This window comes from Phaseolus vulgaris, chromosome 11 (genome assembly GCF_000499845.2).
Source record: "Phaseolus vulgaris cultivar G19833 chromosome 11, P. vulgaris v2.0, whole genome shotgun sequence".
Taxonomy (NCBI): Eukaryota; Viridiplantae; Streptophyta; class Magnoliopsida; order Fabales; family Fabaceae; genus Phaseolus; species Phaseolus vulgaris.
In genome coordinates this window covers 14548060-14620148 of record NC_023749.2, presented here as the reverse complement: position 1 = coordinate 14620148, position 72089 = coordinate 14548060, and the positions used below count along the sequence as shown (strand labels likewise).

At 35.2% G+C, this 72089-nt stretch overlaps 1 protein-coding gene, 1 long non-coding RNA gene, 11 other non-coding genes and 3 pseudogenes across 13 annotated transcripts; all 16 read left to right on the top strand.

Moving 5' to 3' along the window:
- The first annotated feature begins 19810 nt into the window (after nucleotides 1-19810).
- LOC137811492 (small nucleolar RNA R71) lies at nucleotides 19811-19916 on the top strand (annotated as a pseudogene).
- A 5039-nt stretch (nucleotides 19917-24955) lies between these two features.
- Nucleotides 24956-25061, top strand: LOC137811485 (small nucleolar RNA R71; annotated as a pseudogene).
- Nucleotides 25062-36391: 11330 nt separating this feature from the next.
- LOC137823702 (uncharacterized) lies at nucleotides 36392-39078 on the top strand. Its single transcript, XM_068628967.1, has 2 exons — nucleotides 36392-36872; nucleotides 38119-39078. The coding sequence occupies exons 1-2, from the start codon at nucleotides 36569-36571 to the stop codon at nucleotides 38814-38816; spliced, it is 1002 nt and encodes a 333-aa protein (XP_068485068.1). The 5' UTR covers nucleotides 36392-36568; the 3' UTR covers nucleotides 38817-39078.
- A 5378-nt stretch (nucleotides 39079-44456) lies between these two features.
- Nucleotides 44457-45762, top strand: LOC137823643 (uncharacterized). The gene is made up of 2 exons (XR_011083157.1): nucleotides 44457-44707; nucleotides 44793-45762. It is a non-coding gene; the product is annotated as an uncharacterized lncRNA (long non-coding RNA).
- On the top strand, nucleotides 44587-44722 carry LOC137811846 (small nucleolar RNA snoR134). The gene has a single exon (XR_011081175.1). It is a non-coding gene; the product is annotated as a small nucleolar RNA snoR134 (small nucleolar RNA).
- Nucleotides 44964-45051, top strand: LOC137811833 (small nucleolar RNA U36a). Its single transcript, XR_011081166.1, has one exon. It is a non-coding gene; the product is annotated as a small nucleolar RNA U36a (small nucleolar RNA).
- Nucleotides 45110-45201, top strand: LOC137811656 (small nucleolar RNA Z223). The gene has a single exon (XR_011081111.1). It is a non-coding gene; the product is annotated as a small nucleolar RNA Z223 (small nucleolar RNA).
- Nucleotides 45271-45384, top strand: LOC137811693 (small nucleolar RNA Z278). The gene has a single exon (XR_011081121.1). It is a non-coding gene; the product is annotated as a small nucleolar RNA Z278 (small nucleolar RNA).
- LOC137811711 (small nucleolar RNA Z278) lies at nucleotides 45460-45575 on the top strand. The gene has a single exon (XR_011081124.1). It is a non-coding gene; the product is annotated as a small nucleolar RNA Z278 (small nucleolar RNA).
- Nucleotides 45654-45758, top strand: LOC137811802 (small nucleolar RNA snoR97). The gene has a single exon (XR_011081158.1). It is a non-coding gene; the product is annotated as a small nucleolar RNA snoR97 (small nucleolar RNA).
- Nucleotides 45763-48377: 2615 nt separating the features above from the next.
- On the top strand, nucleotides 48378-48513 carry LOC137811854 (small nucleolar RNA snoR134). Its single transcript, XR_011081177.1, has one exon. It is a non-coding gene; the product is annotated as a small nucleolar RNA snoR134 (small nucleolar RNA).
- A 695-nt stretch (nucleotides 48514-49208) lies between these two features.
- Nucleotides 49209-49296, top strand: LOC137811823 (small nucleolar RNA U36a). Its single transcript, XR_011081164.1, has one exon. It is a non-coding gene; the product is annotated as a small nucleolar RNA U36a (small nucleolar RNA).
- Nucleotides 49297-49356: 60 nt separating this feature from the next.
- Nucleotides 49357-49447, top strand: LOC137811652 (small nucleolar RNA Z223). The gene has a single exon (XR_011081110.1). It is a non-coding gene; the product is annotated as a small nucleolar RNA Z223 (small nucleolar RNA).
- A 69-nt stretch (nucleotides 49448-49516) lies between these two features.
- Nucleotides 49517-49630, top strand: LOC137811705 (small nucleolar RNA Z278). Its single transcript, XR_011081123.1, has one exon. It is a non-coding gene; the product is annotated as a small nucleolar RNA Z278 (small nucleolar RNA).
- Nucleotides 49631-49715: 85 nt separating this feature from the next.
- LOC137811716 (small nucleolar RNA Z278) lies at nucleotides 49716-49831 on the top strand. The gene has a single exon (XR_011081128.1). It is a non-coding gene; the product is annotated as a small nucleolar RNA Z278 (small nucleolar RNA).
- A 15168-nt stretch (nucleotides 49832-64999) lies between these two features.
- On the top strand, nucleotides 65000-66161 carry LOC137822255 (cytosolic sulfotransferase 15-like; annotated as a pseudogene).
- The last annotated feature ends 5928 nt before the right edge of the window (nucleotides 66162-72089 follow it).

Below are 72089 nucleotides of genomic sequence, written 5' to 3'. Positions count from 1 at the left end.
GACATGGAAGCAATCAAATTGAAACCACAAATACTCACCAAAGAGTTTAGCAGTGTCCCTCAGAGTTTAGCAGGGTCCCTTAGAGAACACCTAAAGTTAAAGAGAATCAACAATACCCAAAGAGAGAGGAACTACCAGAACAAATGGTTGCAAGTGCGAGAGAAAGAAAAGGATATGAGCAAATTATGCCCGTTTTTTATTCATATTTGGTTACTTTTTAATTTTTATTATTTAAAAGTAATACTATTTAATAAAAGGTTGTTTCAAATACTATGTCGTTTTGAAGTTCTGGAAGGTTCTTCTTTGGCAATAGACGCCGAAGCCACATCGCTTAGGTGGAGATTACGATGTGGAAGCCAATCGTTTGGGGATAAAATTGGTGAAATGTTTCAATGGCTCTCGGTGTCGTTTTGAGGTTTGGAAGGTTCTTCGCTGGCAGTAGTCACTGAAGTCACGTCGCTTAGGTGGAGATTATGATGTGGAAGCCAACCGTTTGGGAATAAAATCGGTGAAATGTTTCAATGGCTCTTAAGGTTTGAGATGTAAATGAACGGGATAATTAGTACAGATTCAGAGTTTTATAAAAGAAGTTTCAAAGTTTCATTTCATTCACTGTTTTAGGATTTGAACATTTTTGTTTCTATTGCTTTCTTAATTTTTTTTTTAATTTTTGTATGAAAATGTTTATTCAATGCAGATTTGAGTTTTTATTTACCATTGAATTCTCTCTCAATTCTGGTTTAATTTGAGCTATTTCCTTGACATTGCACTCCAAAAGTACAACCTACCAAAGCAATGAAAGATTTTTGAGTTTTTTTTTTTTACATGAAATTTTTGGATCTTGAATTATTTTTGGCAAGTTATTTTGTTTTCATGTCAAATTTATGTATTTAGTAGTGTTCTTGAAAATCTTAGTGATCAATCAAGCCGCCAAAGATATTGTAAAAAAATTAATAATGGATAATTTGGTGAATAATACTTTTTAAATAAGATGTTAAATTTAGTGAATCCTAAGCCCAGTTTGTAGGCAAAGCTTTTATGATTACTGTTGCTTCGATCTATTAGATATTACATAAGTTGGAAGTTTGATCATTTGTATTTAGTTTATTATTTTATTTTATTTCAACTTCTTTGTCATGGAAGACGCGAATTCAATTGATAAGGTGATAGATTCTACAACTTCCAATATACAACCCTTGCATAAGGCCTTTGAACATGAAAGTTACTCTAAACTTGAAATGAAAAGATCTTGAAGAACATTACCATATGCATTATGTTTTGACATTGTTTGCTGCTCCAATTTTTTTAAGCCTTAATCTTAATCTTGATAACCTTACAAAATATAAAATGAAAATATAAAAAATTAATATAAAATTTTAATAAAATTATTATCACTGGTGCATTTAGATAATTTAGATTTCTTCTTATGTAATTTAATATTTAATAAAATTACATGAATATATAAATAATAAAAATAAAAAATACGGATACATAGACACATGAATGTTTGTGTTCCTACTAGTAATTAATAATATTATCAGTATTGTTGATATTGTTGATATTGTTGATATTATTAATATTGTTAATATTATTAAACTTTAATCATAAACAAATTTTGTTCTACAAAATTGTTGACATTATTAACATTTTCGATATTATTAATTATTAATATTATTAATATTATTAATATAATTTATATTAAGATATATTAATAATTAATAATATTAATATTATTAATATTTTTTATTATTAATATTGTTAATATTATTAAATAGTATTAATATTATTAAATAGTATTAATATTATGAATATTAATGCCAGTTTTTTTATATTTATATTCTTTATTTTTATTATTTATATATAGTTATATTTAATATTATAAATTAAATAAGTAATATAATAATTTTAATGGATGGATTTAGTAAATATATAACATATTATTTGTATATGATGTTATAAACACAATTGTGAATATGTGTATTAATAGTTATATAATTATATATAAAATTATATTGTAATATTTTGAATTTATTATAAATTGTGTATTTGTATTTTTAAATATTATAATAAACTTTGATTTTATTACAAACATTTATATTAATCGTAGTATTTGAAATTTGATCACATTATTAAAAAATTATTTTTCATTTTATATTTAAAGGATGTATTTAGTTTTAATAGAATAATTTATGTTTAGTTATAAATATTATTAAATGTATTAAATAAAAAAAATGTAAAACAATTAAAGTTAATATATATATTTAATTAATTGAAGTACCACACTTTGATCCAGTTGAAGTCCTGCCGTAGGGTGCAGATCCAGTTGGTTTCGCCTACATCGACTTCTCAATATTCTTCATTTTCAACATCCACTCGCTTTATCAAAATCAAAAGCAAAACAAAAATAGAAGAAGAAAAAAATAGGAGCACAAAACAACATCAAGAAAATAAAATATAACTATTAAATGAAAAATAAATAAAAAAAATGTATTTTCTCATCAAGGGCATATGAGTATCCTTAGTTTCTGAAGCATAAAACATGGTCAACATGTTATCATCCTTTGCGTTGTTTTATTCTTCAGTTAGTAGTCTTGGAAATGAAGTAGAGAATTAATATGTAGATTTTAGATACGAAGTGGAAAGAAACTTATATCTTTTATTCTCTGTATGAGGATTGAACCACCCCTTAAGTGGACCGATTTAATTTAATTGCTTATTGTCGATAAAAAAAATTACCTGTTCTTTTTCATCTTTCACGGTTGTTAGGGTTCTCCATTTTCGCTCCCACTTTTATCAATTTCTCTTTTCTTCACATAAAAAAAAGAATCTATATAAGTATTTGGTGAGCATGCAACTGTAATGTGTACATTTAAAAACGCCCAAAACACCCAACACGTTCTAAAAACCATTCAATACCTATTTTGTAAACAAAACGGTTTACAAAATAAAACTATCCATTACCTATAATTCTTTAAGAACTACTCCACATCATAAAAACTGTTCTACACAGTTCAATAATAATGACCAAATATCTAACATAAAATAAATGGAAAAGAAATTGTCATCCATGTTGTTCTTTTCCATCTTTCACTCTTGTTAGAGTTCTCTATATTAAATGTTCCTCCAAAGTTAGAACCTTGCAAAACACTTCTTCTTGTTGCAGTCTTCTTGTCTTTCCGGTCTTTCAGTTGGGCTTTGATCTGAATACGATAGGGGGTGTGCCTGCGAAGGGACTCTGGCGATCAAGTCAGTTCGAGAGTTAAGTATCAGAGGAGTAGGGAGTGAATAGTTACCTCGAGTGTTGTGCCTCTTCCTTATGCTACTATGGATGGGCTATGACTGTTATGGGCCTGCTTTTGAGTCCAGTTGGAGGCTCAATTGCGCCATAATCATGCTTTGCGCTTAACCTGGTTTATTCTCGTCTAATTACGTGTTTGGTTGTTAACCTTGTCGGCTAGTCGGCTTCTCGGCCACCCGGTAGTACATATGCCCCCCAGGCTCAAATGCAGTCAACGTAATGTAGAGTCTGCTGAATTTTGTAGTGTCTTTAGAGGGTTTCTAAGGCAGACAGGTCGCGTAGCCGGTAGCTAATGCGAGGGATGGCCGCTATACTCAAGACGCGTGAGCGTGGTACAGTGTAGGGGGAGATCTGGCGTGATCTGGACCATTAATTGGGAGTCAATCCAACGGTGGAGAATAGTTGTTATGGTTCATATTCTGGGTTTTCCTTTGCCTATAAATCGGGGTGATGGTGGGCTTCGATTTGCTCGCGTGGTCCGTGAATTGCTCCGAGAGTTTGAGAGTCGAGTAACCTACCCCTACAATCTTTTCATTTCGGTTGAAGAGTCTTTGGAGGTAACAATGTCTTCCCTTTCGGTTACCAGCTTATTTTCATCAGTGTCCGGAGGTCCGAGTAGGAGGCCATTGGCCGTAGATGTCGTTTCCAGTGAGGCTGAGAGGGTTGAGGATTCTTCCCATGTTGTCGGTCCTTTGAGTATAGAGCATTTGGAACCGACAATGTCCTCATCGTTGAGTGGGTATGAAGGTGAGGAGACCCGAGAGGCCGAATACATGTGGGTTCATGAGAGGGTCCGTGAGGTTTTTTTGTGTTCACAGAGGTCTCCATGCTCCAAAACTTTGTCGATAGTGTAGATATTGTGTTAGAAGGCGTGCCTAATGGTTCTTTCGCACTTCGTAGGTGTCGGGAATTCGAGACCGTTTGTTTGGGTAGAGGGAAAGAGCGTAAAGATTTCTTTTATTTTTACTCTTGTTTGACTTCGGACATTCATGTCCGCTTTCCTTTTGATAACTTCACCATGGAAGTGTTGCGTATCTTGAACGTAGCACCTTCACAACTGCATCCGAATAGCTGGACTTCGCTCCCGGCCTTTCGATTGTTGTGTGAGGTGTTAGGTGTTAAGGCAACCTCCAGGTCCTTTTTACACTTTTTTGGTACGAGGCCGGGTGACCGAATAGGGTGGATGTCTTTGGTTGGTCAAGCGAAGAATAGCCTCTTTGCTCCTTACTTGACTTCTTATAAGAACTTTAAAGGTGGTTTCTTTAAGGTTGTCATCGAGGAGGAAGGTCGGTCGTTCTTCTTTGATGGCGAGACTCTTAGGTTCCCATTTTGTTGGACGATAGATCCAACGCGCTTCAATGTATGGTCGAGGTTCCTAATGAACGATGACGACCTAAAAGTGTTGTCAATATTGGACCGACTTCCACGCAAGATTCCGACCCGACCTCTCGTTCGTGACTACTTGTTGTCTGATAAATGTGCTGATGTGGACGGTATGTGTTTTTACTCGTCTCAGTGTTTCTCTTACTTTGATTGACTTAATCCTTTCTCCTTGTGTAGGTATTATGGTAAACCTAGTGCCGCCTAGGAAGAAGGACTACTTTCGAGAGCTTCGCCTGAAAAGGCAAGCTCAAATGGCCACGATGGGAGAGATGTCGGGAGCATCTGATATACCGAACGTGGAGGTGGTTGTTCCCATTACTACAGTGTTGGTTGTTGAGGCTATTTGTCTCTCTAACCCGAAAAGAAGGAAGGAAGATCACGGGAGGGACCGCGAGAAGTCCTCTCGTCGTCATGGGGATAAGGACTTCCACGAGTGTCAGCTGATGCCGTTAGAGCAGATTTCGAGTTCTATTCAAGTTGCGGTCTCGGCTTCCTCGAAGGCTTCTGATGTTGAGAACATTGACTCTGATAATTAGATGTACTCTTTATGTATAGGTTATGTGATTGATTTTTTGGTTTTGTAAAATGACCCCCTTTTGTGTAAACAATACGGCTTGTCGGTTCTTTTGGATGAAATGACAAGTTATTTTAATTTTTAGTACTACTTCTGGTTATTCTTCTCTCTCTATTTCTCGGTAGCGCATGCATGTTTAGTTTCTGACTGCTCTCGACAGTACTCGAGCCGAGAGGTTTTCTATGATACTCTCGGCAAGGCTTCACTTTAGTGAATTTTCCTCTAGCCGAGAGGTTTTTTAACGTACTATCGGCAGGGATTCACTTTGGTGAATTCTTCCTTGGCCGAGTGGTTTTTTAACGTACTCTCGGCAGGGATTTACTTGGGTGAATTCTTCATTGGCCGAGAGGTTTTTTAATGTACTCTCGACAGGGATTCACTTAGGTGAATTCTTCCTTGGCTGAGAAGTTTTTTAATGTAATCTCGCCAGGGATTCACTTGGGTGAATTCTTCCTTGGCCGAGAGGTTTTTTTAACATACTCTCGGCAGGGATTCACTTGGGTGAATTCTTACTTGGCCGAGAGGTTTTTTAACGTACTCTCGGCAAGGATTCACTTGGGTGAATTCGTCCTTGGTCGAGAGGTTTTTTAACGTACTCTCGGCAGGGATTCACTTGGGTGAATTCATGCTTGGCAGAGAGGTTTTTTAACGTACTCTTGGCAAGGATTCACTTTGGTGAATTCGTCCTTGGTCGAGAGGTTTTTTAACGTACTTTTGGCAGGGATTCACGTGGGTGAATTCGTCCTTGGTCGAGAGGTTTTTTAACGTACTCTCGGTAGGGATTCACTTGGGTGAATTCTTCCTTGGCCGAGAGGTTTTTTAACGTACTCTTGGCAGGGATTCACTTGGGTGAATTCGTCCTTAGCCGAGAGGTTTCAGATGCTTGTGTTAGTGATTTACTGGAAGGTATAGCTGATAAGTTTGATTCCGTTAAATGTGGTGCCTCGTTAAAACCTTCTTCAATCACAAACCCCTTGGGAAAGAAGAACCTTCGGGAAAAAAGATTGAAGGTAGGAAAGAGTACACCTATGATACATATCAGCTAAAATGCATTTTCAAATGTTTGGCGTTCCACGTCCTTGGAACCTCTCAGCCATTCAACTATTCTAAGTGATACGCGTCGTTCTAGAGGTTTTCTTTGATTTTGAAGGGACCCTCCCAATTTGTGTTGAACTTTGCTTCTACTGGGATCTTGCGGGCTTCTCCTTCATCCTCCAGACCAGATCTCCCTTTTGGAATGCTTCAGGTTTAGTCTTTGAATTTTACCTTCTTGGTACTATCCATTTACAAGCTTCTTCTCTTATCTTGGCCTTGTCACACGATTTCTGGAGTAAGTCCAACTCTGTTCTGAGGAACTCTTCGTTCACCTTCAGGTCATGGAGTCCTCTTCAGATTGTCGGTTCTCCGAATTCTACTGGAAGCATGTCCTCTGTGCTGTAAGTGAGGTTGTATAGGGTTTCCCCAGTTGCCGAATGGGGAGTACACTGATAGGCCCAGAGAACTTCTACGAGCTCTTCTACTCACTTACCTTTTGCACTGCTGAGTCTTTTCTTCAATTCATTCAAGTTGACTTTGTTGGCGGATTTAGCTTGGCCATTAGTTTGTGGGTGTTCTACAGAGCTTGTCTTGTGGCGAATGCCCAAGCTTTCATAGAATTCGGCCAACTTTCGATATGTGAACTGTCTTCCGTTGTCCGTGATGATGGTATGTGGGATTCCAAACCTGCAAACGATGTCTTTCCATACAAATCTCTAGACTTGTCGAGCCGTGATACTTGCGAGGGGTTATGCTTCTATCCACATTGTAAAATAATCGACTACTACCAACAAGAACTTCCTTTGTCCAGTTGCTGGCGGGAAGGGGCCTACTATATCCATCCCCCATAAAGCAAACGGCCAGGGAGAGTTAATGCTTTGGAGATTGTGGGGGTGAAGGTGGATTAGTGGGTTGTGCTCTTGGCAACTTACGTATTTTTTCACAAAATCAGCGCAATCGGTTCTTAGTGTCGGCCAGTAGTATCCAACCCTCAGGACTCCAGTTGCCATTGTTCGTGCTCCGGAATTTAAGCCGCATGCTCCTTGATGCAATTCTTGCAAAACGTATTCGGCCTCTACTTTCGAAACGCACTTGAGTAGTGTGGTAGAGAACCCTCTTTTATATAAATCTTCCCCTATCATGACAAAACGGGAAGCTTTTTTTGCAAGAGACAGATCATGGTTTTCTTTCCCTTCTTCCCGGTCTTTAACTACTTTTTTCATGTCGGATACCCAATCTTCCTCTCCTTGCTCTGTTACCATGCATTCTCCGACGGGGACTGATGAAGTTTATAAAGTTTGCAGGATGACGGTGGCATGTCGACCTTTCGTCTTAGCGGTAGCCAGTTTTGACAGAGTGCCGGCCCTGAGGTTGTCTTGTCGTTTCACATGGCTTACGACGACACTTTGGAACTGGCTAATGATGTTAACAACTTTGTGATAGTACTTCAAGAGTAAGGGATCCTTAATTTGGTAATTTCCATTGATAGTCCGACCATAAGCTGTGAATTTGTCTTACATTCCACCTTTCGGGCTCCCACGTCTTTAGCCAATAATAATCCAGCGATGAGTGCTTCGTATTCTGCTTGGTTGTTGGATGTTTGGAATCTGAAACGTAACGACTGCTCAATTTGTATGTTCTATGGTCCTTCTAGAACGATTCCGGCTCTTCCTCCTTTCTTCCTCGAAGAGCCATCGACATGCAGTGTCCATGTGGTTTCGGGCTCTTGGCATTGTTGCAACTCTGAGGTGAAATCTACCAAGCATTGGGACTTGATAGGTCCTTGTGGTTCATACTTGATACTGAACTCAGATAACTCGACTGACCAACCAATCATCCTTCCGGCCAACTCGGGTTTCTGTAGTATCTTATTGATTGGGAAGAGTTCGCACTATGATCTCGTGGCTTTGAAAGTATTGCCAGAGTCTTCTGGAAGCGTGAACGAGAGCTAAAACTACTTTCTCAATTACTTGATATCTAGTTTCGGCATCTTGCAACACTCGACTTACGAAGTAAACTGGTTTTTGCTCTGTTTTGCCTTGTACAACAGCGGCGATTACGGCTTCCGACGATGCGGCCAAGTAAACCAGCAAAGGTATCCCCTGGGCAGGTTTGCTCAGAATGGGCGGTTGTGGTAATGTCCGCTTTACGGCTTGGAAAGCCTCTTCACAACTTTCGTTCCATGTGAACCTCTCTGCTTTCTTCATAAGCTTCAAAATTCGTCTGATCTTGTCTGTTAATCTAGGCATGAACCTGGACAATGATGTCAACCTTCCTACTAACCATTGGACCTCTTTCAGGTTACCCGGACTTCTCATAGTCTCTAGGGCTCGACACTTATCCGGATTTGCCTTGATTCCTCGGCTTGTCAACATAAAGCCTAGGAACTTGCCTCCTTCAACTCCGAACACACATTTCTCTAGGTTAAGACGCATATTGTATTTCCTTATCTGTTGGAAAACCTCGGCTAAGTCATTCGCGTGTTGCTCAACGCTATCGGATTTTATGATTATGTCATCAACATACACTTCCGTAGTTCTCCCAATCTGATCTCAGAACATTCGGTCCATCAACCTTTGATAGGTTGCTCCAGCGTTCTTTAGGCCGAAAGGCATGACTTCATAGCAGAAGTTGGCTTTGTCGGTAATGAAAGCTGTCTTTTCCCGTACTGCCGGATTCATGCGTGTTTGGTTGTATCCGGAGTATGCGTCAAGAAAACTTAACACTTTATGGTCGGTCGCCCCGTCCACCAATCAGTCAATGCTTGGTAGTGGGTAGGCATCCTTAGGGAAGGCTCAGTTAAGATGAGTATAATCAGTGCACATCCACCATTTTCCATTATTCTTTTGAACCAAAACTATGTTTGTCAGCCACGTAGTGTAATGTACTTCTCGGATGAAACCAGCATCTAGGAGTTTTCGGGTTTCCTCCTTGGCTATCTGCCCCTTTTCTCCAACCAACTTTATCTTTTTCTAGGCTATTGGTCTGGCTTCTTTACAGATCGATAATTTGTGAGAAATTATTTGAGGGTCTATACCCGGCATGTTGGCCGCCGACCATGCGAACAGGTCTATGTTTTTAAATAGAACAGTTGTGGTGATGTTCTTCTCCTCATCTCCTAAGGTCGATCTTAATTGCGTATTTTGCCCTTCCCGTCCTACCTGATATGGAACCACCTCTTCCTTCGACTCCACCTGAGGTTCGTCGTTTAATCTTGGGTCCAAGTCATCACCTAGGAACATATGATGAACCTCGGCCCTCTGGGCAGGTCTCGACAGTGGAAGAATCTTCAAACTTGCAGCGTAATATTCTCTTGCAGTTTTCTGGTCAGCGTGTAGGGTGACCACCTCTCGGCCTCGACTTGGATTGTCGGTTGGGAACTTCATGGCCAAGTGAGGGGTCGAGACTGTGGCCCCCAACTTATTGAGGGAGGATCGTCCGATTAAGATATTATAAGATGTTTCGGCATCGACTAATAAGTACCTAATCTTGATTATCCAACAGTCTCGGTTTCCTTCTCCGAATTTGGTGTCTAAGTCGATGTATCCTCTAGTGTTGACCTTCTGTCCTGCAAAACCAATAACTTGCTCATCATATTGGACAATGTCGTCATCTGATATGCCCATTTTCCTGAAGGTTTTCCAATACAAGATATCCACCGAGCTTCCTTGGTCTATTAGAGTTTTCATGATGACAAAGTTGGCTACTTCAATAGTGACCACCATGGGGTCGTCGTGTCTTGGGTTTATATTTCTGAAGTCTGCATTTGTGAAAAGCATGGGCGGTAGGTCTCACTTATTACTCCTGTTGATTGAGTATACAGAGATGACTGCTCGGAGGTGCATTTTTTGGGAGGACGATGTCGTACCTCCCCATGCGAAACCCCCGACAATTGTGTTTATTACCCCCATATGGGCATGGCTCCTCGACGGTCTCTTCTTTCTCGGTCTTCTCGGTCCCGTTGTTCGTTCCTTGTGGTGTTCCTACGTACTTCTTTCTTCTTTCCGACATTTGTCCCGATTTTTCCATCTTCATGACTTGTTTGGACGAAACATCGCAAATGGCCCGCTTGTATGAGTTCTTCGATCTTTTCTTTCAGGGTCCAGCAATCTTCCGTAGTGTGCCCAAAATTGCGATGGTACCGACAATGCTTGGTCTGATCCGCACTCTGCGAGGTGGGGGTTCTGCTCGGTGCTCTAAGAAGATCGACATTGAGTGCTTCTTCCATGACTCTTGATCTTTCGGCTGTCAGGGGAGTGTAACAGGTAAAACGTGGTTCTTTGGGAAAGTCTCTAGGCTTCCCGAATTGCGTCGGTTTGTTCCTATCTCTCCTCCTTTCGGGTTCATCAGGTGTCCGAGATTTGTTTCAGAATTCTTTCTGTCGCAGCCGGCTGCATGCATAAACTATCTGAAAACAATCTCGGCTTTAGTGCGGTTACCATTTGGTGCATCGCCACTTCGGGACTTAGGTTCCGTATGTCCAAAGCCGTCTTGCTAAATCTGTCCATAAAGGCTCTCAAGGACTCCGACTTTTCTTGTCGAATGTTCACTAAGGCGATCGAAGTGAGGTGGTGTGGTCAGGTGGTAGTGAACTGAGCTCCGAACTTAGTTGCAAGTGTGTCAAAACAATCTATGGACTGAGCCGGTAGTCGGGTGAACCAGCTTAAGGCAGCTCCCTTAAGAGAGGTGGGAAATATTCGACACCATAGCGCGTCTTCTGCTGTGTGCAAGCCAACCTGGGTCAGGTACGCGTTCACATGTTCATCTAGGTTCGTGGTTCCATCATATTTATCCAACGTTGGATTGTTCCAAGTTCCCGGAAAAGGAACTTCAAGGATGGTTTCGACAAAGGGGTTTCTTCGGGGAGCCGTTCCTAATGCGTTAGTTGAGGTCGGCCTGATATTTTCTTGATATGAACTCCCAACCTCATGTACATCCGTGTTCGCGTTATCACCCGGGGGGATGTCACCCACTGCTTCCGGGATGTCTAACTTCTCAGCGAGCCTTTGTTTCATTCGGGCATTCTCCTTTCTCAAAGCTTCCATCTCTTCTTCACTCCTTCGCTTTATTCCTCTAATCTTTTCTTTGCTTTTCTTTTTTAACAATTCCATCTCCTTCTGTATCTTAAAGATTAGTGTCATAGGATCTGGGTGACTAGTTTCCTCTTGCGCATTCTTGTCGTTGCCCGTCATGTTTCTCGTAGTTACCATGTGGATATTTCGCGGGTTTCCTTTTGGCCCCACGGTGGGTGCCAGAATGTTCATACAAAGCTAGAACCTTGCAAAACACTTCTTCTTGTTGCAGTCTTCTCGTCTTTCCGGTCTCTCAGTTGGGCTTTAATTTGAACACGATGGGGGGTGTGCCTGCGAAGACACTTCGACGATCAAGTCAGTTCGAGAGTTAAGTATCAAAGGAATAGGGAGTGAATAGTTACCTCGAGTGTTGTGCCTCTTCCTCTATCTATACTACTATGGATGGGCTCTGACTGTTATGAGCCTACTTTTGAGTCCAGTTGGAGGCCCAATTGCACCATAATCATGTTTTGCACTTAACCTAGTTTATTCTCGTCTAATTACGTATTTGGTTGTTAACCTTGTCGGCTAGTGACTTCTCGGCCATCTGGTAGTACATTAAATAATAAATACATATAAATTTATAATAAAATAAAAAAATATTTGTGTAATAAAAACAATTATAATCAAAAAAAATTATGTATAGGTATAGATAATAATAAAATTAACTTTATACTGTTAAATATTATTAAAATGTATGTCTCGTATTTTAAGGCATATGTTTATTTGAAAATATATGATTTTCACTTAAAATAAGAGAATTACTTATAGAAAACACAGAGACTTTCATACTTTGTTATTTTTATTATTATTATATATTAAATAGTAAATACATATAAATTTATGATAAAATAAAAAATATTTGTGTAAAATTTGTGGATTTGTGAGTGATAATTTGAAGATAATTATGAATTTACCTACTGATATAGGTAATATTTTGAACATAATACTAAATTTACCTAGAGAAATTTAATATATTCTTAATATTTTATGAAATTTATTTTTGAAAATTATATTTTATAAATTTCATGACAACATGTTTTTGGATTTTTATTTTTAGTTTTAACTTGTAAATAACTCGTGTAGCAGCATGAATAGCTTCATCCGTTATACATATTTATTAAATTATATTAACAGTAATTAAATGTTAATATAAAAAAACGTACCGCAACCGTAAGTCTTTCATGTTAAATATATTTTTTTTATCGTCCACACCTTTTTTTAATTTTATATAAAACATTATTGAGATTTGTATAAATATAAACATTAAATAAGATTAAATAAAAATGTTAAAATTTTATTTATTAACATGTTATGAGAGAAATTATTATCAATCATTTCATTGAAACTCTTAAACACTTGAGATGAATCTCGAAGACTTTTATTTTGAAAGTAGTTTCACCGTAATTTTGTTTACAAACTTTACATTATCTCTTATTTTACATTACCTTAAAATTTTGCTTGATATATTTATTAATATTCTTTTTTCAACTTGTTTTTTCATGTAGCAAATTTCTTTTTCTTTTTACTGCATGAATCTTATCTTCCTAGTTAATCATATATATATATATATATATATATATATATATATATATATTGAATATACGGTAATTGACACTCTTACATCCATTAGCAGGATAAATTTAAGTGTCATAACTGCTTCGGGTGTTGTTCATTAATTAAAGTTGGAGTTAATTCTAATAATTGATGCATTAGAGGTTGGCATAGAAACTTGATTTTTGATTAACCAAAAGTTCCCATGTAGTGCACCTAATTAAGTTTCTGTTTAAAGAATAATTAAGGTTGTCATCACCAAAATTGTTACTGAATAATTGCCCGTTCAACATCTTCCCTCGTCGCCAAAATTGTTTCCAACATGTGCATATGTTGGCTCCAACATTCTTCAAACTTTCATTCATTGGTTGTGCAGTCTGTGCTTTTGATATTTTCAATCTTTTTACTTAATACAAGTATTATATATTTAAATATATAAAAATAATTGAACAATTAACTTTAAAATCATCAGCCTAAGGTAACTTATATTTTATTATAGCCAATAATCCAACTTAAATTCTACTTGTCTTTGTTAACAAGTAAGAAAACAGAAATAATTTTAGGTGAAATAGCATAAATATTTTGGATGTTCATCAATCAAAATAGGAGTTTCATTATAACATTCCATGCATTAAAGGTTGGTGAATAACCCCTTTAGACCTTAGGCTTCTCTTTCTTTTAAAGTGCTATGTGTGCAAGCCAAGGTTCAGTAACAGCTCCTAAATACACGATCTACCAATAAGCCAAAACGTCATATTAATAAGTCTAAATGAATGACAGACGTCCTAGTTTAATGGCCTATGTGATTGTTTGATTTAATTGTTTTCAATTTTTAATTTTTAATGTAATGTTGTGTACAAAGATAAAGCTCATTATGACTCTTTCAAACCCTATTTCAGTATTGTTACCTTTAATGAATAGGATATAAGAATTTTGTTACCCTATAATGTTATCTTCCTTAGCTTTTAGGTTTTAGTCTGATTGTGGCAAAAACTTATCATTGGTGTTTTCTTTTGCCCTTACCATGTCTCCCAAATTCCAAACAAAAAATCTAGAGGACACACTGAATTCCATCCAGAAATGTCTCTCGGCAATTAAATTCCAACTGGTTGAAAACTAGAACGGTCAAACCACCATGGAAGCTAGAAACAACTCCATCCAGTCCACCCTCACCATTTTTCCCGAACGAAGAAATCCCTTTTATCCCAACACCCACAACTACAACGCCCTTCCCTACCCATTCACAGACCATTCTTAACCCTAACAAACATCACTAATACCAACAACCATCATTTCCCCATATTAAACCACCTAAGTTGCAATTGGCCTTCTTTTGAGGGCTTAGATCCCTTCAAATGGTTATTTCAAGTCGAACAATACTTCTCATTTTATCATATTCTCATTGATTAACTGATATCTATGGACACTTTTCACATGAAGGGCAAAACACTCAACTTGTTTAAATGGTTGCACCAGAAAAACATTGTCATAGATTGGGTATCCTTCACTCGCATCCTTGAACTCCAAATTTGGGCTTTCAACATACACCAACCATCAAACATCACTCTTCAAACTACAACAGCTCACCACGATAACAGAATATTAATCACATTTTGAAAAACTCTGTAACTGCATGGTGGGTCTCATCCCAGATGTTATTATGAACTGCTTCATCTTAAGGTCTTTACCCAAATATTCGCAAAGAATTGTCCATTCTTAACCCGTACTCAATATCCCAAGTCATCAGCCTCGCCAAAATAATTGAAGATAAACATCCTGATTTCAAAACCAGAGTCCCACGCACTTTCAACCTCACAACTCCAACCCCACCAATAATTCTTTCCAATCATCAACCACAAGAACCAATCCAACCTACCACCCACAGAATCCCCTACCCATTAAACGCCTCACACCAACTCAACTACAAGAGCATCACACTAAGTTTATGTTATATTTGCGATGAAAAGTTTATCCCAGGACACAAATGCTCACATTCTCGGTTCCTATTACTTTTGGATGATCCAGAACCACCCTTGGAACCTTTGGAGGAACCATCCCCCACTATCGAGTTCCCGGTTACCATACATTTTCATTTATCACCACTTACCCTATACGGTAATACATCTCTCCAAACCCTGAAATTCACTGGAATAATTCACAACCTTCCGATAATTATTCTTATTAACTATGACAACTCCCATAATATATTATAACCCCATATTGCTCACCACCTCCACCTACCCATTAAACTTAGTCAATCCCTATCAGTGATGGTTGGCAATGGCACCTTTATCCATTGCCAATGCATATGTCCATCAGTTGACATTTCACTACAAACTTCAACTTTTACCATTCATTTTTTCTTGTTACCCATCGAAAGAGCTAATGTAATGTTGGGTATTGAAGGGTTGTGTACCCTAGGACCTAATAAGACAGATTTCTCCATCCCTAACATCGCCTTCAACCACAAAAACCGACCTATCACTCTACAAGCTACAACTACAACCAAACCCACCCAAACATCCTACCACTAGTTTTGTCAATATCTCTCTACTAAGTTCATTGCTTCCCTTCACCTACTATCAATTGATAGCCCATCATCATCCCCAAGCCCCCATTAGAAAGTAACCAACAAACCCCGTCTTCTTCATTTGTATTCCTTACCTTTTCCCATCAGAGTCATTCTCTTATAACATCACAGATTTTCAAATACCCCATGTGATGGCATTTTCATGTGTTCTTCTTGAATCAAAGTAGAAAATAAGGTGCGGAAGCAATGGGTGAGATGATCAAGACCCTCCTAGGAGTTGTGTTGGCCTTGTAGGTGCATGATGAGTATGGTGTTTGAGTGGTTCGGCCAGCTCAAGGGAGAAGGTGAAAGGATTGAAGTTTAGAGCCTAGATTTCTAGGAGAAGTAAAGCTTGTGCACAAAAATGGCAGCATAACCTTACTCAATTAAACTTGAAAATACAAGGTGTAGGTGATGACTTTTTACGGCAAGTGCACCGCGTTTGTCAGAAGTAATAATTGTCCCTAAGGACGGATATCGATCCCACAAGGAACAGTGAATTATCAAGTACAATAATCGCTAAATATAGAACAAAACAATTAAAAGTGTATTGAGAGTGGTTGTGTTGGCGATGATCAATAAGAAAACAGACAACAAAGAATTAATTGTTTCAATTGGAAAAATAGGGATTAGGTTTCATCTCTCTCACTCTCATGTATTTTGATTAACATGTCAATATTAAGTTTTTTAATTGAAATTGATGCCCGTATAAAAATCATTTATATCGATTCCTCGCATATAAAATCCTTAAGAATGTTCCCTAACTATCGATCCCTCGCATAATTATAAGAACAACTTAGAACGAAGCTCAGACGTTTAATAGCAATTAACATTTCAAGTCTATTCCTAGCACTCAAATATGTTAAGTATTGTTGTTTAGGTCCGAACCCTAAAAATACCTCCCGGTCAGATTTAAGATTCTCAATTTGTCACGGAAAATTAAAAGTAAAACAACAATACCAATAATCAATCAAGAACTGAATATTAATATATAAAATATCACCTCAATACATAAGAGTTTGAGCAGATTACTCCCAATCCCAAAGGGGTAGAATTAGCCACGCATACTTCTATCACCTTCCATTCTCCCAATTGGGTTACAATTCACTCTATGGTGTTTTCCTCTCAATCTCGCACCCTAAGGTTGAGCCTCTAGCCCTCTATTTATCCTAGTTTTCTAGGGTTAGGTCGTTTATTGTGTCGCGCTAATGGGCTAAATGATAAAACATAAAAAAGCCCAATCTTTCTTTGCATCTTTTTCCATTCTGGGACCTTCTATCTTTATCTTTTTGGCTCAAATCATTCATCTTTAATCCAAATCTCCAATCTTCCTTAGAAATCTGCAATTAACACCAAATTTGGGAATAAAATACTCTTATTCAAATAAAGATCATAAAAAATGTAAAAAGGTATAAATTCATAAATTAGGGATTATTTTATATGTAAATTAGCAATAAATCCTCATAAGTGCCTATATTTTAATATGAAATATTACTGAAATTAGACACTTATCACTCTCCCCAACTTAGAATCTTGCTTGTCCTCAAGCAAAGTAAATGAATATATTTGAATTTAAATATCAAACAGCTTAATTCACTAAACAACAGATCAAATTAGAAACTTATGATGCTTCCAAATTCAAATATAGAAAATTATAGACACAATCAATTTCCAGGATCAAATCAAAACAAATAAATGACAATTCATCAAGGAATATTTTCTCATATGCTCACAGGTAAGTGTTTGTTTCTCTCTATTTTCACTGAATCATAACAAATCACAGTTGCTTTTCATTTCATCTTCAAATCACAAACATATTAGAAACATGAATCTTGAGGTCTTTTCCAGGGTTGTAATGAGGCTGGGCTTCCAAAAAATATTGGTTTTTCTTAGATAACAAAATGCACATATTAAAGAAGAAGAACATATCTACAATTCAATTATAGAGAACATATATGTTATCTAATTACCACTTTCTTTCGATGTCACCTTTTCCCTCATTTTCTTTTTGACTTTTCATGATTTTCATGAAATTTTTCTATCTTTCTTTTCTATTTATTTTTCTTCTTCTGTTCCTTTTTTTTTTCTTTTCAATAATAGGAAAAGATTCTTCCTATTTTCAACTTTTTGACTTTCACAATCAGAACCAACCATTCCCTTTTCTATATGTATTGCATCTATGTTCTCCTTCCTTAAACATGCTAAAGGGTAGGAAATTATATCAATAAAGGTTAAGGTGCAATATTAACAAAAAGATTCTTGGCCCAAAGGGGATAAAAAAAAATGGAATTCTAATATAAAGGTTGGCTTTTTGGTCCTGGCTCCTAATTAACACAAACAAATGCCTCAATCATCTTCATGCTCTTTTATGATGCAACAAAAATAAAAATTAAGCAACCACAACTGTCAAATCATCAGTAAAACTCTCAAAACTGTTTCAGGTTCACACACTCACTTGGTTTAAATGGTCTCATTCCTTTTTGTCTTGTCATTATCTGTCATAATCAATCATCCTGTTAACTTTTCATGTATCATATTTTAACTACATTTGAATTGGGATTCAATCATATTTTCTTTTCTAACCTGTGTCTAATTCATCTCACTATTTAATATTTAAACACAAATTCTTTTTTCCACAATTCAAAATTAATATTCTAGTTCTTTTTTATTTGAAAAAAAAAATAAACTAGAAAACAAACAAATTAAAACTGAAATTTAGTCAAGAAAGATAATTCAAGACTTAAAATTACCAAACTAATAAGAAATTTATTCAAAATAAGCAATATAAACAAACTAAACAAATAAGAAAATAAACAGAAAACAAAATAACCGAAAAATAAAATAGATAAAATAAGACAAAATTCAAATAACTGAAAAGAAAAGAGAATTAGAAAGATAAAACCATATTTTTGCTCAATCCTCTCTTCTTAAGAAATCATCCAGCTTTTTGTTAAAATTTTTATCTATAGTCTTACTTCATTTGCTGGATCTGCCCCCTGAATAATAGAACCTGTCCCCAGGTCAAAAATACATAACCTACAAAATGATTAGGAGGCATATAGGATTTTTTTTATTATTCTTATTTACTTTTATTTTTTATTTTTTATTTTAAATAAAATCAGCAAAGGTAATAAAACAACATAAAACTAAAATGTGGACTGGGTTGCCTCCCAGTAAGCGCTCGTTTAACGTCATCTAGCTTGACGCCTGTTTATTTCAAGATGGACAACTCTCTTTGTTGCATCATGTTGTATGCATTCTTCCTCGTTACAAGAACATTTTCAACCACACGATAAGGATCTTTGATGGATCTTTTTGCCAACTGCATCTTGGTGGGTTGAACCTCCAAATCGCCTAAATACAATGCAGCCTTGTCCACAGATAAAACACCTATAGACACGGGAAGATTAAAACCTCCTAAGTTCTTAGAATTTTGAAGCAAGTCCCTTTGAGTCATGATACTGCATCTAGCCTCCAACTCTCCATTTCTCTCTTCAATATAGCTCCTATTCTTCAGAAATCTCTCAAATGTTGAATCTTGCTTCAGATTTCCTGCAAAATAATTCCTAGGGAGCAATTTGTCAAAGAATTTTCTGTCCTTCTCTGTTTTTGAAGGAGGATGAGGATATGATAAATCTTTTTCAAGAACACTTCTCTCCTTATTTTTAATTTTTTCTTCCTCACTTCTTTTCATTTCTCTCTCTAACTCCTCAGTCTCATCTTCTTTTTCAGCTATTACCTTATTGCAATGCTCTTTTGGGTTGGTTTGGTTGTCAACTAAAAACTGACCACTTTGTATTTCTTCAAATTGTTTAGCCACTTTTCCCATTTGGATCTCTATATTCCTGATCGTTGTCATGCTATTTTCTTCCATTATCACAAGTTTTGTTAGGGCTTCTTCAACTTTACTCATTCTTTCAAGCATGGATGAATCCTCAACTTCAGATGAATTGTTCAGATAAGAACAGTGACCATTAGGATGATCACCTCCACAAAAATCACACATGATTGATTGACTCTGGCTTTGAGATGAATGCACAACATATAACTGTTGGGGAAATTTAGCCATTTGTGCGGTTAGTTGCCCAATCTGCTGTGTCAGAATTTTATTTTGAGCCAAGAGTGCATTTTCTAACGACCCTTCCTTCTGAGTATTTTGTATATCATGTTGGGCTTGATAATCAGTTGACACCAATGCAACAATAATCCTTGTCGCTTGTTCTACATCAAGAGCCATCATTGTGCTGCCAGCTGCAGCATCTAGGAGCATCTTTGTGTTAGATCTGAGACCGGTAAAAAATATGCTCAGTTGAGCAATATCTTCAAACCCATGATTTGGGCATTTTCTAAGTAACATTTTAAATCTTTCCCATGTCTCACAGAATGATTCATCTACTCCTTGTCTGAACATAGAAATTTCAGACTTTGCTTTGATGTAGCGAGAAATTGGAAAAAATCTTTGCAGAAATTTTTCCTCTACCTCCTTCCAACTAGTGAGACTCTGATTTGGAAGTGATCTGAGCCAATCCTTAGCCTTTCCTGCCAATGACAAAGAAAACAAACGCATATAAGCATTTTCAAGATCACTTGATTGAAAGCCCATTGTTCCCACCAATTCATAAAATGTAGACAAATGTGAACATGGATCCTCATGATCCATTGCTTTGAATTGATGAGTAATGATGAGAGTGAGAAAATTAGGATTTATTTTCAAGGCCTTAGCGGTAGCAGATATTGCGATACTAGAATAATGCCTTGGTCCTTGGTACATGACATAATCTCCAAGTCTCCTCTTAATAGGTGGTGCTTGTTCTTCTACCATGTTGCTTTCTTCCTAAAACATATTAGTGAAAAAAAAACAGAGTATTTTTTTTTCTTTAAAGAAAAAGTAAAAAAAAAAAAAAAAAAAATCTGCAAAATAAAATAAAAATAAAACAAAAACCAAAATAAAACACTAAAATGACGTTAAGAGAAAAATAACAAAAATATTAAAAAAAATATATACAGGTAAAACCAAAACTAAAAACAGAATAAAAGAAAACACTTAAAAACAAGAAATAACGTACATAAAAATAAAAAATAAATACGAGGAATAAAATAAATAAAAAAAATAAAATAAAGCTAAACAAGAATAAAACTGAAAAGTATAATTGTAAACAACTAACAAAATTTCTAACTAACTTACGTAAAAATAATTAATTAAAACAAATAAATAAAAACTACGTAAACCTAAATAAAACTACCTACAAATAAACTACGTAAACTAAATCTATAAGAAAAAAAAAACGAAATAAAATTTAAGAAAACAAAACAAAATTAAAATCAAAATAAAATAAAATAAAAATAAAAACCAACTAACATAAATAACGTAAAGAAAAAAAATAAAAACAATTTTTTTTTTAAAACACAAAATCTGTAAATTAAAATAAAATAAAATCTATAATGAAATAAAATAAACAAAATCAAAACAAATCAAAACAATTAAAATATTTACAATATTTAGGAAATTATACTCAACAAATCAAACATGTTCCCCGGCAACGGCGCCAAAAACTTGATGACTTTTTACGGCAAGTGCACCGCGTTTGTCAGAAGTAATAATTGTCCCTAAGGACGGATATCGATCCCACAAGGAACAGTGAATTATCAAGTACAATAATCGCTAAATATAGAACAAAACAATTAAAAGTGTATTGAGAGTGGTTGTGTTGGCGATGATCAATAAGAAAACAGACAACAAAGAATTAATTGTTTCAATTGGAAAAATAGGGATTAGGTTTCATCTCTCTCACTCTCATGTATTTTGATTAACATGTCAATATTAAGTTTTTTAATTGAAATTGATGCCCGTATAAAAATCATTTATATCGATTCCTCGCATATAAAATCCTTAAGAATGTTCCCTAACTATCGATCCCTCGCATAATTATAAGAACAACTTAGAACGAAGCTCAGACGTTTAATAGCAATTAACATTTCAAGTCTATTCCTAGCACTCAAATATGTTAAGTATTGTTGTTTAGGTCCGAACCCTAAAAATACCTCCCGGTCAGATTTAAGATTCTCAATTTGTCACGGAAAATTAAAAGTAAAACAACAATACCAATAATCAATCAAGAACTGAATATTAATATATAAAATATCACCTCAATACATAAGAGTTTGAGCAGATTACTCCCAATCCCAAAGGGGTAGAATTAGCCACGCATACTTCTATCACCTTCCATTCTCCCAATTGGGTTACAATTCACTCTATGGTGTTTTCCTCTCAATCTCGCACCCTAAGGTTGAGCCTCTAGCCCTCTATTTATCCTAGTTTTCTAGGGTTAGGTCGTTTATTGTGTCGCGCTAATGGGCTAAATGATAAAACATAAAAAAAGCCCAATCTTTCTTTGCATCTTTTTCCATTCTGGGACCTTCTATCTTTATCTTTTTGGCTCAAATCATTCATCTTTAATCCAAATCTCCAATCTTCCTTAGAAATCTGCAATTAACACCAAATTTGGGAATAAAATACTCTTATTCAAATAAAGATCATAAAAAATGTAAAAAGGTATAAATTCATAAATTAGGGATTATTTTATATGTAAATTAGCAATAAATCCTCATAAGTGCCTATATTTTAATATGAAATATTACTGAAATTAGACACTTATCACTCTCCCCAACTTAGAATCTTGCTTGTCCTCAAGCAAAGTAAATGAATATATTTGAATTTAAATATCAAACAGCTTAATTCACTAAACAACAGATCAAATTAGAAACTTATGATGCTTCCAAATTCAAATATAGAAAATTATAGACACAATCAATTTCCAGGATCAAATCAAAACAAATAAATGACAATTCATCAAGGAATATTTTCTCATATGCTCACAGGTAAGTGTTTGTTTCTCTCTATTTTCACTGAATCATAACAAATCACAGTTGCTTTTCATTTCATCTTCAAATCACAAACATATTAGAAACATGAATCTTGAGGTCTTTTCCAGGGTTGTAATGAGGCTGGGCTTCCAAAAAATATTGGTTTTTCTTAGATAACAAAATGCACATATTAAAGAAGAAGAACATATCTACAATTCAATTATAGAGAACATATATGTTATCTAATTACCACTTTCTTTCGATGTCACCTTTTCCCTCATTTTCTTTTTGACTTTTCATGATTTTCATGAAATTTTTCTATCTTTCTTTTCTATTTATTTTTCTTCTTCTGTTCCTTTTTTTTTTCTTTTCAATAATAGGAAAAGATTCTTCCTATTTTCAACTTTTTGACTTTCACAATCAGAACCAACCATTCCCTTTTCTATATGTATTGCATCTATGTTCTCATTCCTTAAACATGCTAAAGGGTAGGAAATTATATCAATAAAGGTTAAGGTGCAATATTAACAAAAAGATTCTTGGCCCAAAGGGGATAAAAAAAAATGGAATTCTAATATAAAGGTTGGCTTTTTGGTCCTGGCTCCTAATTAACACAAACAAATGCCTCAATCATCTTCATGCTCTTTTATGATGCAACAAAAATAAAAATTAAGCAACCACAACTGTCAAATCATCAGTAAAACTCTCAAAACTGTTTCAGGTTCACACACTCACTTGGTTTAAATGGTCTCATTCCTTTTTGTCTTGTCATTATCTGTCATAATCAATCATCCTGTTAACTTTTCATGTATCATATTTTAACTACATTTGAATTGGGATTCAATCATATTTTCTTTTCTAACCTGTGTCTAATTCATCTCACTATTTAATATTTAAACACAAATTCTTTTTTCCACAATTCAAAATTAATATTCTAGTTCTTTTTTATTTGAAAAAAAAAATAAACTAGAAAACAAACAAATTAAAACTGAAATTTAGTCAAGAAAGATAATTCAAGACTTAAAATTACCAAACTAATAAGAAATTTATTCAAAATAAGCAATATAAACAAACTAAACAAATAAGAAAATAAACAGAAAACAAAATAACCGAAAAATAAAATAGATAAAATAAGACAAAATTCAAATAACTGAAAAGAAAAGAGAATTAGAAAGATAAAACCATATTTTTGCTCAATCCTCTCTTCTTAAGAAATCATCCAGCTTTTTGTTAAAATTTTTATCTATAGTCTTACTTCATTTGCTGGATCTGCCCCCTGAATAATAGAACCTGTCCCCAGGTCAAAAATACATAACCTACAAAATGATTAGGAGGCATATAGGATTTTTTTTTATTATTCTTATTTACTTTTATTTTTTATTTTTTATTTTAAATAAAATCAGCAAAGGTAATAAAACAACATAAAACTAAAATGTGGACTGGGTTGCCTCCCAGTAAGCGCTCGTTTAACGTCATCTAGCTTGACGCCTGTTTATTTCAAGATGGACAACTCTCTTTGTTGCATCATGTTGTATGCATTCTTCCTCGTTACAAGAACATCTTCAACCACACGATAAGGATCTTTGATGGATCTTTTTGCCAACTGCATCTTGGTGGGTTGAACCTCCAAATCGCCTAAATACAATGCAGCCTTGTCCACAGATAAAACACCTATAGACACGGGAAGATTAAAACCTCCTAAGTTCTTAGAATTTTGAAGCAAGTCCCTTTGAGTCATGATACTGCATCTAGCCTCCAACTCTCCATTTCTCTCTTCAATATAGCTCCTATTCTTCAGAAATCTCTCAAATGTTGAATCTTGCTTCAGATTTCCTGCAAAATAATTCCTAGGGAGCAATTTGTCAAAGAATTTTCTGTCCTTCTCTGTTTTTGAAGGAGGATGAGGATATGATAAATCTTTTTCAAGAACACTTCTCTCCTTATTTTTAATTTTTTCTTCCTCACTTCTTTTCATTTCTCTCTCTAACTCCTCAGTCTCATCTTCTTTTTCAGCTATTACCTTATTGCAATGCTCTTTTGGGTTGGTTTGGTTGTCAACTAAAAACTGACCACTTTGTATTTCTTCAAATTGTTTAGCCACTTTTCCCATTTGGATCTCTATATTCCTGATCGTTGTCATGCTATTTTCTTCCATTATCACAAGTTTTGTTAGGGCTTCTTCAACTTTACTCATTCTTTCAAGCATGGATGAATCCTCAACTTCAGATGAATTGTTCAGATAAGAACAGTGACCATTAGGATGATCACCTCCACAAAAATCACACATGATTGATTGACTCTGGCTTTGAGATGAATGCACAACATATAACTGTTGGGGAAATTTAGCCATTTGTGCGGTTAGTTGCCCAATCTGCTGTGTCAGAATTTTATTTTGAGCCAAGAGTGCATTTTCTAACGACCCTTCCTTCTGAGTATTTTGTATATCATGTTGGGCTTGATAATCAGTTGACACCAATGCAACAATAATCCTTGTCGCTTGTTCTACATCAAGAGCCATCATTGTGCCGCCAGCTGCAGCATCTAGGAGCATCTTTGTGTTAGATCTGAGACCGGTAAAAAATATGCTCAGTTGAGCAATATCTTCAAACCCATGATTTGGGCATTTTCTAAGTAACATTTTAAATCTTTCCCATGTCTCACAGAATGATTCATCTACTCCTTGTCTGAACATAGAAATTTCAGACTTTGCTTTGATGTAGCGAGAAATTGGAAAAAATCTTTGCAGAAATTTTTCCTCTACCTCCTTCCAACTAGTGAGACTCTGATTTGGAAGTGATCTGAGCCAATCCTTAGCCTTTCCTGCCAATGACAAAGAAAACAAACGCATATAAGCATTTTCAAGATCACTTGATTGAAAGCCCATTGTTCCCACCAATTCATAAAATGTAGACAAATGTGAACATGGATCCTCATGATCCATTGCTTTGAATTGATGAGTAATGATGAGAGTGAGAAAATTAGGATTTATTTTCAAGGCCTTAGCGGTAGCAGATATTGCGATACTAGAATAATGCCTTGGTCCTTGGTACATGACATAATCTCCAAGTCTCCTCTTAATAGGTGGTGCTTGTTCTTCTACCATGTTGCTTTCTTCCTAAAACATATTAGTGAAAAAAAAACAGAGTATTTTTTTTTCTTTAAAGAAAAAGTAAAATAAAAAAAAAAAAATCTGCAAAATAAAATAAAAATAAAACAAAAACCAAAATAAAACACTAAAATGACGTTAAGAGAAAAATAACAAAAATATTAAAAAAAATATATACAGGTAAAACCAAAACTAAAAACAGAATAAAAGAAAACACTTAAAAACAAGAAATAACGTACATAAAAATAAAAAATAAATACGAGGAATAAAATAAATAAAAAAAATAAAATAAAGCTAAACAAGAATAAAACTGAAAAGTATAATTGTAAACAACTAACAAAATTTCTAACTAACTTACGTAAAAATAATTAATTAAAACAAATAAATAAAAACTACGTAAACCTAAATAAAACTACCTACAAATAAACTACGTAAACTAAATCTATAAGAAAAAAAAAACGAAATAAAATTTAAGAAAACAAAACAAAATTAAAATCAAAATAAAATAAAATAAAAATAAAAACCAACTAACATAAATAACGTAAAGAAAAAAAATAAAAACAATTTTTTTTTTAAAACACAAAATCTGTAAATTAAAATAAAATAAAATCTATAATGAAATAAAATAAACAAAATCAAAACAAATCAAAACAATTAAAATATTTACAATATTTAGGAAATTATACTCAACAAATCAAACATGTTCCCCGGCAACGGCGCCAAAAACTTGATGACTTTTTACGGCAAGTGCACCGCGTTTGTCAGAAGTAATAATTGTCCCTAAGGACGGATATCGATCCCACAAGGAACAGTGAATTATCAAGTACAATAATCGCTAAATATAGAACAAAACAATTAAAAGTGTATTGAGAGTGGTTGTGTTGGCGATGATCAATAAGAAAACAGACAACAAAGAATTAATTGTTTCAATTGGAAAAATAGGGATTAGGTTTCATCTCTCTCACTCTCATGTATTTTGATTAACATGTCAATATTAAGTTTTTTAATTGAAATTGATGCCCGTATAAAAATCATTTATATCGATTCCTCGCATATAAAATCCTTAAGAATGTTCCCTAACTATCGATCCCTCGCATAATTATAAGAACAACTTAGAACGAAGCTCAGACGTTTAATAGCAATTAACATTTCAAGTCTATTCCTAGCACTCAAATATGTTAAGTATTGTTGTTTAGGTCCGAACCCTAAAAATACCTCCCGGTCAGATTTAAGATTCTCAATTTGTCACGGAAAATTAAAAGTAAAACAACAATACCAATAATCAATCAAGAACTGAATATTAATATATAAAATATCACCTCAATACATAAGAGTTTGAGCAGATTACTCCCAATCCCAAAGGGGTAGAATTAGCCACGCATACTTCTATCACCTTCCATTCTCCCAATTGGGTTACAATTCACTCTATGGTGTTTTCCTCTCAATCTCGCACCCTAAGGTTGAGCCTCTAGCCCTCTATTTATCCTAGTTTTCTAGGGTTAGGTCGTTTATTGTGTCGCGCTAATGGGCTAAATGATAAAACATAAAAAAAGCCCAATCTTTCTTTGCATCTTTTTCCATTCTGGGACCTTCTATCTTTATCTTTTTGGCTCAAATCATTCATCTTTAATCCAAATCTCCAATCTTCCTTAGAAATCTGCAATTAACACCAAATTTGGGAATAAAATACTCTTATTCAAATAAAGATCATAAAAAATGTAAAAAGGTATAAATTCATAAATTAGGGATTATTTTATATGTAAATTAGCAATAAATCCTCATAAGTGCCTATATTTTAATATGAAATATTACTGAAATTAGACACTTATCAGTAGGCTCCTCCTTTTATAGGCTAAGGAGGACCATAATGCAACCCTAATGCTAGCCAAATGAAATGTAAATGTGAAGCACATGGGTGCACATGGCACATGGGTGCACATGGGGAGGGGTGTGTCTAGTTTTTATGCTCACCCCCTCCATGGTCGTTCTAGAATGTTTCACACAAATATGCTTTCTACACTACTCTAATTACTAAGCACCCCTAATGGGCCTTTATGTAACAATTACAAAGGTCTTCTCTTCCCAAAACCGTAGCTTTGACCCATGTGTATGTGAAGCTAGACGGTCTAGAAGGAATCCTCATCATGGCCTAGACGCTCCTTATGTAGCCGCTCCTCATCATGGCCTAGACGCTCCTCTTCATGGGCTAGACGCTCCTTTTTGAGTCTAGACGCTCCTCATTATAGGCTAGACCGTCTAGTCTTGGAGGCTTGGCTTTCATCGTGTGGTGAGCTTGGGCCCTCCTCCATCATCCCCTCCCTTTTGAAAAGGATTTGTCCTCAAATCCAAAGCTTTTGCTTTTGAGGGGGCTTGTTGTGGCTGGATGGTGTCCATCATCTCCTCCTTCGGGAAAAGATCTATCCTCAGATTTGCTAACTTGATCTCGGATAGCAGCCTCTTGCTTCGTCAAGGTGTGTCCTCCCGGAACAAATATCAACCTATGAGAATCTTGAAACAAAGCAAAGGAGTTGGAGTGAGTATTTGGAGAACAATTAATTGTGTGAAGTTGCCATCTTTGTTTTTCTCTTGTTTTGGTCAACTTCTCACAATGCTTCCCTTTTGATGGTTGTAGGTGCCTTCTAATCCTCTTATGTTTTCTAAAATTTCCAAAAGTAGTTACTTTTTCCTTAGGCATAATCCCTTTAGGAAATGGTGACAACTTTAAAAAGACAAGAGGACTATGTTCACATACAACTTCAAATGGAGAGATATGAGTAATCTTGTGGACTACTCCATTGTATGCATGCATAAAAGGAAAAGGATTCTTATCCCAAGAATTGTGGGTGTCCTTCATGATTTCGTGAAGCATAGAAGGGAGAGCTATGTTTTCAAATTTTGGAGCTCTATCCCTTATTTTTGAAAATAAATCATGGAGGCTTGTCACTTTTCTTAAGAAGAGTTTATCCACTTCCATGAAGAAAGAATCAAGACCTTTTGTTGTCCTAGGAAGCTTTAATATGAAATTTAGGTTTATGTCTTCCCAAGGATCATTTACAAAAGGTGAAGGAGTATAGAGTTCATGAAACATCGCCTTAGATGTATTTTTAAAACACGGAATGTATCTAGGGTAATGTCTTTGAACATCTTTTCTCATGGGTGACAATAATTTTCCTTTTAAAAGCTCTAGAGTTTTATCAACTCTAATTTGACCCATGAGTTCTCCTTCATGAAGAATTTCTCTTTTATGTGTGAAGGTATTCTCGTTGATACAACCTTTGTTCATGGAAATTTCAATTCGTTGCAAAGGTTGACTCCATAAGACATGACAAGTTTCTTTAGGCACTACTTCACATAAAAAATTGTCTTTGTAGATGCCTATAGATGACTTGACCTTCACTTGGTGATATCTTGGCATGTATGTAAAATAATCTACTATATTTTTATCTATGCAAGCCTTTTTTAAGGATTCTTCTTTTTTTTCTAGACTTGCAAGTGTTCCTTTACAAAAGGTAAGGCTAGGTTGTTCAACAAGAGGTATATTTTCAAATGTATTTTCAACTTTTCCTTCTTGTTGAATGACCTTGTGGGAAGGAACACTCTTCTCCCACGCCTTTTGTTTCCCAAGGGTTTTCTCTTGCTTTTCTATTTTTACATTTTCTTCACTCTCACTAGCTTCTTTTTCTTGGCTACTATTCTCATCTTTGTCCCTTAAGATCATAGATCTTTCATTGAAACATTGAGATGCTAATTGATCATTGCCAAGGTATTCTAAACATGGAATTTCTCTAGCTTGAGTGTGAGAGATATGCTTGGTTAGGTTTTCTTGTCTCTCTTTCCTAGCTCTCCTAGGGAATTGTTGATGATATTCATTTTTCCTAAGATTTTCTTCCCCAAGATAATCATGATGTTTAGAGCTAGATGCATGAGAATGTAATTTTTTTGAAAATTGAGACTTCTCATTCTTTGCTTTAGTCAATTCATTAGTTTTGATCTCATTCTCCAATTGTTTAGATGAAATTGATTGAATATCCTTAGTAAGTTGTTTCAAAAGAGATTTCAAGGATTTCACCTCACTTTTAAGAGATTTAGAGGAGTGAGAAGACATGACTAAAGCTTTGTGTGTAGAAGTATTTTACCTTGAGAAAAATTTAGGGAAGTCAAAGAAGGTAGTCTTCCAGGTAAGGGAGGTGAGTCACAGTGGACTACTTAAATACCAAGCCTTTGCCTTAGCCAAAAACTATCCCTCAATGTCTTCACACAAAGCTTTCTCTTAGTAAACCACTTGAAACACAATTAAGTTGAGAAATCAGATTTTAATGCAAGAAAAACAATGCATGCTAACTAATCAACAAAGCTAGACGGTTCAAATTTAATCAAAACTAACCATGCAAACGTCACTACTAAAGCAATAGAAAAACAATTACAAACAAGTAACAATTACTAAACAAGAATGTTATACTATTCGGCCCTAGGTGAGGCTTCTTGGACACTTTGAGCCCTTGAAGACACACTCACCGTCTAAAGCGTAATTAAGAGGTAATTAACAATAAACCAAGTTGCAAAGGAAATAAGAGAAAACTCCTTTTGTTGTTCCTCCTTTTGGTTAGTGCACTTCTTTGTTGTCTTGATTGTTGATCTCCTAAGTGTTTGTAGTGTTTGTTTCAAGAAAGCTTGTTTCGGCTTTGGCTTTGTCTCCTCCTTAGAATGTTGGCTTTAATTCTCCAATTTCCAGCACCTATTCACAAGGGCTAAACCTTAAACCAAGTCAAATTCCATGCACATAAGCACCAAGGGAGAAATTAAATTCCAGCACCCAAAAGGAGAGGTCAAGGAACAAAAGCAAGAAACAAATTTAATTGAAAGAAAACAGTACTACCAAAAGGATTTATAATATGACAACTTAGAAAGAGATTCAAGAAATTAAAGCAAACAATTAAAGGTACTCAATAAAAGTTGGCACACAAAAGGAATTCCTAAAGAAAAGCACTAGATTAGATGACCAAATAAAAAAAACAGCACCACTGGAAAATGTTGTGGGCCAGAAAACGTGTTTGTTCCCCGATTTATGCTGAGCTGTAATTGTAAAATTTGTTTCTGAAATTTGGATGCAAGAAAATTCAGGATCTTATCTAAATTTTGGCTTTGGAATCACCTAAAACGCATGCACCATTTTTTTTTAATAATTTTTGCAAATTTGGTGTGCAGTTAGGCCAGCTGGAGCGCTCAAGATTTGCACTCTGATTTTGTAAGATTTATCATTTTTTTTCTGTTGCTTCTTTTGACCTCATTCTTTTTTTGTCTTTTCTATAACACTTTAAACTTGCATTTTCCAGAAAATCAGAATTTTCCTATGGGTGGAAATATTTTGTTAAACAAAACAGCCCAGAACAGAGAGATGATACAGGGGAAATCTGGAAAACTGGAAGAAAACAGCAAGATAGCCAAAATTAACACAATGGAAATGTAAGAATGGAAATTGTGTAAGAACTAAGACACAATTATGAACTCAAACTAAAAATAAAAAGCACCAAAGGATCAAAATAACAGCAGATTAAAGCAATATAAAGAGACCCACAAGCAAGAAACAATCAAGCCAATAATAGGACTACTAAGAATTGTTGACAAATATGGATTCACATGACTTGACACAACATTTATAGATTCAGAAAATAAAGACTCAAAGCATAAAATGAAGCAATTATAAGAAAGCAATAAGGACTCAATTTCCTAAAAGAAAAACAGCCACACAATGGTGTAAGGAATCCTATCACAAGCTGCACAGAATTTGTTCAAGATCAATTGAACAATTGTGCTTTGGTTGGATCTTCCATAAGCACACCAAGAACAATTTAAAATATAAAAACAGCAAGACAAGTAAGGAATTGAAATGACAAAGATGAAAAAAAGAAGAACTGAAATTAAAAGACCAAGCTACTCATCTTGAAGAACCAAAAGCTCATGATACCAAATGATGGCATTTTCATGTGTTCTTCTTGAATCAAAGTAGAAAATAAGGTGCGGAAGTAATGGGTGAGATGATCAAGACCCTCCTAGGAGTTGTGTTGGCCTTGTAGGTGCATGATGAGTATGGTGTTTGAGTGGTTCGGCCAGCTCAAGGGAGAAGGTGAAAGGATTGAAGTTTAGAGCCTAGATTTCTAGGAGAAGTAAAGCTTGTGCACAAAAATGGCAGCATAACCTTACTCAATTAAACTTGAAAATACAAGGTGTAGGCTCCTCCTTTTATAGGCTAAGGAGGACCATAATGCAACCCTAATGCTAGCCAAATGAAATGTAAATGTGAAGCACATGGGTGCACATGGCACATGGGTGCACATGGGGAGGGGTGTGTCTAGTTTTTATGCTCACCCTCTCCATGGTCTTTCTAGAATGTTTCACACAAATATGCTTTCTACACTACTCTAATTACTAAGCACCCCTAATGGGCCTTTATGTAACAATTACAAAGGTCTTCTCTTCCCAAAACCGTAGCTTTGACCCATGTGTATGTGAAGCTAGACGGTCTAGAAGGAATCCTCATCATGGCCTAGACGCTCCTTATGTAGCCGCTCCTCATCATGGCCTAGACGCTCCTCTTCATGGGCTAGACGCTCCTTTTTGAGTCTAGACGCTCCTCATTATAGGCTAGACCGTCTAGTCTTGGAGGCTTGGCTTTCATCGTGTGGTGAGCTTGGGCCCTCCTCCATCAAAGTAGAAAATAAGGTGCGGAAGCAATGGGTGAGATGATCAAGACCCTCCTAGGAGTTGTGTTGGCCTTGTAGGTGCATGATGAGTATGGTGTTTGAGTGGTTCGGCCAGCTCAAGGGAGAAGGTGAAAGAATTGAAGTTTAGAGCCTAGGATTCTAGGGAGAAGCAAAGTTGAGCACAAATGAGCAGCATAACTTTACTCACAATAAACTTGAAAATACAAGGTGTAGGCTCCTCCTTTTATAGGCTAAGGAGGACCATAATGCAACCCTAATGCTAGCCAAATGAAATGTAAATGTGAAGCACATGGGTGCACATGGCACATGGGTGCACATGGGGAGGGGTGTGTCTAGTTTTTATGCTCACCCCCTCCATGGTCTTTCTAGAATGTTTCACACAAATATGCTTTCTACACTACTCTAATTACTAAGCACCCCTAATGGGCCTTTATGTAACAATTACAAAGGTCTTCTCTTCCCAAAACCGTAGCTTTGACCCATGTCTATGTGAAGCTAGACGGTCTAGAAGGAATCCTCATCATGGCCTAGACGCTCCTTATGTAGCCGCTCCTCATCATGGCCTAGACGCTCCTCTTCATGGGCTAGACGCTCCTTTTTGAGTCTAGACGCTCCTCATTATAGGCTAGACCGTCTAGTCTTGGAGGCTTGGCTTTCATCGTGTGGTGAGCTTGGGCCCTCCTCCATCACCATGGGTTACCCCCATCAAGGCCTCATGACCATCACATACCCCTCCTCCCAGACACCCCACCGATTAATGTTAAATCGTATCGCTATCCACACCCCCACAAGGAAACTATCACTAACCTCATTAATGAAATGTTGGAAGATGGTTTCATTAAACCCAACAACAACATTTTTTCCTCCCCTGTCCTCCTTATAAAAAAGAAAGACGGTACCTGGAATTTTTGTGTTGACTATAAAGTCTTAACCATTATCCGTGATCGCTTCTCAATGTCAACCATCAATGAATTGGTTGATGAACTAGGCTTAACTACAATTTTCACTAAAATCGATTTATACTTAGGGTATCACCAAATTCGAGTCATCCCAATAAACACTCATAAGACAGTTTTTCATACCACTAATGGGAATTATGAATTTTTAGTCATTCCATTCAGCTTGACTAATGCGCCATCTACATTTCAAGCAACTATGAATGACTTCTTCAACCCTATTTAAGACAATTTGTCCTAGTATTTTTTTTATGATATTTTAATTTAAAGTCTTACATTGCAGGATCATATTGCTGACTTATAGATTATTCTGGATCTTTTAGATACTAAGAAATTCTTTGTGAAGTTAGCTAAGTGCGGTTTTGTAACTACTCAAGTTAACTACTTAGGTCATATCATTTCTCGTAATGGAGTTGTCCCTGACAAAAAAAAAAGTCATTGTCATACATAAGTGGCCTCAGCCACAATCACTCATGAAACTAAGGGGCCTTCTCGGTTTCACCAGGTTTTACAAGAAAATTGTTTGTCACTGCGTCACTCTCGTTGCTCTTCTCATTGACTTATTACATAACTAGAAATTTATGTGGCTTTTGATAGCTCATTAGGCTTTCACCAAATTAAAATTACAAATTGCAAATGTTCCTAAACTACACCTCTTAAATTTCAGTCAGCCATTTGTAGTGAAGATAAATGCATCTTCAGTGGTCGTGGGGCAGTGCTTAGCCAGAAGAACCAACCACTTTTGTTCTTTAGCATGAAGATGTGTCCACGACTCCAAGCATGATATGTGTATGTGAGAGAAATGTACGCAATAACAGAGGCAGTAAAAAAATGGCGTCCGTACTTATTAGGCCAACACTTCAAAATATTCACATATCAGAAAAACTTGCATACATTACTTTCACAGATAATTCAAACACTAGAACAACAAGCAAAACTATTAAGGTATGATTTTCAAATTTTATACCGACCAGGAAAACAAAATGTAGTTGCAGATTCTCTGTCTCACCAAGGAACACCAACCCCTTCATTATTGCTTGCGTTGTCTTTGCCAATTCCTCTGTTATTTCAAGAGTTACGGTAGTTCTTCAGAACCCCGGAAGAATACTTGTATACTTGGAGAGGTGAAGAATACTGAATGAAAGGCTCTTGATTGGGTTGCTCGAGGGGACTAGATGTAACCCTTGTTGTTGAGTGAATTAGTATAAATCTCTGTTTACCTCTCTCTCCCTACTCGTGTTTAGTCATTGATTTTAATTGGTGATACTCCACAAAGTGAGTTTAGGCTCCATTCAATCCCTCTCTCCCTTTTGAAGCCAAGTGAACCTTCAACCTAAAGAATCATCAACTTCAATATAGTTACCATCCCATTAACCTAGAAACTCCAACAAAAATACCCACAACTCTTGCCAATATTGTTAAACAACCTAAACCCTCTACATAGTTTCCAATACCAATAAGTTTGTTCCTTTACAATATTATGATCCTTTGATATGACCAAAAGATTTTATTACACAAGCACCTGAAGAAGAACGAAGTACAACTCATTCATATACTTACCTTAGAAAAATCTCGGGATAAAAATAACCCAAAGCAATTAGTTTCTTTCTTATTCCTTCAATCCTTTCATTACATCCCAACACATCCCAACAAACCCAAACTTTTTTATGAATTCATTTTAGTAGACATTGATTTTGTAGAAGTGTCCCACAACAAAGACAGTAATGGAAACATACAGTTCTGAAAAATCAAAATATATGCTAAGATTGGAACCATCCATGGTATACCACAAGATCTTTCTCAAGAACCTTTAGCCTTTATATATTATGATTGGTCCTATATTTTTTTTGTCTAAACATAAAAATCATTCATGGTTTATCTTGTTTAGAATACGAATATCGTTAAAATTCCCAAAAAGGTTTATGAAGTGGCTTGTAGACTTTGGACCTTTATCTTCAATATTTTTTGTCATTGTACAGGATATTTACAACTATTTTGAACAAAATTCAACATTTGCATTAAGACATTGACTAATCTCTTTTGTGTGGCTTCTTAGTCAATTTCATGGATTGTAGCATGGGATTATGTATACACCCAACTATATAAAAATGTTAATTTAAAGGTATTATCAAGATAGATCAAGATTGAATGGTGGACAAAATTTAATATAGAACTTCTCAACAAAGTAAAAACTAATGAATGGCTAGGAAATAATCAAGGAGTTCAATCAAAAGAAGATAAAAAAATTTAAAAGGTAAGGATGCCAAATAAACTCGTCTTTACGTGTATTGTTGTCCTGATTTTTAGAGTAGATCTCCATATTAACTAAGTATAAGTATGAATATGAATAATATCCAATTTTTTAAATTGGGTACGGAAACAGGGATGTGTATGTAGTAACTAGCTCGTCCTTGTCCCTATACCCGTCCCAATATCTATTTTTGGCTTCATATTCGTTCTCGTTTTAAATTGCTAAAACATCTTTAAATAATCTAAAAAATTCATATAAAATTTTCTTTAGTCTTAATTTCGTAACTTATTTCTAGAAAAAATTACAATAGTATAAAAATATCACATGAGAATATTAAATAATGATTAGGTAAATATTAAATAATTATAAATATCATATATTTAGGTTTTACTAATAAAAAAATGTTGATTAGTTAATTTAATGCTTAGTTAAAGTGATCTCATACTTAAACAATTTATCAAATCACTTCTTCTATTATTTAAATTAGATTTTTTTTAAATACCAAAATATTATTAGATATATTTGACTTTTTAAAGATCTTTTTCTTTTAAATCAAACTCAAAATTGTTGATAGAAGATATTCCTCTTCTTTATACATTTAAAAAGTCATTATTTTTTTCACAATCTCGAGACATGTATTTCACTACGAGTAAAATTTAAATAAAATTATATATTATATTAAAAGCAGAATTTTTTTTAATTTTATATGATAATTTCCACGCATGTATTTGATTATAGAGTTAATATATGTGAGTAAATTTAAAAATATTAAAACCACTCAAATTCTTTCAAGTCTACTAAAAAATGAAAATAGAAAGTACTTATTATATAAAAAGTATATTATATGAGGAGGAATGATCATATTTGTTAATATACTAAAAATGAAAATAGATAGTGCATATGATATGAAGAAAAGATATTTCATCTATATACATAATTTGATTATAATTTTAAACCAATAATTTTATAATATACTCTCTCAATTTAGAGATACAATTTCAACAAATAAATTAATTAATACTAGTAGTTTTGTCTCCATGAAAGTCACAAGAAAAGGCAAATAGGGTGAGTGAGTGAGGTTTATCTTCCACTGCAACCTATCGAAGTTTTCGTTCACCTTTGAATTCCAACACAATGCGATACCATCAGTAGTCTCTAATCGAACACGAAGGAACCCAACAGCCATGGCCACCACAATCCCAACCCTCTTGTCTCCCACTCTCTCCTTCAAACCCTCAATCCCTTCTACCCAATTCCAACCCTTCAGGCCCCAATTCAGACGAAAATCCATCGCCTTTTCCGCCAAATCCCCCACCTTCACTCTGGGGAGGCTTTTCGCGCTAAGCGACAAGGACAGTAATGGCGACGTTTTGACCGGGTTGGATGAAGCAGAGAAAGAGGCGAGAGGGAATAGCACCATGCCTGAACGCTTTAGGTACCTCACCAAAGAAGTTCCAAGTCCTCCTGTTCGGTGGCCATGGTTTGTGGGTCAGTTTCATTTCCCTCTATCTCTGTATAAGGGCAAACAAAAATTAATAGATTTAACTTTTTTATTTTCAGCTGAATAATTGTGTTAATGTTTTTTTTTTAAATGAAGAGTGATGTTTCGGTTTTTGTTTTGGTTTAAGGATTGATGGGCGAGTACGAATTGGGGAAATTTAACGTTTTTATGAATTTTCGTGAAGTTCTCGCGTTTAATGTCATGGTTAAACGTTTGGTCATGCACAGTTATTCAGGGATGGGACTTTGACATACAAGATGAGGTTTAGCTCCAAATTTAGATTTTTTTTAGTGATGCTGTAATTCTATACATTTTGTTGGAGTAGTGATTTTATAACATCAATAGGAAGAGGTTATTATTATTTGTCATGCATTCTGTGGGTGATTTGTGTGTATTTAGGGTTTTCCTTTGCATTAGGGTGTTCAAAACTGAACTAAACTGAATCACCAAACTCAATCGTTGTAAACCGTCTAATCTATCCCAAAAATATCTGAAATCTGATGAAACTAGAAAAAATCACATTTTTTTATTGCGGTTATATTTGGTTTTCGGCTTCTTTTGTGAATCAAGCTGAGTCTTATCTTTAATGTAGGTGTATTGATTTGTAACATTATGTAGTAACTTTTGGAACTTTTGATAATGATATCGTGTGATTCAATGTGTTGTGTATTTTGGATACGTTGAACTATGAGTTTATGACATTAACAATACATGACTAATTTACCTTGAATGGTCTGTGGTGCACTTCTTTACCAAAGGTCTTTAATGTGTGTAGCCTTATTGGTCTATTGCTCACCGTGGTGTATATAAATTCATTTTGAAGAGTTTATCATATCTTACCTGGTTATTAGATTTTATTTTATTTTGGTTGTCAAATTTAAAACCATTTTGAAGGTCATAAAATATGAAGAAAACTGTTAAACCAAACTGGAGAAGATCGGTTTAGTTGATTCATATCTGATATCACATTTCAGCCAAACCAAATCAAGTTTTTTCTCTGTATGTCTAAAACTTAAAAAACGGGAACCAAACCAAACGGTGAATATGCCCATACTCTACATTTTTGTTGTTTACAGATATGAAATTAACCTTACATGTTTAAGTTAAAATTTGTATGCACTTAGTGTGTTAATTTCCATTTAGAACACTTTTGTCCAACTGCTTTCTTTTCTTAACAACTTGTTTTCTTTTTTCATGCGATAATGTAACCATTTGATTCCATGTGATGTACAGTGATGGCTTTTCTCATCTATGCTTGGAGGGCTGTTCTATTTGAACTGTCAAACTGGAAGAATGCTGCAATCGCAATTGGTCGTTTTATAGGATATGTCTTGAAATACGCATTTGCTGTAGTCTACCATTTCATAGGAAGTCCAATCACGTTTTCAATCAGATGCATGGAGGATTTGTTTTACACAGTTCGGGCTTGTTACTCTTGGATTATTGGCAATGCCCCTGTACCAGACCTTACCCTCATCATTGTGCTATCATCAATTGTTTTAGCCATTGGTGAAGCTACTGTACCAAACTGCATCAACAGCCAACCTTATGTTTTGACTGTATCTGGTCTTATTGGCTATGCTGCCGTTAGAGGATATATCTCTGAACCATTGTTCTGGACCCTTCTGCTTGGGGTGTATGCCTTTTCAAAATTTCTCAAGAAGAGAGATGATGTTTCAGCTGCAATGCCAGTTGCAGCCGTTCTTGCTGGTGTTGGGGAGCCTTGGGTTAGAGTTTTGGTAATTATTTCATACACGACCTTAGCCATATATCAATATTCCAAATTGCCTTCAGAAGGGAAAGAAGCTGGAGAAGTTGAAACAAGAGAGATGAGGCTTCCAATTCCACTTCTTCTTGCAGCTTTAGCTATTGGTTTAAGAGTTGCTGCTAAGTGGGCTGGGTACAGGCACTTGACATGGATGATTGTATGATTACTGATAACTGGTAGTGTATCTCAGTCCAAACAAGAATGAATTTTTGTGGTCTATAAAGTTGAGGTAGGGTATGATATAGATGGATAGAGGCTGTAATTCTGTTCTACTTGATGCAGTTATTGTAGTGTTCTTTGCATGCTTTAAAATAACCATTGAATCCCTGTGTTGTGCCTGTGCATACAAGCTTCTTATCAGACTTTCAGAGAATGTACCATGCAATTTTGATTTACGGCCAGTGCAGCCTAAATCTTTTGTCTTACCATCATTGATTTTTATGTTTGAAATTTTTTAGGGAATTAATGGAATGAAATACAAGAAAGAAAAAAAAGGGACGGATTAGGAAAGGATTTTGGATTATTGACAAGGCATATATATTATTAGGTCAAGTACAATTAATTCTTTATAACATTTTTCTATTCAATGATCCTTTAATATGCATAATTTAAGAAACTCGTATGTTTTATGCATTGTTTGATATATAAAACAAAATAAGAAAAAGAAAGAAGTGAAAGAAAAGGAAGAAAAAAAAACGTAGGAGATGATTTTTAAGTTAGGCAGTGAGAAAAAATTGAAAGGAGAGAGGTAAAAGATTTTTGTCCCCTTTTTTTATATAGAAAGTTGAAGAAAATAAAAAATATATGCATATAATGACATAAATATCTCCAATGTACAAAAGAAGGGATACTTTAGTATTTAATTTTTTGTTTAATTATGATTTCAAGTATCTTAGTAATGGGATAATAGTGCTTGTAGTCCACTAAGTTTAAAAAATCCTTCAAAGTTAAAAGAAATATGGATTTTAGTTTCTTTATACTAAATTTAAATAATTAAAATATGTTATTTTAGGTTTAGAATTTATGATTTAAGATGTAATGTTTAAAGTTTATAACTGTTTTTAGTCTCTTAAATTTATTATTTAGAAACAATTTTTTTTATTTGAAGTACTAAATAAATACTTTTTTAAATTTAGGGATTAAAATAAAAAATATTTTATGCTTTCCTTTTCTTTCTCTTCATCCATTTCATCATTTTTTTTCATATTGTATTAAAAATAAAATTTAGTTACACAAAAAAAATATGTATTTTAACCTCTACTTTGTAAAATATAGTTAAGATAAATAATATTATCAAACACAAAGATTATATAATATATAAAATATAATCCATTAAATTAAAAATATACCAAGTCTTATAAGTTTAAAAATTTGAATTTGTCAAATCAATTTCGGGTGAAAATAAATTGAAGAATGATGTGCAATTATATTATATGAACTAGCATGATTCATAACATATATATTCTTAAAATAGTGTGAAATAAAAAATAATCAACAAAAAGAGAACATTTTGTGTGGTGCATAGCTTTCTTGGTAACATACATATCTATATAATGCACATAAATATCTATGTATTTACCAATGTTAGAGATAATATCAAAACTATTCAAACTAAGACTCTTCTAACTAAGTAGTAGGAGGATTTTCATGATCCTATCAACAAAGGGATATCAATGGGAGATCCCTATACTTAAGGAAAGTATGTGCAAAGACATGATATTAAATCCATATATTATTCTCCTGGTGATGGGATGGGAACAAGTAGGGGTTAACTAGGTGCCTTATATCATTGTTCAGTTTATAATATTCATTTTGAGGTTCTTTGAATTTTTTTTAAAGTATTTGAATATTTTCAAGTCTTATAACTTTGATTTCTTTTCCTTTTCTTTTCTCAAGTTTTTTCAAGTTCTTCCTTAATCTCAAAGTAGTAATATTGTTTCACTTTCATTATTTTCTTAAGCTTCTAGGATCTTTTACATTAGCTTTTCCTTCTTCTTTTTTCATATTATGTGTTCTTGGAAAATTTTACCCATACAATAGTAGACATAAAATATTCTTACAAAGGTTGAGATGACCGTTACAAAGATTAAGATGTTTTAAACTTTTTTTTTTCTTAATTGAGAGATATCTTTTCATTAACACTTGAACTCATGCGAGTATGTGTGTGAAGACACCTTGACATCAAAATTAAACTATAAATAACTGAAGTAATAAAGATGTAATTAATTAACAATGTATATATGATATTAATCTTATATTAGTAACTTATTCATATCATTATATCATTAATGATTTAAGTATTCATTAACATGTATTTAGAATGTACAAGAGCATTACATGTTTATTACTAAGGTGACCTTAATATCTCATTCATATACTTCTCTTTATAAACGAAGAAAAATATATTTGTATAACCAATAACGTGAAACTATGTCATATCATCATTATAATAGAAAATATATCATAAAATCTTAATAATTTAAATGAGTTATTTTTAACTTTGTAACAACGTTTTTTTTTTAAAATCAACAGAACCCTTGCCCCTGTCACACACCATTCTTTTTCTTTATTCTTTCTCCATTCATCTCTCTCTTCTATCTTCTCTCTTAATTTCTCACTCCATACCTCATATATTTTAGAATCTGATCATACCACGCTGTAGCTGAGGAGTTCATTTTTGCTCTAAAGATCCTTGTTATTTGTTTTTCCTTAGGATTTAGTCATCAATCTTGGTGGGGTCAGTTGAGAAGTTTAATTCTCTCAAATTATTCTACTATATACTGAATTTTTGTTTTGTTTGGATAATTTGCATTAGGCCTGTAAATCTTGAAACTTATCTAAACTGTGGGTAATAAAATTCTAGAAGTTGCTTGGAAAACAAACAATTAAGGTAAGGGAAGCTAACTTTAACTCTCAATAGTACCCTAAGCTAGAAGATCTGCATATGGAGGGGACATTGTCCCAATATTCAATTTCTCTTGCAGGGATGTTATTTGTTTATATCTTGTGTGTTTGTTTATATATTATTTAAACTTTATAAATATTATATTTTGGTAATTTGAAAGTTAAATATTGTTTTGATGTTGGAAAAGTTCTTGAATGGTATAAATTTTTAAAATGTTATGATTGAATGATATGTATTATATATGAATGATGAAAATTGTATGAAATTGATGTCATACATTTGGGATAATGTATGAGTTGTTATTTGATGGTACATTAAGTATGAAAAGCCTATGTTTAACGGAGATCTTCTGGCTTCACTGATGATCTAAGTCATATAGACTAAGATATCAGGTGGTGAGAAGCTGAGAGGGAGTTCATACACACCGGGTCTCATTGTAGACACTCGGTATTGGATGTTTGAACTTACCTTGATCCTTTCTATTGGATTCCCTAGTAATCTTTGGATCATGTGTTAGTCTCTGATAGGGGCCTACTTAATGAGTCTTACAGAAGACGAAGTGGGATTGAAATGAAATCCAATGATTGTGATTGAAAATAGATCCATGTGTGGTCTATATGAATGATGAGATTGATATTGAAATTTTACATGAAATCATTTAAAGAAATGTTTATAAATTATTAGTCTAAATTGGTTCCATTTTCATGAATTATGTTATGGATTTTCTTTGCATTAGCTTACCTTGCTTTTCTTGCTGTGTTTGAACTGCGATGACTGTACTACGTACACGAGCAGATGACCATACAAGTGCAGAAGAACCTTAAGGGTTTCATAGTTTTATTTTGAGCTATGGATACGTAAATATTTGTATTTTTATAAGTCATAATCTTGTAATAGGAATATTTTGAAAAACTTTAAGTTTGTATAGAAATATGTGGAAAGTGTATTTAAATAGTTAGATGTATTTTCAGGGTGTTAAAAACTTTACATCTTGAAAATTTACCAAATAAAATAGAAAAAAAAAATTCATTATAATAAATTAATGTTTAAATATTTGCCTGAAAAAGTATTGTAATTACATTTAATCATATAATGGTAATTGTTTTTTCATAATAATAAAATATATTTATTGTAATTTTAGTTCTATAATTGTACATTTATTACCTAACCTAGAGTTGTTGTTGGCTTTTATCCTCCTCATTGGTCATGTAAGAAGTACGAAGAGTTTGTGGTGAAAAAGATAGAAATGATCTCCATTGAAAATAATAAAAAAATGGGAGAACCAACTCTTATGTAAAGATTGGATTTAATCAAATCCAAATATAATATTTGGATCAAATTTTAAATATAAATATATATTTTTTATAAAAACAATTTGAATTTTTATAAATCTAAATATTTGATTTTAAATCCAAATCCATATTTTTTATAAAAATAATTTGAATTTTTATAAATTTAAATCCAATCCAAATTTATATTTTTATAATTAAAATTAGATTTTAAATTTAAATCCATATTTTTTTTAAAAAACTAACATAATATTAATATAATAATATGTAAAAGAAATTTAATATTATATAAATATTAAAGAAATATACTATAACTATATTTTAATAATACAAAAAATTAACACTAAAAAAAGTTATTGGACTTCGTTGTCCAAATTTCTTCCTGCACTCATTATTATTGTTATTATCACGTAATTTACAATAAATTTCTAAGTTTAACTTAATGCTTTTAACTTTGAAACGTAAATAATTAAAAGATAATCAAATAAAAGTAAGAAAAAAAATGTCTAACCAGTAGGTTGTCATGGCTTGTGATGATATTATTATATTCTATATTGAATAAACTATACTACATACATAATAAGTTATTTATTTCAAAAATATATTTATACATTTTGTAAATGATTTTTGAAGGTAAAAATCTTTAAATCAGTTTATAAACAGTTGATCGAATTAGGTTTGAGGTGCAATGCAGTGACTCGTATTGTAGTACATCAAAATAGGTCTATGAGATAAACTTAATATAACAATGAATGTAAATATAACGCTCTCATAGATCATGCAAAAGTGTTTCACCAGGATGTGGGGAAGAAAATAAATTTGGATTGGAAATTTGAATTTTTAAAATTCGTTTAAGTAAAATGGAAATCTAATATGATAAAATATGGATTAAAATAAAAATCTGATTTAGATAAATGGATTTTTAATGGATTCATCAGTGCAAATAAACAGTTTTGTTAAATTGGATTTTTTATCCACCTCTACTCTTATGAGATCTATTGGTCTAAATAAAAATAATTCTTTTAACCTTTATAAAAGTATATAAATTTTTCTTTTAGTTTCTGTGAAATATTTTTATTTGCTTTTCACCTCTCGAGAATATTTAATTATGATTTATAGTTTATACTATTAGTTTTAAGATAAATAAATATCCTTGACTTTATATATTTAAAAAAAACAGGAAATTATATTACAATACTACTATTCACAATTTGAAATAGTCATTTAACATTTTTTTAAATATATAAGTAGTTGATTAATATAATATAATATTAGAGATTAAAAATGATAATTTTCAAATTAAGAGGAACCAAAAATTAAAAAAAAAGATCAAAATCAAAACTCGTTAAGTTTATGGACTAATTTTTTTTTCTACTTCTCTGTATCACATTCTTATTATGTACTCAACAATTTTCTTGTTATAATTCCGAAGAGTGTAATTCTTTTACATGATTATAATTTTTTTCTTCTAAATTGTACATATCCAAACCCTGTAACCATTAACAAATGGACTAAACCAAGCCCAAACCCAACCCAAATATTTTTAATCAGACCGGGTCGGGTAAGTCTCACTCACAGAAATAGTACCGTTGGGCGAGAGATGAATTTTAGGGTTTTGGTACGCCTATATAATCCTCGCAGCGAATAGGGTTTTGATGCACCGATTCAGAAATCTTCACACCTTTCGGGTAATTAGCTTTCATCGTTTAGATTCCACCAGTTTTCGTGAATTTTTATGTCCGCACGGTGCCTCCCGGGCAGCTCTGAATCCACATGACGTGAACGCCCCGATGCACGTGCGAAATCATCGCCGTTCGTGTTGCAGTTCATCCCAATTTTCCACGGTTGATCTGTGTCAAAGTAACGGCAAAATTCCTCTTTTCAATTCTGTCTCTTATTTACGATTGTTGTGTTGAATGCTCAATTTGCCTTCTTAAACCTTCAGCTTCTTTTCGAACACCACGTGTTCTCTGAAATCGGAGCTAGTCCTAAAGGCGCAAATCTAAGCGCGGTCGTTTTTACTTGGTCCGAGGGTTCTTCCTCCGTTCCTTCCGAAATGATCGTTAAATAGCTATCTCGATCGTAGATTTATTTCTTTAATTATTTTAGAATTTCTCGGCCATGATTATACATTATCCGCGCTTCTGAGTTTTCTCGATGAAGTGAAATTGGTTAAAAATGGTTGAAGTTCTTTATATGAGCCAGGTTTTTCATGTTCTAAATATTGGTATATTGCAAATTCAACTTGTTTTTTTTTTTAATAATTGGCTATGAGGATTTCTATTCAGCTTTATGCCAGTTCTGCTTCTGAAAATTTGTGATTGATAGAGCTGTTGTTTATCTCTGAGCCAGTGGTATTTTATTATTCTTTGTTTATGTAATTCTATTTGTTTGAAAAAGCGTGGATTTCTTTGCTTGAGATTGCTGATGATGATTTAATCCAACTTTATGAGGTGTTGTGGAGCCAAGACCCTTTTTAAGGGAGAACCTACTTGGTGAAGCTTCATTCATATGACATCATCGGATTTTACTGAGGCATTATACGTGTATTTTGTGTACTTTTCAAAGAATTTATAAGTTTTTATAATTTATTATAAAATTTGGCTACGATAACCGATGATTTTCCAATCCAACTTGCTAGAGGTTGTAGTTGATCCAAGACCCTGCTTCAGGGAGAACCTACTTGGTGTTACTACACTTCCTATGACAGCAACCTTTGTTCTGAGGTTACTTTTATAGTTAAGATTTTTGTTTCTTCGTAACATGTTTTTGTTTGTTGGGTTTTCCAATCCAACTATACCCTGTTCTTATTTAATTGGTTCTGGGTCTGAAAAAACTCATAGATTGAGTGTTGTCATCAGCTTCATCTCTTGTATCCACGAGTTAGGAGTTAAATAACAGCACTACATTTTTCATCTTCTTTTTTCTATTTTTAGTTGTAGAATGTGTAGTTTAGTCATCTTTAGTGAAATGTTTATGTAAACCTTTCTTAATTGCAGTTTTTCGTTCTTGTATATTTTTCAAACTAAATTGGATATTTGTTCCATTATTATAAAGTACAAATGCATTTTCCTTAAAATATACCAAGAAACTTATAAAATAGATACACAAAGGTTTCGTGTCAAGTAATATTAATTTAATAAGTAAATTTATGATTGATATTAATCCGCGCATGTTTGCCACTTGCGAATGTTCTTCAACTGGTTGTTCACCAACACAACTGATTTTTCAAAATGTAGTTTGCCACTATGAATAAAAAGAATAATGTGGCTGATTGAATTGATACTCAAAGTAATGAAGATTATTGTGACCTGATACTATGAAGATTATTTTGGCAACATTCTTATTTTACATGCCAAGATCAATCTGAGTAACTGAAAAATCCTTAAGGGTGAGGAACATAACAACGAAGTAAATACGAATGATATATCAAAACATTTAATTTTATATAAAATCCTTTTTCATTCATGTTTAGATTTATACATATCTACTAGTGAAGAGTGAACTTGTGATAATTGATTTTTAAGCGTCCACTCTAAATTCTTTATGTTGATTCGTGAACTTTAATTGTTCTGGAGAGGTTTTCTAATTGTTCTAATTGTTAAGATTGGTTGCCCTGAGAGGAACAACACGAAAGAGAATAAGAATCCTGATGTATTGTTGTAGTTTTCCTTTGTAAAATTTGTAATCATAGATCTTAAGAAGCTAAGGAATCAATTTATAAATCCTCTTCTTTCTTGCAAACACATCCTTTAAACTGAATTTGAATCACATGGGAGTAATTCCCTATCCAATATTTAGTCTAAAACAGGATATTCAATAATTAGTCTAAAACAGGATATTACTCTCTGCATAACTTGTCTTATTATCAAAACAAGAATTTGAGTTTTCTCTGCAGTACTTCTTCACCACTAAGATTGAGTACGCAACAGTATCATCTAACTCTCAATTTCCGTATTAAACAGACTTGCATCCTTATTTCCTTTTCGTCCATCTCATTTGGATTGACATAGAAAGTCTCACTTAACCCCTAAACATTTTGAATTTAACCCAAACATTTTGAATGGAGATAACTAATATAAAGGAACAGACCCAAACATTTTGAATGGAGATAACTAATATAAAGGAACAGCTGAAATGAAATGAAAGATTTTATTAAAGTAACTCTTCCAGCAAAAGATAATTGTTTTCTTTTCCAACTAGAAAGCTTGATTTTAAGTTTTGATATCATCATTCCAGAACACTTTTTTTCTATGATTATCTCCCATTGGAACTCCTAAATATTTAAAAGGGCTTTTGATTACAATTTAAAATCGTAGAGTATCTTAGAATATTTGTATGTTGTGCATCTATACATGCGATTTTACTTTTTCTAAAGTTCACCTTCAACCTAGACACAAATTCGAAACATCGAGTGCATTTATTTCTTTTGATCTTTTACACATTATCCTCACAAAAAAAGATATCATCGACAAACTGTAACAACTGTACACATTATCCTCAATTTGATCCAAACCCACTCTAATGCCATCATAGAGTCCTTTTTGTTCGGTTACTCTCATGACTCCAACTAAACCTTTAGCCACTATAAGAAATAGAGATGGTGCTAAAGGGTCACCCTGCCTTTGGCCCTTTGTAGGTTGGAATTGTTTAGAAGGGCTTCTATTGACAAGTATGGATATAGATGATGATTCTAAGAAACTTCTATTCCATTTAATCCATGTATTTCTAAACCCCAACTTTTTTAACATATAAAATAGAAAATTCCAGTTTCCAGCCTTAACAATGATGCCAGTTCTTCTTTCTTACCTCCTCTATAACTTCATTTGTCACAATTATCAATGCTCCTTCCTTAAATGAAAGCTGATAGTTTATGATCAATGCACGATTTTTTGTAGTCTTCTAGCTAAAATTTTTGCTATGATTTTGTAAAAATTGTCAACTAGGGATATCTGTCTAAGTCATACAATCTTGTTAAGATTGTTTTATAATTAAAGCCCAATGATCGGATACCATTCTATTTAAAGCCTATTATTTACATTGTGGCCAAACATCCATCCATTCCACATTAGTGTCCTATCCAATCTTGATTTTGCCTCCCCATTTATGTTTTCAATTAACTCACTAAAGTCCTTCATTTTGTTTTTGTATGAATCCAGAGGTTGACAACCTATTTTCTCATCTTGTTTTCTCATGACATTGAAGTCACCAAGTATACACCACAACTTAATATGGTTTTTTTCTTTAAATTTTAAAAGTTCCTCGCACATTATTCTTTTTTTCACTTACACTATATGCAGAGTACACATTTACCACAACAATTAATTGATTTTCATTAAGCATTATCCCTTGAACAATAATAAAGCCATTTCCTAGGTAATGATCTTCTAATTTAAAAACACTATTATCCCAAATGGTAAGAATTCCCCCTGCCCCATTGTTAGTCTTTTTATGTACCCAGTTTACATTCGATTTCCCCCACATATTTTGGCATATCTCAGATTTTATATTTTCCATTTTAGTTTCTTGTCCGCACGGTGCCTCCCGGGCATCTTGAATCCACATGACGTGAACGCCCCGATGCACGTGCGAAATCATCGCCGTTCGTGTTGCAGTTCATCCCCAATTTTCCACAGTTGATCTGTGTCAAAGTAACGGTGAAATTCCTCTTTTCAATTTCTATCTCTTATTTACGATTGTTGTGTGGCATACCTTCTTTTCGAACACCAGACGTCTTCTCTGAAATCGGTGTTAGTTCTAAAGGCGCAATGTAAAAGAATATTATGTGGCACCTCACGATTATTTATCTTATTAATTGATCAATTACCATAATTATCCTATTATATTATTGGTAATTACTTGATGGACGTAATTACTACATAAATAATTAGGGTTTCCCTTGGGTCAGACAAATAGAGATTACCAGACAACTAAAGAGACACTCTCATATTCCAAGATCACCGAAACTCATTTCCTAAAGGGATTTTCAAGCCTCTCATCTCTTTGTCTCTCTACTCACAAAATTCCATTCTAAGCGATACACCATAAAGGGAACCCGATCAGGATCATGTCTTCGTCCCTCAGCCATACGATCACGGGTCTACCAGGAAACCCGATTAAGATCATGTCTTCGTCCCTCAGTCATACGATCACGGGTCTACCAGGTATTATTTAATCATTATTATTTAATCATTATTATTTAATCATTTCATTATATGATTGAGGAATCCTAATCCAACATGCAAATCTAAGCGCGGTCGTTTTTACTTGGTCCGAGGGTTCTTCCTCCGTTCCTTCCGAAATGATCCTTAAATAGCTTTCTCGATCGTAGATTTATTTCTTTAATTATTTTAGAATTTCTCGGCCATGATTATACATTATCCGCGCTTCTGAGTTTTCTCGATGAAGTGAAATTGGTTAAAAATGGTTGAATTTCTTTATATGAGCCATGTTTTTCATGTTCTAAATATTGGTATATTGCAAATTCAACTTGTTTTTTTTTTTTTAATAATTGGCTATGAGGATTTCTATTCAGCTTTATATGCCAGTTCTGCTTCTGAAAATTTGTGATTGATAGAGCTGTTTATCTCTGAGCCAGTAGTATTTTATTATTCTTTGTTTATGTAATTCTGTTTGTTTGAAAAAGCGTGGATTTCTTTGCTTGAGATTGCTGATGATGATTTAATCCAACTTTATGAGGTGCTGTGGAGCCAAGACCCTTTTTAAGGGAGAACCTACTTGGTGAAGCTTCATTCATATGACATCATCGGATTTTACTGAGGCATTATACGTGTATTTTGTGTACTTTTCAAAGAATTTATAATTTATTTTTAGTTTTTATAATTTATTATAAAATTTGGCTACGGTAACCGATGATTTTCCAATCCAACTTGCTAGAGGTTGTAGTTGATCCAAGACCCTGCTTCAGGGAGAACCTACTTGGTGTTACTACACTTCCTATGACAGCAACCTTTGTTCTGAGGTTACTTTTGTAGTTGAGATTTTTGTTTCTGCATAACATGTTTTTGTTTGTTGGGTTTTTTGTATACTGAGTTTAACTCCTGTTCTTATTTAATTGGTTCTGGGTCTGAAAAAACTCATAGATTGAGTGTTGTCATCAGCTTCATACATTTTTTATCTCTATTTTTTTATCTTAGTTGTAGAATGTGTAGTTTAGTCATCTTTAGTGAAATGTATATGTGAACCTTTTTTAATTGCAGTTTTTCGTTCTTGTTTATTTATCAAACTAAATTGGATATTTGTTCTCATGACAATGTTATTGGTCCATATGAATTGTCTCATATATTTTACTAAAACACTTATTATAAAGTTCAATGCATTTTCCCTAAAATATACAAAGAAACAATAATAAAATAGATACACAAGGTTTCGTGTTAAGTAATATTAATTTAATAAGTAAATTTATGATTGATCTTAACCCGCGCATGTTTGCCACTTGCGAATATTCTTCAACTGGTTGTTCACCAACACAACTGGTTTTTCAAAATGTAGTTTGCCACTATGAATAAAAAGAATAATGTGGCGGATTGAATTGATACGATGAAGATTATTGTGCCAACATTCATATTAGAAGATAAAAAAATGTTTTTTTTGAAAAGTCTTACATGCAAAGATCAATCAGAGTAACTTACAAAATCCTAAAGCTACAACGTTCACATTTTCTAATTCTACATAAAAACTGAAAGGTACGAATGATATATGAAAAACATTTAATTGTATAGAAAATCCTTTTTCATTCATGTTTAGATTTGTGCATACATATCTTAGTGAATAGTCTTGGCTCCAAATCCTTCATGTTGATTCGTGAACTTTAATTGTTCTGGAGAGGTTTTCTAATTGTTAAGAAGTGTCGATCTTAGGCGAGATTAAGATTGGTTGCCCCGAGAGGAACAACACCATTAACTTAGAGGAAAGAGAATAAGAATCCTGATGTATAGTTGTAGTTTTCCTTTGTAAAATTTGTTAGACACATATGGGCCTTTAATGAGCATCCATCCCTTTGGACCTTGTAGGATGTCCAAACACCTCAGAATCCTATTTAAACCGTAGTTAATTGGAAAGAAGGTGCATAAGAGTTAAACCCTAGTTTAACCAAGGATGGTGGACCTAATTGCCTCTTATTCTTTCTTTTATTTTTCTTAGACCCACATCCTTTTGTAATCATAGAGCTTAAGAAGGCTAAGGAATCAATTTATAGATTCTCTTGTTTCTTGCAAAATTAATCTTGAAACCGAATTTGAATCACATACATGGGAGTAATTCCCTATCCAATAATTAGTCCAAAACAGGATATTACTCTCTCCACTGAACTTCTACCTTCCCTGATTATCATCAAACCAAGAATTTGAGTTTCCTTCGCACACCTTCTTGATATATCCACCACCAATATTTAGTTTTGGACACAACAATATCATCTAACCCTCCCCAAGAACCATAGTTAGATTCTAGTACCTATTTCCAAAGTCTCCATTTCCATTTTCCTTATTAAACAGACTTGCATCCTTATTTCCTAGTCCTCCTTCCGATTTGGATTGACATAGAAAGTCCCATTTAACCCAGACATTTTGAACAAAGATAAGTTATATAAAGGGACATCTGAAATGAAAGATTTTATTAAAGTAACTCTTCCAGCAAAAGATAATTGTTTTCCTTTCCAACTAGAAAGCTTGCTTTTAGTTTTTGATATCATGTCATTCCAAAACACTTTTTTCCTATGATCATCTCCCATTGTAAACATTTGATTACAATTTAAAATTGTAGAGTATCTTAGAATATTAGTATGTTCTGCACCTATACCTGCGATTTTACTTTTTCTAAAGTTCACCTTCAACCTAGACACAAGTTCAAAACATCTTATAGTACATTTAATTGTTGTGATGTTTTTCACATTATCCTCACAAAAAAAGATAGTATCATCAATTTGATCCAAACCCACTCTAATCCCATAATAGAGTCCTTTTTGTTGGGCCACTATCATGACTCCAGCCAAACCAGCCACTATAAGAAATAGAGATGGTGCTAAAGGGTCACCATGCCTTAGGCCCTTTGTAGGTTGGAATTGTTCAGAAGGGCTTCCATTGACAAGTATTGATGGAAGAGGCCCAAGCACAAGCCCACATGCAAGCCCACCAAAGGGTAGATTTGGGCCAACCATAGAGTTATGGCCAAGAGGATCCAAGAAGACGTTCTTTTACATGTTCAAATGCCATAAACTCTAGTGTAGAATAGACTTTAATTTCTTGTCAAAATTAGCATAGGAACTTTATTTGTAATTTTCTTAGAATTAATTTTGGCACCTGAAACACCAACCTAGGTAAACTTAGAGTTTCTAAAAAAACCTCTAAATTTACCAAGGCCGGTCTAGAAAGCCCATGGAGGGGGTGAGCATAAAAACTAGACACACCCCTCCCCATGTGCTCATTTGTGCACCCATGTGCCATGTGCACCCATGTGCTTCACATTTACATTTCATTTGGCTAGCATTAGGGTTGCATTATGGTCCTCCTTAGCCTATAAAAGGAGGAGCCTACACCTTGTATTTTCAAGTTTATTGTGAGTAAAGTTATGCTGCCCATTTGTGCTCAACTTTGCTTCTCCCTAGAATCCTAGGCTCTAAACTTCAATTCCTTCATCTTTTCCTTTGGGCTGGCCGAACCACCCAATACCCACACTTATCATGCACCTACAAGATCAACACCACTCTTAGGAGGATCTTGCTCACTCTCATTCATTGCTTCCGCCCCATACTCTACATTGATTCAAGAAGAACTTCATGAAAATGCCATCAAGTATGAATATAGATGATGATTCTATGCAACTTCTAATCCATTTAATCCATGTAATTCCAAACCCCATCCTTTGGAACATATAAAATAGAAAATTCCTGTCCACAGAGTCATAGGCTTTCTCAAAGTCAGCCTTAAAAATGATATACTTACTCTTCTTCTTTCTTACCTCGTCTATAACTTCATTTGTCACAATTATGCTCTCAAGGATACCCCTTCCTTGAATGAAAGCCGATTGTTTATGATAAATGATTATATGCATAAGTTTTTGTAGTTTTCTAGCTAAATTTTTTGCTATGATTTTGTAAAAATTGCCAACTAAGGATATTGGTCTAAAGTCCTCTAATCTAACAGGATTAGTAATTTTAGGAATAATTGTGATGAAAGAGGCATTACATCCTTTTGGCCATTTCCCCCATTTGTGAAAGCATTATACAACTTTATATAACTCTATATTTATAATCTCCCATAATTTTTTAAAAAAGCTAAAATTGAAACCATCTGATCTAGGGGATTTCCTATCACAGTCCCACACTGCCTGTTTCACTTCTTCCATAGAGATTGCCTTTATCAAAACCCTATCATCCTCACTGCTAATTTTTGAGGAAGGAACATTATCTAAACAATTGAATTTCTCGTGAGCTCGTGAATCTTTCTTTATAGAACCTTAGAACTTCCCCCTTGACCCTTGATGGTTTCTCGCACCATTCATTCTCTACAAACACCCCATTCAATCTGTTTTTATGTGATCTCCATTTTATAATCTTATGAAAGAATTGTGTATTTAAATCCCCTTCTTACCGCCATTTAATTCTTGAATTTTGTCTATTAAGCATTTCAATTTTTAGGCACATATTTTTTCAAATCAGCAAACAAAGATTTCCTTTTTTTTTCTCTCATCCTCATTTAATCCACCTTGGTCATCTTTTGTGTCTAGATTGCTGATAATTTGTTCTAGGTTAATTAAATTTGTCTACAAAGAGCCAAACACCTCTTTATTCCAATTTTAAAGATTTCAATTTTTCCTTCATTTTCCATATTTCATTTCTTTCTAAATTTTGATTTTCCAAATCATTCTTAATACAATCTTTAAAGCTTTTGTCGGTTTGCCACACATTTAAATATCTAAACGATTTTGGTCCCCAATCTTGTTGAGATTGTTTTATAATATTAAAGTACAATGATCAGATACTGTTCTATTAAAGCGTATTGTTTACATTGTGGCCAAACATCCATAAATTCCACATTAGTGTTCTATCCAATCTTGATTTTGCCTCCCCATTTGTTCTGTACCAAGTGTATCTCCTTCCTACCATAGGTATGTCAAATAGTTCCATGTTTTCAATGAACTCATTAAAGTCCTTCATTTCCCAGAGTTTGACAACCTATTCTCTCATCTTGTTTTCTCACGACATTAAAGTCACCAAGTATACACCACAACTTAATATGGTTTTGTTCTTTAAATTTTAAATGTTCCTTGCACATTATTCTTTTTTCACTTAGACTACATGTAGAGTACACATTTACCACAACAATTAATTGGTTTTTATCAAGCATTATCCCTTGAACAATAATAAAGCCATTTCCTAGGTAATGATCTTCTAATTTAAAAGCACTATTATCCCAAATGGTAAGAATTCCCTTTGCTCCATTGTTAGTATTTTTATGTACCCAGTTTACATTCGATTTCTCCCACATGTTTTGGCATATCTTAGATTTTATATTTTCCATTTTAGTTTCTTGTAAGCATGCAAACTGTATAGCTTCCTTTGATACAATATTTTTTTTATGTATGTGCGTTTGTGATGTGAGCCTAACCCTCTACAATTAAAGCATAACATTCTCATTAATCAACATTCTCATTCCCTTCTTTTCTAGACAAATTACACTGTTGGTCTCTATTTTCCATAAAATTTATTTGTTTTATGACATCGTCCTCATCCCCAGAATATGTAAACCCCAACTTTTTCGCAAGATCCCATAATTTTTCAACCATAGGGCTATTTTTCAACCAAAACATCCTATTACAAATTCTAATTCCAGAATCAGAGACAAAAATAGATGGTTGTTTATTTGCTAACCTTTTGGATGTTCTCTTCACCCCTTTATTCGGTGCATGAGGCGATTTTCCCCTTTTTCTACTGGATTCACTAATGAGCATGTTGGACCGCTGGAGCAAGGAGCTGAGATTGATGTTAGTTTGGTTGATAAGGGACATATGGTTATGCACAATATCAAGATTAAAAGTGGGTTGCACAACCTCCTTTCCTTTTATCACACAATCGTTCTTTGCATCCTTTGTTTCTATGCCTTTCATTGTCCCACTAATTGTGGTCATTTCGTCCTCCCATTGATGTCTCTCACTGTCGCTAGGGCCATTCTCGTGCAAGCACTGAAATATGTGAGGGTTGAGATCAATGTTCGTTAGTTGGGCTTCATATCTCTGTTAGGGCTGGCTAGTGCATCCAGATTTTAAGGATATTTTTCCATCTTCACTCCCCCTCCCTTGCTGTCCACTACCGCCCCATTCGGCCCACAAAGTGTATCTGAAATATGGTTGACATTGGATGGTTTATTGTGAGGTGCACACATGGGTGACCCTTGAAAGCTAGGGCTGGCATGAATATTATCATTATGTGGGGCGCACATGGGCCACAAACCCAGCCCATCCCGCAAGATCATTTCATCTTCAATTTCTGCATGTTCCCGTCTTTGGGCTTGTGTCTCAATTGACCCATTTGTTTGGGCAACTCTAGGGTTGACGTGGATCATGTCCGTTGGGGTTTTGTATTCATTGTCTTGGGAAGCTGAATCTGGTACCACTGTGTCAGAAGAACAACTTTTCAGAGCTTCTCTCATCGTAGGTGAGTCGTACCTTCCCTCCGGCGTTGTCTCCAGCGAGATTCCGAGGTTCATTTTTGACACCACTTTTGAGTTGCAGACATAAACTTTTCAAGCTCCTTTCCATTATCGTAATCAGATACATCTTTCTCCTCACCAATGAAAGATTCAAACCAGAGTACTTCGTCCGTATTCATTTGTTTGAGATTATCATAGCAGATCAAGTCTTCTTCTATGCGTATTTGATATACAGATTCGTTGATCATCATACGTTTTGAGGAACGAGCTTCAGCTACGAATGGTATGGATACGAGAAGACGTGCGTATTGTAGTTCGTCATAGTTCTCAGTAATTTTATCTATTGCGAGAAGATTTCCGATATTGATTTTTGTGTTTACAAAGATTGACCATTCCCAGAGATGAAACGGTATCCCCCAAACTCTGACCCATACCCTTCGTTTTCCAACCGTGACAGAGTTATCCCATGGTCTAATGATATCAAAAAACTCCTATAGCAATTCTTTATTTTCCTTAATCATATCTTCCACACTAGTGACAGAGTTATCCCATGGTCTAAAGATATCAAAAAACTCCTATAGCAATTCTTTATTTTTCTTAATCATACCTTAATCACGTTAAAACAAAATGAGTATATATATGATTGTCTATATATTTAATTTAAAAAGTTAAATATTACTATAATCACTAAAAAACTGTATTAATTAAAATACTAATTAAGATAAATAAAGTAATAAAATATTTAAATTAAAATGAATTTTTTTAGATGCAAAATTCATTCAAGTAATTTATCTAATATTAATTAAGATAAACATATTTGTTTATTTTTTTTTACGATATCACAATATAAAAGTAAAAAAATAGATATAAAGTTAAAAAATCATTAAAAATATGAGAAAAATATGTGATAAGAATATTTTAATAGATCAATACTTCTTAACAATTTCAAAGTTTAAAAAGAAAATTTCATTCTAAAACGATTCTAAAACGTTTCAAGTAACATCCAATGTAAAAATCACATTAATTTAGGTTTATTTGAATAGCTTCATTTACGGAGTAAAATTGTAAAATTGTTGTTGCATTTGATAAAAAGTAAAAAATATTCAAATAGGTATAAATGGAATCATATCATATGTGGAAGTTTTTATTTAAAAAATATGTTTTTTTATTGAAAGTTGAGCGTTAATCCTCAAAGATACACTTTTTAATCACATTTATCTTTCTCTACTATTTTAATAATCAATTCTATATTTTATACTCCACACGTATTTTATATACAAAACAAAAAAAGGATAACAAAAGTTTTGTACATAGAGCCACCTCTAATGGGTTATAATTTTTATATACAAAAAGAAGGATAACAAAAGGTCGTTAAAAACAGTTTATTAAAATACATTTATGTGGTAAATAATCAAACTAAACTTAACACTACATATTTTCTAATACATTATCTTTTGTACACTTTCATGACACTCATAATTTAGAGCCAAAAGATAACGACTTATATTACTACAAAATCAATCTCTTTGTCATATATAATATGGTGTTTTCAGATATAAACGCAATGTTATATCATTTGGGTTTATTTATTGACTAGTTTCCACCAAAATTGACCATTATTATTGATTGATTGGGAATCAAAGAAAAAGATGATTATGTTGATTCAGCAGCATTAAAGAAGATGAATTGAGTCAGAATATTAACCCTGCACTGAGCCATTGCCACTAGCTGCAATTTTCATTCATCTACTCTACTCCCTTTCCGAATTCCTACCATGGCTGCAGTGTTGGTTGGTGCTGCTCTTCTCTCTGCTTTCCTTCAAGTTGCATTTCACAGGTTGGCTTCTCCACAAGGTCTTGATGGGACCAAATGCAGAAAGCTCTTGATTCTGGGGCTCATGGAAGTAGGATTTTTGTCACCTCACGCAGTAACAAAGTTGCTTTTTCCATGCACTAAGAAGAACACCACCAGAAAGAATTACAAGAAGACTATTGCTAGCAGTTGTTTGCAAAACATGTATTTGAAAATGATACTCAACCAAATACAGACGACAAGGAGATTGGTATGAACAATACTTCAATGATTTATTATCGAGATCTTGTTGACTTTTTAGGCTTAATCCCAAATCTTACATTGGTGAGTTCATTGTTTGGGGAGAAGGTTTGAGAGTTATAAACTAACCTCTCCTCCTTCATTGTAATATATCTCAATTTGTAATATCTTCTCCCACCTTAATAAATTTGGGTTGTTTCAGATGTGCTCGGAGATTAGGCTAAACTGACTTAACTCCGTTAACAAGTTTCAGGTGTGTTTTTTTCTTCTTTATTTCTTTTATTATTCCGCTCTATTTATTGGTATTATGCTACTTTCTTTTCTGTTGTAGTATAGTATTCAATATTATTTATCAGGTAGCTCTGATAGTGTTCTATCTGGTTCATTTGTTATGAACTAGTTCAATTCACTAGTTGTGTTGTTTTAGTGGGGAAAGTACCCGATTTTCCCAACAAGTGGTATCAAAGCCGAAGGTTCGACCTTGGGTTGTCTGAATTTTTGTTTGTAATATTGAATACTATATTTTGAGTCTGTAATGACAAATAAAGATCAAGATGTCTAAAATATTCCATCCAGGGTGTCGGGCTCCTCGTCATCATGGTTGAGGTTCCCGGTGTCCAGTTTGAAATTGGCGGTGGAAATATTTGATGGCATTGGCCATTTCGGCATGTGGCAAGGAGAGGTCTTGGACTCTCTTTTTCAGCAGGGTCTTGATATTGCTATTGAGGAAGAGAAAGGTCAAAACAGGTTTCTAAAAAAGAATGGTCAGAACAAGCTCCTAATGAAGAAAATGTTGTTCCGATTTGACTACCAACAAGGTACTACTATGAATGAACACATCACTATATTTAATCAATTAGTAGTAGACCTTTTTGAATTTAGATGTGAAGTTTGAGGATGAGGATTTGACTTTGAACAAAATTTGGTAGGACAAAATAATAACTACAATGATGATTGATGAACTACCAACAATAAATTTGGATTTTCCTTTATTAGTTAATATAATATTTCAACCGCAAATTAATGATTCATTCTACAAGCTGGAAACAGATGAAACCGTGGAATAAAAACCATCACCAAACCAACCAAATATGACCAAACTTTGCTTCCATCCACCACCATTGCAACACACACGGTGTGTACAAAAATATAATTTTGGTGGGTGCATATTATCAATGGAAAAATGACCCCCACCCACCCCCTCCCCCTTCTATTAAAAGAAACCTTGGGACAACTTCACCTATTTACTTCATATTCAACTTTCGATTCTCCATTTTCGTAATTGCTCCACTTTAATTTCCATCATTTTTTTATATACCTAGAATAAGAAATGTCATCCGTTATGGCTTATTTGCATTTTAATTAAGATTAACATAGTTTTTTCAAGAAAAATAACTTTTGTCAAAAGTAACAATATTGTGTTTTCGAAGAATATTCAGTTACCTTAAATGTAACTACATACAAACATGCACTTAATTGATCCAAAGTGGGAAACTATTTTTCTTAAAAAAACTATTATGTGATGATTTCTGCAATGATGGTCGTTATCACAACTCCATGCCATTTTATACTCTGCAGAAACATACATAATGCAACAATAATGGTTTCAAGTTCAAATTAAATCCAATTCAATATTCATGTGTCGTACAATCCTATGACCTACATCTAACATAGTAACATCTCTATCTCACCAAAAAAATAAAAAATAAAAGACCAAAATAGGACATACAAACATAATAATGGTAAGACAACATGACAGTGCAAAAACTGCTTCATAGGTCACCACATAAAAAGGAAGGGGTCACCACTTCCCCATGTCATTGTTACTAATTTAGAACATTAACATTCACATTGAATTCTATCACCAATAACTCAGTCCCTAACCTTCTGGACAAACAAAAACTTCAAAACCAGTCCCAAATTCGCAGAGCACAAAACAATGAAATCCAAATGCATTCAAACTTCAAAACTCAAAAACCACACACCAAACAAACAAACGAAATTACACTACACTCAACGCTAAAAAACGGAAAGCAAAGCAATAGCAAAACAATAAAACAAATAACCCCGTACCAAATGAAGCAAAATACATACCTCAATCGAAATCACACTCTTAAACGAAAACCCTAAACACCTCAAGATAACAATACACCTTCTATGCTTCCTTCTCCCTTCAAAAACCGCCACAATCGAAAACCCTAATCCCTCCAAATCCCGCTGCTGCTTTCGCTGGATGACGCACACAAAATCGCACGTCTTCGTTCGCAACCAACAACACTCAAATGCAAACGATCTCCCTTCGCAATCCACAACCCTCAAACGAAATGTTCTTCCTTCCGAATCCTACCTTTCAAACACACATTTCAAACGCTTTTCATTCCAGAAACGCACCGTTCAAATGCATTTTTTTTCTCAATTTTTCCACCTCAGCAACTGGGACCCACACACTATTTGTTTAATATTAAAATCGCCATGCCAGATGATTGTATTCTAGAGAAACGCAAATAGGGGTGTCAAAATATCGGTACCGTATTGATAAATAGTTTCTAAATTGGTATCTAATTAGTTACCAAGGTTTTTGCTAACAAATTTTTTGAATTTCTAAAATGGTCTCTAATTTAGTCACTATAGCAACTAATTATTTTTTATCTCTAAAATTAATTTTTATTTAATAATTTTCTTGTAGTAAATAAGGAAAAAGATTTCATATTATATTTTCTCATGTTAGATCGAATGTGATATCTTCTATTGGACAGTTTTTTCATATTATATTATATTTTCATACATGAGAAGGATTAAACTTCCTTAAAACCAGCTTCTAAAAAACTTCTTAGATGCATAACAATATTAAAATTAGGTATCTCAGTGTAGCATTAGGGTTTGAATTTTAAGATTATAAATATGATATATTTCATTATTTTAGTTGGTAAAAAATATTGATTTATTCTTATTATTACTATATAATTTTATATAAAATTATAATAGTTATTGGTAATATAATTTTTTATGGGAAAAACGCACGCGGAAACAACATACATAATCATGAATCAATTGTAGAAAATAAACAACACAAGATTTAACGTGGTTCGGTTGCTAACTGCAACTTACATCCACACGAGCAACTATTAGGTTTTCATTATATCCTGTTGCACACCAATTACAAGTACAATGATCTCTTTAAATAAAGATTATAAAAGGGACACAATGATTAAGCCCACTCACTAAACATGTGTCTAGTTAGCCCAACCCAATTGGTCCTGGCTTCATACCCAACAATCTCCCACTTGAAGCCACATAACAATGTTCACCTGTGCTTCAACTGTGTACAATGATTAAGCCCACTCACTAAACATGGTGTCTAGTCAGCCCAACCCAATTGGTCTTGACTTCATACCCAACAATCTCCCACTTGAAGTCACGAAACAATGTTCACCCGCGCTTCAACTGTGTACATATACTTCTGTAATCTGTCGACGGAACTCAATGTTCCAACTCTAGTTGCCACCAACCTTCTTAATCACTTTGAAGACTTCGTTAAAACTCCCATGAGTTTCAATACGTTAGTCAGTGACCCGTTCTCTGTTCCTACCGGCTCCCACTTACAGGAACTGCCAGATCCTGGAACAACCTGAGAACAAACACTCTCCATATTCAACAAGAAATTTTCTGGAGAAGTTTCAACTGCTGGAATACTGGTTCTCCTAACCCACTGTGGTCTAGGAACCTCAGCTGAAGCACAACCCGTGCTCCCACTGTCATAAGTACCTCTAACTGGTCTACCTGAACCTTTCCATGCTTGTTCATCCTGAATCTAACCTATGGCTCTGGGTTTCTCTCTTGTAAAGACAACCCTCTTCTGCCCACGAGATTCTGTGAACCAGACTTTGTTTATCTTCTAAACTAGGATGCTCACTCACTCAGACGCGGTAATCCGACCATATACAACGAACCTTTCTTTCTTCCGCAGGCCATGACAAGATTTCCCTTGACAACCTTCCACTGCTGATTTCCGAACTTCACTTCATGTCCCTGTTCGTCCAACTGCCTAACAGAAATCACAATTTTCGTTAAGCTTGGAACAACTCTGACATCCTTCAAAGTCCAGAAACCAACTAGTGTCTTCAAGACTGTCACCCATGCCCGTAACATCAAGAGTTCTGTTGTCTGCTAGTCTTACCTTTCCAAAGTCTCCAATAACTAGATTCTGCAATGCTTCAGAATCCATGACCTAGGTATGCACACTGTTATCCGCGCAACAGAATAAAAGATCCTCGTCCGCGAAGTCTTTTGCAATGTTGACTTATTTATCATTTGGGCATTGATTCCTGAAATGCCCCACCTTCTTGTAGTTCCAACATGTTACACTTGAGCAATCCTGAGTCTTTGACTGACTCCTTTTGTTCTTGCTCCCACTATCTCTGATATTTTTCTTACCTATGAAGACATATAGTGATTCACTACATAATTCCCCACAACTCCTTCTTCGGACATCCTCGCCAAGAATGAGATCTCGAATCTTCTCAAAAGTGAATCCATCGGATCCCGCTGAACTGGTAACTGTTGTAACCGTTCCAGACCAATTGTCAGGCAAAGACAATAGCAGTAGTAAAGCTTGACCTTCATCATCAAACTTATGCCCACTAACATAAGTCAGGCTAAGATCGAATTCATTTTATTAATGTGCTCAGTAACTGAACTGTCTTAACTTCGTGCCGCAGCGAAAAACAGCCATACCCCGCGCCTAGCACTGCACCGTCACTGCTGCACCAGCAGAAAAATGCACGCGCCACCTTGCGTCGTCCATCACTGTCATCGCACTGCACCTTTGTGCTGTCTCGCTCACCTCAAGCACCTGCACTTGTTCATCGTGAAACACGATCTGCCGCCTTACTGGCGCACTCTGTCGCACTGCCTAGACACGACCCTACTCCGAGCAAGCCACCTGCACAACGTCGCGACCCACATCGCTGCACGTTGCACCGCCTACTGCACGCGCCTGCCGCGAGTCGTAGGTCTGGCTGTCACGAATCCTGGGCCGCCGTGAAACCCTAATTTTGGGACGCCGCTGCAGCCCCTGCAAAACCCTAGCTTTGGGACGCTATTGTCGGCTATGTGAAACCCTAACTTTGGGACACTACTACAACCCTTGTGAAACCCTAACTATGGGATGCTACTACAGCTGCAATTTTCACGTCTCGTTGATTAATTTCTACTGATCGGATCTCTAATGTGTAAACGAACCAAGCTCTGATGCCACTTGATGGGAAAAACGCACGCGGAAGCAACACACATAATCACGAATCAACTGCAGAAAATAAACAACACAAGATTTAACGTGGTTCGATCGCCAACTGCAACCTACATCCACACGGCAACTATTAGGTTTTCATTATATCCTGTTGCACACCAATTACAAGTACAATGATCTCTTTAAATAGATATTATAAAAGGGACACAATGATTAAGCCCACTCACTAAACATGTGTCTAGTCAGCCCAACCCAATTGGTCCTGACTTCATACCCAACAATCTCCCACTTGAAGCCACGAAACAATGTTCACCTGCGTTTCAACTGTGTACAATGACTAAGCCCACTCACTAAACATGGTATCTAGTTAGCCTAACCCAATTGGTCTTGACTTCATATCTAACATTTTTTTACCAATGCTACGTGTAGAATTTTGATAATTTTTTCTTTGTTAGTAGTCTTATTAATATATTTGTACGCAATTATAATAATACACGTTTATTTTCTGGGAGCTATGAATTGGTTTGATGAAGAGAAAGCACAAAAAATCTATCTTATTCGTTGGCTAAACGTGTTAACATGGGGATTATGACTTATTTTCTTTAAAATGAAATTGGTTTGACAATGGACAGAGTTATAGGCTTTATTTTCTCTTTCAATTGTATGAAAAAGGTTATAATTCTTATATTAATAATAATATTTATTGTAATAATCTATCTCTAAAATTTAACTATTTTTCCAATTCTTTTCTAATATAAATAGTATTTTAAAGTAATATTTTACTTTATTATATCATTAATAGTGAGGATTCTGATAAATGATTTGATGACAATGTTAGTCTCTAAACTGTTTTCTGATACATATCATGTAATATTTTTTTATATTATTATATAATAAAAAATCATGAAATAATAATCAAATTTAAAAATCAAAATTACTTAGTTATATTAATTAAATTAGATATTAATTTAGAAACTAATTATTTTTTATATCTAAAGTGATTTTTATCATTAATAAAAATTAATAAAATAATTTATAAATTTGTATCTAAATTAACTTTTAGCGACTAATATTTTAAATTTTAAATTAATCTTTAAAAAAATTAATAGAAATTAATTTAAAATATAAAAAAGTAAGTAACTAAAATATTAGTAATTAAGTAATTTATAAAGTTTTATTAATAATAAAAACTAATTTAAAATATAAAAAGGTAAGTAACTAAAATATTAATAATTAAATAATTTTATAAAATTTTATTAATAATAAAAACTATTTTAGATATTAATATATTTTTTTAATTTATATAATGATCTTTAATTTAATTATATAATAACTAATTATTTTGATATTTAAAATTAGTTTTTATTTTATAATGTTAATAGTGAGGATTTTTTTTGTGGTAAATGATTTCATAAAAATATATGTTAGTGGAAGAAGATGTATTTTGTTATTTGAAAGAAACATATATATCTCTAAGGTTAACATCTTATAAATATTTTATTTAATTTATTAATTTTTATCAGTAAAAACAAAAAAAAAGTGTGTGAGCCTTAACTTGGTGTCCCTACAGTAGCAGCAGGTGTTGTTCATTATTTATCATTTACCCCACCTATCAATTATATGTCTGCCACCCCTTTCTTTAACTAATTTTTGGACCATATTTAATTTGCATTTTCAAAACAGTTTAGTTTTTGGCTGTTTCAGTTTTTATGATAAACATTGCACGTGGTCAGTTTTTTTTTGTAGGGTTAGCATTTTGTTGTATTGCTGATTATGTTGTATGAACACAAAAGTGAAAGTCCACTAATCACGATAAAATGTCAATACTCGCAATAAAAAGTTAAAGTTAGATAATTTCAAAAGTTTTTTAAAAAAGTATTTTCTATAAAAGACATTTAAATTATTACTTTATTTTACGTTCTTTTAAAATTAAAATATTTATACATAATATTTTATATTATTATTCGCATTTTAAAATTAATATATATTCACAATTTTTATAATATTTTATTTCTTTTAATTTGATATTTCTTTTGAAAAAATTATTTAATAAATATTTGGTTGTGATTATGAATATACCGAGGATGGAAGAATAAAAAGTAACTCCGAAAAAACTGGAAAATCTATAAATTAATACAAGTAAAAAGCTGGAAATCTAGAAATCAATTTAATAAGTTCTATAAAAGCTATCTCTTGCTAAGCTATGTTTTCATCCATTCATATTCAAGGTACTCCAATGGCTTTGGCAAGTCACAAACAAGCAAACGAAGAAAATGACCTAACCCTCTCCCTTCCCAAGGAGACGGGTTTGGGTGCAGCTCCCCATATATATCTATTTCAAGACTTTTGGTGCCCAACAGTTCATGTTCAAGGCGTGAACAAGTTTCAAAAACATTTTCATGCAAATGAAGATGATGTTTTTGTTGCCAGCTTTCCAAAATCAGGTATTACGTGGTTGAAAGCCCTCACTTTTGGCATTGTAAACCATCAACGTTTTTCCTCTTTCGACCACCATCCATTACTCTCTTCCAATCCTCATCAACTTGTGCCCTTCCCTGAATTTATGTATTCTCATAATTTGCATGACCAAATTATTTCCCTCTCCAACATGGTGAGCCTAGACTTCTTTCTACTCACTTACCATTCCCTTTATTGCCTGAATCCATCACAAAATCCAATTGCAAGATCATTTATATATGTAGAAATCCATTTGACATTTTTGTTTCAGCTTGGGAATTCTTTACTAAAATGAAGTCACAGTCTTTACCTTTATCATTCGAGGAAGCATTTGAAAAGTATTGCAATGGGATAATGTTGTTTGGTCCATGGTGGAGTCATATGTTAGGTTACTGGAAGGAGAACATAACTAGACCAAACAAAGTTTTGTTCTTAAAGTATGAAGATCTTAAAGAGGATACAATATTTCATGTGAAAAGAATTGCAGAGTTCTTGGACTCTCCCATCACTCAAGGAGGAGAGAGTGACACAGTGATTGAAAACATAATCAAACTATGTAGATTTGAGACGATGAAGGATTTGGAAGTTAACAAATCAGGATGTGTATTTAGTGTTGTAGAGAACAAAGATTTCTTTCGGAAGGGTGAAATAGGAGATTGGATAAATTACTTTTCTCCTTCTATGATAGAAAAGTTATCCAAAATCATTGAAGAAAAATAGGTGGATCAGGTCTATCATTTAAAGTGCATTCCTAGATTCCAATGCAATATGTGAGTCCATAAGAGCCAACATGTTGTATTGTGTAGAACAAATGATATTGTGATCTTTGCTTTTGATAAATAAAGATGTACTATTTTTATGCTTTTGATAAATAAAGAACTATGTTTATATAGCTTCCAGCCAATAAAAAAAATCATCTAGCTTCGAACTTCTTGTCTCTTACAATTCTTTTAACCATGACTCTAGAGTTCTGTATTAAAAATTGTTCACTGTTGTATATTAGGCAATGTGGCAGAGAAGAAGCACTTCTTTCAGAAGGGTGAAATAACTACCACAGAAACATCATTTTTCGTCGGCAAAAGACGAATGTAAATCAAAGAAAATTGATGAATAAACGTCAGTAATGCGTCGCCAAGAAACCAACCAAAAAAGCATGGAAGCAAAATTAATTTGTGTCGGTCAATAAAAATGACGCAAATTACATAAGTCAAACCGACATGAGACACACGAATATCGTCCTTTCTTTTGGAAGGGACAAAAGATGCTTCTCTTCCTCATATGCTTGTGGCCCTTCAGTTGAAGCCATTGGAACCTGTAGCTATAGAATGTGAATGATAACTTAGCAGTGACAGGTTGATGATAATTTGCCTTAGTAAGGGATATCTTTTACAACGTCATCTAGTCTTTTCATTCTTCTCGAAGGAACTTTTCAAGGAAAATGTACTGGACCAGAGCGCTTAGAACTCAGTGGTCGGACCTTGGTACATGGCACAAACAGGTCAGCTCGGCCCTTGGGCCAGAATAACGGGCCATGTAATTGGGCCCTAGTTGTATGTATAAGTCCATTTTTGTATAATTAAGGTAATTCTTTATACGTAAGGCCTAGGTGACTAGCGAGGGGTAATTGTAGGGGTGCACTTAGTGCGCATAGGGTCTAGTTGAAGTAGTGTTTTCTTTTCAAACCTAAGCCTATGTGTTTTAGGGCACGCAGAGGTAATGAAAGATAGCGTAGCACTAAGTAGGGTGCCTACGTAAGCAGAATGGACCCTTGATGTTGGTACATGAGTTAATGCCCTGGTGGTTATTCTCTTATTATTTTATAGATTATGTTCACCGTGAGAGTGTGCCCCTGAACAAAATATTTTTTGTTGAGTGTGCTTTCAGTTGAGATTATATTTTCGTGATAGAAAGTTGTTACAAGAGGTAAGCTATAAAAGGGGCTTGAGACCCTAGGTTAAGGTATGCTGTTTCTAAGACTGAAACTTACTACTTCTTAAACTCTTATAACTGACTTGATCGTCAGAGTGCAATCAACAGGTAGGGCCCCCCTCTATTTCAACGGAGCTACGTTTAAGAGCAACAAGAGATATGATGGATTCGTGAAGAGACTGACGAAGTTAGATCTTGTCATAAGAGTCAACCGACGAGCAAGTCAATCGGCAAGAACATTTGGCGCCCACCGTGGGGCCTGATAAAACCAGATCCCACCTGCAGTTGTGCTCGAGTTCCTAGACATGATGAGGAATACAAGACAATGTCCATTGGGATCTGAAGGGAATTACAACCCCACTATAACAGCTTATGGAAATTGTGAGTGCTCTTAAGGAGGCAATGACAACATCCAAGAATGAATAGGAGAGACTCACAGCGGAAGCTCGAACTAAGCATCTACTCAAACAAGACTAGTTGATGGCGGAAATAGACATATCCCGAGCAAGCAATGATGAGTTACACAAGACCAATAAGGAATTGCGTAGGAGTCTACAACAACTTGACAGACGCTCCACAGGGGAGCGAGGCCCGATTGTCCAGCTAAGGGCTCACCCAAAACCATTTTCACAGGCGATTATGGACGTTGTCATATCAATCAATTACATAACGCCCAAGATTACTTTTGAGGCTTGGCCTCTCCTCGACCCCCTGCTGCTCGTGGGACCCAGCTTATGTGGCCCCACGTCACTAGCAATCACCTACGCCCGAGGACTGGTCGGTACATAAGCCCCCTAGTCTCGAGCTGTTAACTTGTTCAACGAAGAGACTAAGTCCTCGCCCCTGGCGACCTACGTGGCTCTGTGTGACAAGACGTGAACAGTGCACTGAAGTGACATTTCTCTATGCATGTTGATATGTGCACATGTGTCTTGATCCAACAACCAGGACTTAACGTCGTTTGCGCTTCTTAGTTTACGTTAAGTTTTTCGAAAACGCGCGCTTCCCCTCACTGTTCCATTATTCTCAGAAACACTTGCAATCTCTCAATCTTCTTCTTCTTCAAGCGCTCACATTCCTCTTCGCGAAAAACCAGAACCTTCCACTCTCACTAACAAAGGTATGATTTTTACGGATTGATCGTCCTCGTTCTTTGATTTCGCACTTTGATAACTGCCTGGGCCTGTTTAAATTCTTGCATTTTAAGCTTTCTCTACTTTTTCCCCGTTCCTCTGTTTTTCTGGGTTTTCTTCGAGAGTGGGGTTTTTCTGGTTTTGTTGAGTTACGCCATCACCTCCTTCTAAACCCTTGTTTTCTTCTTTCTTTTTCTTACTTTTTAGCTTTCTTCGAGATGGCTGGAACGAAAACAACATCCAACCCTCCACCCCAAGTAGATTACAGAGCCTTGTATCCCTAGGCCTCTACAGAGCTTCTCGTCGAGACCTCTACTCTCACCTCTAGTGAGGATGTGAGGAAACACAGGGACGGGGAACCCGACTGTTTAGGGCGCGTCTTCGGGCACGAAAGCGATGCTTATGTCTCAGTTCGACCCTGTACTAAGGGCGAACCCGCCGACGACCAGTCCAACGAGGGGGAGCCCTTCTTCTTCCTTTATCAAACCGTCTTCAAACGGATTAAACTGCCCCTCCCATTCACCCGCTTCGAGAGGGTGTTGCTCACAGAAATCAACATCGCCTCCGCCCAGCTGCATCCTAACAATTGGGCCTTCTCAATTCTGTGCAACCACTTTGGGCACCCTCCCTCAGTGGACGTCTTCCTCCATTTCTTTGAAGCCCAGAGTCCCGGGAAGAACCTTTGGCTGAGCTTCAGCGGCGTGGCAGGGATTCTCCTCACGCTCTTCCAACAGTCTTACAAAGGCTTCAAAGGGAAGTTCCTTAGGGTGTGTTGCTCTGTGCACGACCCTACCCTGCTGGACGGTTTCCCTCTATATTGGGCGAGGGAGCTAAAGGTGAAGAAGCCCAAGACTCTCGAGGAGCTGGCCCCTCCCGATCGCGAAGTGTGCCAGGTTCTCTCGAGCCTGGGGGCGGTGTTACCGCCCAACTGATCAAACATGAGTACGACTCTAAGACCCTCAAGGGTTACATTGGTACCGATGTTCACTGGACCTGCTTTGTTATACTTATTACCATATTGTTATGCTTGTACATTCTGCTCATGTCTATGTGTTTACTATTGTATTCTGATGGTTGATTTTGTGTTGATCTCTTGTGCTTTGATTTTGGCGCAGGCATGGTACTTAACGCGGAGAAGAGGGCAAGGCTAGCTGATGCCCTTGCTCGTCGCCAAGGGGCCCCTGGCGACGCTGGGTGCTCTAACCCCTCGCCGACTACTACTGCGGTCCCTCTTGCCGCGATCCTTCTGGTCGCAGTCCCTGCTTCGCCCAACTGTTGCTCCCACTGTCGCTGCCTCCCATGCTTTTGCCCACGCTTCGCCCACGCCAACTTCTCTCACCAAGAGCGTGGTGGCGATAGAGTCTGATGAGGACACCGGGGAGGGGTGGTCTTCAAGAGGAGAAGGAAACTTGCAGAGACGCCTTCCCAATCCTCGACCCATGGTTGCTCCGCCTCATTCAGGAAGCATCCTCTAAGCGCCTCCTCTCCTTGCGGCATACTGGCACTCGAGGGTGGTGGTGAAAGAGCCCCTGTCCCTGAGCAAACTCCCTCCTCACTCGAGCTACCCGCTGTCCTCCAACACGCACTCAAGGGATTCCAACAAGGGGCAGCAATGGACCTGGATGAGGACACTGCGAAGGAAAGGCTTGGCCTTAGCTTCGGTGAACTCCTTGCTCAATCTCACGCCCTCCTAAGCAGGACTGAGGTGAGGGTCAAAGAGCAAGTGGCCTTGGTGGAGGCCCAAGCCAAGGAAAAGCTGGCAAAGGCCAAGGAGGAACTAGCGAAGGTTAAGGAAGACTTGGTACTGGCGGAGGAAAAGAAGAAAAAGGAGTTGACTCAACTGGTCCTGATCTTCACTAACCGTGAAACTGCTCTGGATCAGGAGATAAGCAGTCTCCACTAGTTTGAGAAGGAGACCAAGAAACGACTCTTCGACAAAGGTCAAGAGTACACGGATCTTGAGTCAAGGGTCCTGCCTTTGCGCACGAAGGTGATGGAGCTGGAGAAAGAGGTTGAGGCAACTAAGGCCAAGATGGCCAAACTTAAAGAGAGGGCCACCAATCAAGAGGTGCAACTTGGTCGTGTGGAGGCTGAGCTTACCCAACAGGCCGAGAAATTCAAGAAAGCTGAGGCTGAGCTCATTGAAGATGTTGTTGACGTGTACGACGCGGGGTTCGAGGACGCCTTTGCTCAGGTTGCCTGCGCGCATCCTGAGACGGACACCTTGCCATTCGCGACATCGAATCACGTCGTGGATGGGCAGATTGTGCCAAGGGCTCCACCATCCTAGCTTGTATCTGGTCTCCAAACAAACAATTATTCTCTTGTTTATGAATGCTTTATTTACTTACAACTGTTTGTGTCGTTTAGCTGCCTCATATCTTTAACTGCTTTAACTTTCGCAATCTTTATCTGTTTGAGCGTTGCACATGACTTTCTTTAACTCGTGTTCTTCGTCTTCGACTATTAACTGTTGTACCTCGCGCTGACGCTTTTAACAACGCCTTTGGCAACCACTTGAACCATAGGTAGCGTGCTTACTCACCCTGACCCCACTATAGGCCCTTCCTTTGGCAGCGAGGGTGTGTATGCTAACCTGTAACTGAACCACCCTCATACACAAAGGTGAGGGAACTTCTGAGTGTCACTCTTCGAACTTGCTTTATAAGGCCTGGGAAGGTGAGACCCTCTATCTGACCTCATCCTTGCTGTACAAAGTCAAGGGGGGATTTAACTGGCGAACCTTACTTCTTTTCCCTGGTGTTCTTACTCGAAGGGAAGGGGAGGCGTTCTCTACGAACCAAACCGCTCACCCTTGAGGCTTCTAACCCATGGGGAAGGTCCTGAACTGACCTCACCCTTGCTCAAAGTCAGGGGAGGATTTAGCTGTGAACTGGGTTGTTCAGCCTTGGCGTTCTCACTCGAGGGGGGAAGTGTTCTCTGAGAACCTACCTTTCCCACTCTCGAGACTTCTAACCTAAGGGACAACTTAAAACTAACCTCATCTCCACTCAAAGGCGGAAGAGGATTTATCTGGTGAACTGTTTTGTTCGACCTTGGCGTTCTCACTCGAGGGGGAGGTGTTCTCTGCGAACGTACCTTTCCCGCTTCTGAGACCTCTGAGCAGGACTCTATTGGAAGACTTGTTCTCTAGCTGATATGGGTGGGCCTTCTGCATCACATGGTCGGCGACCTGGAACTGGCGAGGCTTCAACTTTGAGCTATATTTGTACTCCACCCTTCTCTTCAATGTTTCAGCTTTAGTTCTTGCCTCCTCCCTGACCTCATCCAGCAGGTCCAGATTCACCTTTCTCTCTTCGTTGGACTCTTTAGCCACGAAGTTCTGGAAGCGTGGCGAGCTCTCCTCGATCTCCACTGGAATTATCGCATCTGACCCATACACCAAGCTGAAGGGTGTCTCTCTGGTAGTGGACTGGGGAGTGGTGTGGTAGGCCCACACAATTTTAGGGACCTCTTCTGCCCAGGTTCCTTTGGCCTTCTTGAGTCTTCTCTTCAGACCTTTGAGCAGGACTCTATTGGAAGACTTGACCTGCCCATTCGTCTGGGGGGAGCATTCTCTACGAACTTACCTTTTCCCTCTCAAGACCTCTAACACAAGTAAACAGATTCATAACTGCATTGTACAAACACTCGAGAATACTTCAACCGAATTTTATTGGGTGACCTCATTAAAAAACCCTTATAAGGGAAAAAGAACGTCCCCTGAGAACTATTTACAATGCTATTGTTCAACTGAA

What these genes read in the sequence shown, in the direction of transcription:
- LOC137823702 (XM_068628967.1), top strand. Translation starts at nt 36,569, where the DNA reads ATGGCCACCACAATCCCAACCCTCTTGTCTCCCACTCTCTCCTTCAAA. An exon ending in TCGGTGGCCATGGTTTGTGG is followed by an intron (nt 36,873 to 38,118) that starts GTCAGTTTCATT and finishes TGTGATGTACAG; the next exon opens with TGATGGCTTTTCTCATCTAT.